General features: G+C 41.1%; 1 protein-coding gene across 5 annotated transcripts; it reads right to left on the bottom strand.

The window, feature by feature from the left end:
• Window positions 1-13,578: 13,578 nt before the first annotated feature.
• On the bottom strand, window positions 13,579-60,806 carry LOC130153529 (core histone macro-H2A.1). Of its 5 annotated transcripts, none has more exons than XM_056348468.1 (9): window positions 60,674-60,806; window positions 52,034-52,234; window positions 38,355-38,461; window positions 36,641-36,838; window positions 33,984-34,094; window positions 27,543-27,642; window positions 21,969-22,058; window positions 18,843-19,017; window positions 13,579-14,304 (listed from the first exon to the last, which is right to left on the bottom strand). In XM_056348468.1, the coding sequence occupies exons 2-9, from the start codon at window positions 52,203-52,205 to the stop codon at window positions 14,139-14,141; spliced, it is 1,119 nt and encodes a 372-aa protein (XP_056204443.1). In that variant the 5' UTR covers window positions 52,206-52,234; window positions 60,674-60,806; the 3' UTR covers window positions 13,579-14,138. The 5 variants fall into 5 exon arrangements, with proteins under 5 accessions (XP_056204443.1, XP_056204446.1, XP_056204444.1 ...); XM_056348471.1 differs by lacking the exon at window positions 27,543-27,642 and adding an exon at window positions 25,947-26,037; XM_056348469.1 differs by having other exon boundaries at window positions 33,984-34,091.
• Between the last annotated feature and the right edge of the window lie 11,283 nt (window positions 60,807-72,089).

The raw sequence follows: 72,089 nt of genomic DNA, 5'->3' as shown, positions 1-72,089 counted from the left end.
TTGAAAGAGCTGAATTATTTTTGTATAGCTTTAAAAGCACAGTATCAAACTATACACATAATTTGAGGCTGGTTTAAATACACATTTTCTCTAACCTGTGGTTCCCTCTGGTTTAAATGTGCTCAACTTCTTGGTCAAATAAATAACAGCCTAGAAGAGCATTTTTTAGGAAAAGATGATGCTTGGTGATGGCTGAGAATTCTGTGGCTTTCACGGCCCTTCAGAGGGCTTGGGCTTATGTGTATGCTTTTCAAGAAAACAAAAAAAGAGAAAAACTTGGGAAAGTTTTAGCTGAAACACCATCCAAGACAACTTGCAACCTGTCCTTTGATTGTGTTAGCTGATGTGCGAGGGGGGTATTTTTGTTGTTGTTTTTGGTTTGTTTTGGGTTTTTTTTTTCCTGAATGTAACTGGACTTCCTGAATCTCTGTACACCTGCTCCTAGTTTTTCTTTCCTTCTTTATCTTTTCATACTTTCCTCTGTCTTTTTTTTCTTCATCCTTGTTGCTTATTCATTCTTTCATTTCTTTGTGTGTTCCTCCCACTGTTTATTCCTGTTTCACTGCTTCCCTTCCTGGTTCTTCTGCGGTTCAAAATTACCTTGTCTTGAACCGTTCCAACCAGTTCTCCAGAAGTCAGCTCCTTGCCAAGGTCAAATTATGCTCTTGATCTAATGTTGAGATCACATCTGACCCTAAATCTGCCTAGATTAAAGGGGACATTATAGAAAGGCTGGAGAAGAGATGGCAGCAGGAAAGCCTGGGGGAAGTGTGCCATGGGACGTCCCAGGACCCCAGCTTTAGTTCAGGCTCATTTCCACAGGAATATCAACAGCCGAGGGAGGATGGTGAGGTGTGAACAAGAGCTGGAAGAAACCATGCAGAGAACACAGCACAATGTCTCAAATCTTCTAGAAATGGAAGATGAATCTGTATGCTTTGAGCTTGTAGGATGTACCAAGCCAAGGCCTGGATTTTGTTATTTGAATTTTCTTAAAACATAGCTGGGGGTGGGGAAGTGACTGGGCCTATGTAGGCAATACCAGAGACCAGAGAGGTTCTTCCCAAGGAGTATCTGAAGGTTTTTGGTGGATTCCCACTGGCTTGTGGATGAAGGCACTATTTTACTGAGGAAGCTGGAAATGGAAGAGGCTTCTTCCTTGTTCCAGGTCCGCTTTGATCCTTTCTCTCCTGCCTGCTGGACACCCCACAAAGCCTGGCTCTGTGATTTCAGTGGATGACAAGAACCACTGGGAACTACTTGTAGTAAACATGGAATTAACTGCTGTGAGGGCTGACTGAAGTCCTGAGATTTCCTCTTTGTCTTTTCTGCCCAAATTATGCTTCTTGACAAATCCATTGCTTGACTGTGCTGTCACCTCCCCTCATTCCCCACTTCCTGGCTGTATAGCTCAGCTCTGGATTTTTAGGAAACAAAATATTCTTCAGACCTAAAGACAGTGAAGAACTGCAGTAATTTATGTGGCCTGAGATAATGGCTTTAGGCTGTCCTTTGAGCTTTTCCGTATTTCTTCTATTACTGCCCAAATGCCACTCCAGTTCCTGCAAACGGAGCAATCAATGGTACTATGCCAGGGTCATGAACTTTGGATTAAACTTTCTTTCTTAAACTTTGTCAGCGACGTGGACGTTTTGGGAGTTACAGACTATGAAGGAGGTAATTGTCTGTGGGAAAGGCTGGCTGATGCTATTTCATTAGCCATCTGGCTGGGAGATCCTGATTCTACTACTTCAGACAGTTTTTGAAAGACTATTGAAGATGGAGATGTTTAAATGATAATTAATAACAGTATTCATCTCAGCGATTCTCTTGGCAAAACTCTTGCTTTAACATTAGCTTTCAATAAAGCTCTACCATTTTAAACTTTCATTCTAAAAAGAAAAATGCTTTTAAAGTTTCAGATTTAGAAGCTTTTCCAGAGCTTAATAAAAATTCACTTTTTGGGCAAAGCGCAGTTGACAGCTGTAGTGGTACTGATGGTTTCTATTTAAAAACATGTTCCCTTTGTTTGCTGCATCTTGCAGCTGCTGACATTCTTTGTCTTGCTTCCTCTGAGTTTCTTTTACCATCACGCAGGCACCAGAGAAGGGGGCCAAGTGCCTCTCACATACCAGTGGAGACAACTTGATTTTATTCTCTCTCTCTGTCATGACTCAGCTCTTTGTATTGATGGGGGAAGGATCTGGACAAGTACCAGCGATGCTGGGGAGAGCATGCTCTGTAATGCACTCAGTAGATGGGACAGTGAAACACTTCACCATGATTTACAAACTACCATCAGATATGTAGGTGGCAGGACAGCCAAGTACACCAGGCTTTCATGTAGGAAAAATACACCCTTAATCCTTACCCCCCTCTTCTGTGACCAACCTACCAGGTAGCTGGGCAAGGTGGTCCCATGTGAACTTCTTGGGACAGAGGCTACTTGTTACTTTTAAGTTGCATATAAGGTCCTATAGAGACAGTAATGACAGTGCTGTGGGAATCCTGCTGAATGCTGTTGGTTTGGGACTGGCATTCAAAGGACAGAGAAGCAACAGCAAAATGATAACTGGAATATCATGAACTATTTCAAGAGAATGATTTAGGGAAAAAAAAACATATACTAGTTCAGTGGGTAAAACATCTGTCTGGAGAGTCTGAGATCTGGCTCATCCTACTGTCACATGCCTGGATGGATGCCTCTCACTTCCCTAGGAAGAAGTATAGCAAAGTGAAGAAAAGGAAATAAAAAATATAATCTCATGCCTAACTAGTAGCTGTATCTCTTTACCAGCTTAGCACTTTTGGGCCATATATCCATGTAGGAACCCCAGTTGTACTTCTTTTTATGTGTATTGACTTAGTGGAGTGCAAACATGTTAAAAAGTTCACTTTCTCCTTTATACGAGTCTATAAAAAAGCTCTTAAAATGGAGTCATAGGGTTTCAATGAGACAAATGAATGATCAGCCGAGACCCAACAGTCCTTTCTGATGGATTAGGTGCGTTAGTGTGAGAAATTTTAAGATGCTAATCAGCCTGGAGAGTTTTCATGCCTCCAGCGCTATGTAATGACACAAAATATTGTGATGCCTCCAAGTTATGATGGAACAGGCGAGTAGGATGCAGTAATAGGTATCACTCGTGGTATTTGATTCCAGTTAAAACCGAAAAGTCTCTAGGCAGCAGAGGTTTCTTATGCATTTATGGGAATTTGAGTAAAACTAAACATACTCATACTAGCTTGGAAATTTTTCTAACAGCTATTTGGACACAGTAATGTACAGTAATAATTGTAAACAGATGCACAAGTAGATCAGTGTGTGTTTTCAGTGCCTGCTTTTAGGAGAAATAACACATTAACATATTTCCTGAATTTTGCAAATGCACTGCAAAATTGCAGCTCCATAAACTTAACTTTATCAGTTCTTCTAAACTGATGACACCAGTATAATATCAAGATATTTTCCAGTTGGGATCTAGGAAGCTGTAAGACATGACAGAAGTGTTCATTATAGGATATTTCAGCAGAAATTTTAACTCTCACAGAGTTGATCCAAAATCAGCTCTCCGGCAAGGAATGTATCTGTTCACAACACTTACTGTGGAAAGGATCGATCCCACTGCCAGAGCAGTAAACCACACATTTTCTGCAACAGCACAGAAGCAGGTCACGGTTCACCAGAAGAAATCATTTACTGTGCAGAGCTGTTACATTTTATTTCTGTACATTTCAAAATTTTGAGTTACATCCTGTCACTTACATTTCAAGCACGCAAGTGCCGTGTTTATATTCCATATTGGTCACCGAGATCACAAACAGGATCAGCCACTGAGAAAAGAAAGAAAGAAAAGAGGGGGAGGGGGGGAAAGGCAGGATATTTCATCTGCATGTTTTTCTAGGGGTGGTATCGTTTGGGGAGATAATGAGCAAAACAAGTGTTTGGAAACATCGCCCAGGATAGCTCTTTTTCTACAGGCTTCACTGAGCACTACAAGGATGCACCTGAGCTAGTGCTGAAATGGTTAACTAGTAGCAAAGGGCTAGGAAATCGGCATTCATCCCTGGCACAACTGCTTCAGGAATCTTGCCAGGAACCAGTAGCTGAAAGCCTCCCTAAAAACAACAGGACAACACTATTAAATGCCTGGAGTCTTAAATGGTTAGTAGTTTGTCAAGGTGACACGCTTGTGGTCTTTATTGAAATGCAAGCTGAAAGACATCTCTGTTATTTATAGAAACACGTAACCAATGCAGTCTGTGAGCATGTATGTTGTCATTACAAGAACAAAATGTTATCTGCATAATTACAAAGTTATATTCTGATAGGGATTCTTATTTAAGCCTGTTACATGCTCCAGCAAAGCAGAAAATCCCTTCCTGAGCACCGTTAATAATGGAGCATTAAGAATACCCTGTTTTCTTTTCTTGCTTTATGTACATCTATTTATTTTTAAAACAACTGTTTTTTGGTGCTTTCTAGGATTTCTCTCCCAGGTACTGGAAAGACCTTTCCCCTGGACCTAGCTACAAGAAGGGATGTCTCTACAGCCATTTCTGGTAACGTTCCCAATGCCCTGCTGGGGTCAGCCCTCTCTTTCCCACCGTAGTCTGCATCAGGGCCTGGGACGGGGATTTAGGTGGGTGATGGAGTGAGAGGGGTTTGTCAGCCCTAGGGGAAGTGCATGGCCCAGGAGAGGCTGATAATGTCCAGAGATTTCTTTCTGATAGGATTAAATGGAACTTTCTTGTGGAGAAATTTATGATATTTAGTGGTGGACTTGGCAGTGCTGGGTTAATTGTTGGACTTGATGACCTTAAAGGTCTTTTCCACCCTAACTGATTCTATATGATGCCAGAGGACTGAAATAACTCTAATTTGCCCCCAGAAATCTCAGTAGGGGTCCGCTGAGGTGCACGTGTCCTCAGGGATGTCCCAAGCATGGACTCACACCTAGGCAGTGCCTGCAGTGGTGGTGGGGATCTCCTGGGAATCCTCCTTGGGGCTGAGAAGGCTTTTCAGGCTGTGCTGTTGTGGGGGGGGCTGGCAGCTGCTGGGGAGTGGCTGCTCAGGGGGCTCCACCAGCAGTGTCTGATGGCCTCAGCCACCTCAGCTTGGGGGGTGCTGGGCTGCAGACCCAGCCCGGCCCTCCTTGGGGGCTAAAGGTGCAGCACCATTTTGTACAGACCAGTGATGGGCTTGGGAAATATAAAATAACTCTTTGAAACGAAAAGGAAAGGAGTGAACCCCACAAAAGGAAGTAGCAGGAAGGCAGGCAGGAGGGAAGGGCAGATGGGGTAACTCAGGGCAGTTACGCCTTCTTGCAGGTAACTGACTCCCTAGGCAGAACCTGCCTGCTGGCTCCTTCCACTGCTGCTGCTTGTGCACAACAGATGCATTGGCAGAACAAACAGCCAATGATAATTAAAAAGGAAAAAAAAAAAAGGGGGCCACTATCAATCAGGCTTTGCTTGTTGAACCACTAGGAATTTGTGTCTGGGAAGGCTGTGGAGATGGTCCTCCGTTTAGTGCTGTGCCTAGCTGAAATATCACGGTCAGGCAGCTGAGGGGGGAGCAGTCCAAGGAACCTGGTTTTCCACAGGGATTCCTGCGCTGCAGAGTCCTGTAGTTGGACAATGGTTTAGCAGACTAACCCATGCCCGCTCTGCTTAATGCAACTCACTGCTAGGATCCATGGATGTATCTCCCCATGCTGCGGGAAATGAGCTTGTCTCTCCAGTTTTGTTAAGACACAGTAAATTAAGCAGTGGAAAAAGAATGCAGAATCAACCCCTTCCCTGGGCTGGGCACTTGCGGGACTGCTAAGTGTAACATTAGCATTATGTGGCTTTATTATGGACACGTGTATGCTTGGATTTAAAGGCCAGTGGCTAGACTGAGCAAACATTTAGTGCCGATGGGAGGAGGGAAAACATCTATATTCTTGTGCCAGTACAAAGGATGACTAATTGCCCCAGGAACAGCTGCAGTGCACTTGAAACTATAGAAGACCAGCTGATTCCTACCACGCTTCCCCAGCCAACTGGCAACACCTGAGACCTGCTAGGTAAAAACCAAGCTCTGTGCTTTGTCCAAGTCATTAGAGCTCCACTTGGAGAAAAAAGAGCAAGGAACAAGCTTTGCTTCACTGCTTAAAGAGTTACTCAAAAAGGAAAAAAAATACCTGGAAGAAATATTTCAATCCAAAGTAATATTTACTTGGGTGCTTAAAACTTTGTAAAATGCCCTGAAGGTCACAAGCCATTCATCCTGCTGTGTATTTCTCTTTAAGAAGGTGCTTGTAAGTACTACTGGAACACATGTGTGATGAGGGGTTGCCATGGCAAACAGGTTTTGGCACTATTTAAGACAGAGTTTTATTGCACAGCAGAATAAATAAGCATGTTAAAGCCACATACAGTAACTTGTTGGCACATACATTAATGCTCCCAAGGGCTGCAATAACTTAAGCACCCTCCCTTTAAACATTTTTCAGTGTTTTTTCTTTTTTATTGACTACATGCATTTAGTATTAGGGCTAGGAATGTCCCATTTCCACCCCCTTTTGAAGTGAGTAATTGAGGCAAAAAAGGAGGACTGTCTAATAAATCATAAAGGGGCATTGTGCACAGAGAAGAGGGGCAATTTTCCCATTCCTTACATACATGAGGATAAGCCAGCGTGAGACCTGGCTGTGCACTAAATCCTGACTCGCTCCCTCTAGACACAGGAGTAGATTGGGGTGTTTATATTTCTGATGGAGCCTGAATAATCAGAAATAGTTTCACACCATTTTCTGAAGTTTCTGCCTCGCTCTTTTTTTTGCCAAGCCAGTCTCCTACCACATCATAGCAGCAAGCTAGTTGCTTCAGCTTTGGTCGTTTTATGAACCACCTGTTCTGTTCCCAGTTTGGCTCCCAGTTCACACCAGTGAGTCCTGTCAGGTCTGGAAACACTCCCAGCTTTGAGGAAGTGCTGCAGGGAGGCAAGAGGTAAATCTGTGCCTGTAAGAGGGCTCAGGTTTGTGGTGCTCTTAAAGGTGAACATAAATTACACTTTATAATGAAAGCTCTGGTTTAAGAAGAGTTACTAGAGTATTAGGCTGGGCTTTATTAGCTCAGAGGTTTTGGAGCCATGTGGGAGGTGTGACACTGGCTCCCTCTTCTGTGGGAAGCAGTTAACTTTTCTGGTTTGGAGAACTTGGGAGCTGCCAAAAGCAGAGGAAGCCCAGAAAACATGCCCTGTCCCCTGCCACCTCGGGGACACCAGGATGAAGCACACCAGTGCAGATGTGACCAGATACCGCCCAGCTGTGAGGCAGGTGGCACAGCTGCCGCCTCCCCTCGAGCGAAGGCCCGAGGTGTTCAGCCACAGCTGGCAGAGTTGCCTCTTGCTTCGAAACTGGGGAACTGGTGGGAGCGATGGACCCAATTCTTTCTAGTTTATTGGTAAGGACCCTACTGGGTCAGAGTGACCAGAAAGTACATCTCACCCTAAAGAAGGTTGCAGCAGTGCTGCTTCCCATCATGCTCAGAGGAAAAACATCTGTTTGACATATTCCCTATGGATTTAGGAAGAAAGCTGTGATGTATTTCCCTCCTAGAGACATTTCTGCCTCTTGCCCCATTGCCAAGATGACCCCGTAGCCTTCAGTGAGGCTTGGGCCGATCGTCGGGGCGACTCCTGAGTTTCTCCTAAACTTTGCTGTACGCTCAGCCATCACTGAAGCATGCTCAAGGCTCGTGAAATGGGGGAGGCGGAAAAAGTCGATTATTTTATGAAACATACATCTTTGTAATATCGCATACTGATAGTTTCATTATGAATTACAATTTGTTGAATAAGAGAACTCACGAGGGAGGGACCGTGCATGGAGAGAAAAGAAAGAAAAAAGGAGGGAGGTGGTTTTCATGCCTGTAAAGGTGTCTCCTGGGCATAACCAGAATTGAAGACCTACCGTTTCCTTCTAGCTGTTTGGATTTGCTTGCAATTAAAGCCTAGTGGAGCTGTCAGGGGCTGTTGACAAATATGTTATAACAACTTAAGTTAAGCGAAAGTTACTTAGAATTAATCCATCCCTGCACAATACTCCTATTTCACTTCAGAAGAATGTGCCAGGAGGAATAAGTACAATCCTGACTATGTTGGGAGAACATCCTCAAGGTGGAAATTTGCAAATAGGGCTACTGTAGTATGTAATGAGAAGCTGCAGGGCTTTCAATTATCCCACATAGTCTGTCTCTTTGCAACTTGACTGACAGCTAATTATGCTGGTGCCATTTTTTTGGCAGTGGAATTTAATCTCCCAGATGGAAAGCAAATCAATCTGCCCATCGCTGCAGCTGAGGCATACTTTGGCTCAACTTTAATTTATTCTCCTAAGCCTGAGAAGGCTAGTCATTTCAAGGTACAAAAATATCAAATTTCTTCCGTTAACCAGGCTGGTGAAAAAGTGTGGAAGAGTTGGGATTTCGTAGGCTGCGCTGTGAAATGTTGTCGCTCCTTCCTTTGTATTAGGAAACTGCAGTATCATCTCCCCTTGATTCCTGTTCGTGGAACCTGACAAGGAAGAAGCATTTATGAGCAGGTTGCTAGTGATAATGGTTAAACATGAGTTGTGGAGGCATTAAGTAGGATTCTATGGAGGAATGAACTAAATCTCTGAAGAACTCGACACAAAAAGGAATCGGTGGCAATTTTCAAGCACTTTAGCCAGCGTGCAATAGCCCGGTTCCCATTGGGTTTCATGCCAGGGATATAAATACAATCCTTCTACTTACCTGCATTCTTCAGGCCTAGCAATTATGCTGCTCCCTCCGAGCTGCTCTTACATTAGGTACTACCGTCCTCTGTAAAACCATCGTAGAGCAGAGTATGTGACTGGTTACCACAGGCTACAGACCTGATCTTCAAGTACCCAGGCACCTGCAGCTCCTGTCAATGCTATTTTTCAGGCTAGAAAACCCGATTTCAACTAGGATCAAGGGGAAGGGGGCTCACAAACACTTGGTGTTAATGAATGCTGGAAAACGGAAGCCTTATTTTTCTGCAAACTTTTGCCTGTTTGACTAACGCTATTTCAGCCTGCATATGGTACCTATGTTTTATCTGTGCTATTTTCCTTTTTGGGATAATTTCTCTGAATTCCTAATCTCTTGGGTTACCGGATGTACGTACTCTGTTTTTTGGAGACAAATAGAAAAGGTTCACGATTCCCCTTTTTACCGAAAGAGGCATTTCTAGAAGTGCTTTGCTCACATCTCATGAGTCTGATTCCAGTCTTTCTTGTGCTTGTACAGACCCAGCCATTTCACTGCCTCTTCCTTACCACGTTCGGAGGCTGAAAGATTACAAGCCTTCCTATCTGGCTATTAACACCTATATTTTTTTCTATTTTCACATTATGCTTATAATTATGTTGATGCTGTTCCTAATGAGCCCTTGAATGACATTTTATAATTATGATGAAATCTTGTACATGGAAGCATTTGCTCATGACAAATCTCTGGAGAACAGATGTTCTGACGCTGTCCCATCAGTGCATTCCTTACCCTGCTGCATGTTGTATTTCTGCAGTTGGGACAGTTTAGAGGCAGCCCAAGCAATGCCCTCTCAGTTTGTAGCAGAGGAGAGAGGTCGTTCAACAGATGATCGGAGTGCTAATTAGTTTGTGGGAGGGATGATCAATACTTGGGGGAAGGTGGTGCAGGAGCAACTGAATGTGGGCTTGGAAAGTAACGTCCTGTGTGTCTTGTAGCTGACATTTGAGGTTATAATGCCGCTTAAAGATGCTAGCTGCAGGCATTTCTTTGAAAATGTACATGTAGCAAATGGAAATCCAACATAATCTGCAAATAACTCCCTAAACGGAGCATTATGAGGAAACCCACCCCGCTCACCAGATGTCAGACCTCCCTTTGTAAAGTGCTGTAAAATATCGGCATGTCCTCATGGCCAGAAAATGGGACCTCTTCCAGGGCAACCTTGCCAGCAGGGCTTGCCTCACCAGGGGATGAGCTCCTCACCGTGGTTCTAAGTGAGGTGTAAGGCTGGGCACCAGCTTCACGGCAGGGATGTGGAGGAGGCTCTTGGAGTCTTTAGGTGGAAGCAATAGTTTGGACTAGGTACCTGCTGGCAACCAGCACCGTCTGTAAGGCAATGAGGTATGCTGCTGGGGAGGGACCACATTTACTACACAGGCAGTCACATCAGTGATATAAGAGTTATTAACCTAAAATTACATTTTAAAAAAATTAAGTCCGTAATTTATTAAACAATGAGAACAATTATTTTTTCTTAATTGTGCTAGAAGTTTAAATGCTGATGATAAATTGTACAGTGGAAAGCCTAACACCTTGGAGCCAGGCACAAGGACTGCAGTGCAACCCTGCCCACTTACCTGACAGTGGGGTGCAGTGGGGTCCCCAGACCCCCTGGGATCAGAGCAGGGGAGAGTCTCCACTGTATTTCCCTTCCTCCTGTCAGGGCTGGTCCTTGCTCGGCCACCTTACCCCCTTACTGACACCCTGGTCTCTGCTGCAGGGTGGTGTACCTCTGAATTTGCCAAAACACTAATACCAAAAAGTTGACATCTGGAAAGGAGCTGAAGGAAATGCAGCAGGATTTGTTACTGAATCTTAAATGAATTGTGAAGTACGGAGGGTTGATTTCAGTGGAATGTAACGTGAGACTGAAAGTCTAACCTGTCCATCAGCGCACTAACCATCAGAAACACACCCGCATGGCTCTTAGCCCTTCCCAAATTGGTTTAGAAAAGTAAAGGTTACACAAATGTTGCTTATTGTTCCCATTTTCCAGGATTTTTAAAAGAATGGACTTTAGGGAAAAAAGGATTCAAAGAGGCAGGTGAGCTACAGCATGGTTATGAACTCTTCTTCCTCTTCGGGGTGGGGGTTGGGGAGAACAACCCCCAAACTTGCATTGTTGCTTCCTTCCTCTCTGGGGCACAGCAACGCTGCTGTCAACAGCTAATTGCAGCTATAACCCAGCCTGGCAACCTGACCGTGAACGGGGTAGGATCATTATACGGGCTCAACAAATCATGCAGGCTGACAACTCAGAATGAGGAAGGCTTCAGAAGGATGGTAGGCTGTAAAACCAGAGGGAACTTCTACAGTTACACACCTTGGTGCACCCCAAGGACGGTGATCACAATGAATTTTCTACTGTGGAAAAAGTCAGTCGACTGGAAGCAGAAAAGTAGTGCAGAGCAGGATTTGAAACAGTGAATCGAAAATGTTATTGGCCACAAAATGCTTTTAACCTTTGGAAGTACTGAAACAGTTAAAGAGGGGAATGTCTATTTTAACTATTGTTTTCAGTTGCAGCAGTTCGCAGGAATTTCTTCTCTTGTTGTTGTTGTTATGCAAGTAACCCGATCTGTTACTTTTTAGGTTCTTGAATATATGCCACCATCTACTCGGGCTGCCCGTGCGGCCGAGTTCAAGCTTGTTCTGGGATCTCTGGCTTTCTTGCCAAGAGCCTGCTGGCTTCCAGGACCTCAGAGCAGCGCTCTTCAGGCTGCAGGGAATGCGGGCGAGAGCTGCCCGTGCAGTGGGGCCAAGCCAGGACCAGCTCGGGGCTCCTCGGGCAGGCTCACCTGCTGCCAGCATGGCCGGGACCAGCTGCACAGCGGTTCGAGGTCACTTGCAGAACAGGCTGGGTCAAAGCAACAGAAGATGGTATTCCCTGAACCACCGAGGGTTCACGGGCTTTTGAATAAGTAAGGAAGAAGAGGATGCTCTGGTATTTGTACAGAAGGAGAAAACATGATGCCCACTAGGAGACCAGCTTCAACGCTGCATGTTTTACCCAGGAGCAAAAATGGTCCATAGCTACGACTGGGAATGAGAAGAAAGACCTGAAGGCTCTGGGGCTGTGGCCATGCCCACCAAGGGGAGCATCTTCCTTGTTCAAAGCAATGTAAAAAATCCTTGAGAACCGTTTTTGGTGACACTGGGACACGGTGCTGGGAGCTCAGATTCTCATCAGGTGGGAGCTGTTCAGCCCTTTTTTTGCAAAAGGACCCGCATCTGAACAAAGCAACGGCACATCACGGACGACCCCAATGAAATCAGCAGTGCTATTTATGGAGCCAGCAGCTGAATAAGCAGATGAGATGTGAGGCCAGAAGCAGCAAGTCCATGTGATTTGAATTACAATACAGTTTGCTTTGGGGTTTTCTAGTTGAAAGACAAAAGTTGGCCCTCCCAGCACGGTGCAACAGTGTAAAAGACAGATTTATTGAATGCCATCGGAGGCTGTATTTTTGACTATTTTGGAAATATTAGTGGACAAACATTTTTTTCGTAGAGGACATTAAAATGTTGAGACTTTTACAGTTGGACTTTATACAGTATAGTAAATTCTACAGTGCAAAGCGACCAAGCAGCTGTACTCCGTACACTCGTTTTAATGTGCATGTTCCTTCTGTGGTGGAAAAATTAGAGCCCTTCTCGCACCGAGTGTTTCCTCAGGTGCCCGATCACCGCCCCGTGCTCCATTTTCCAATCCTTTCAGTGACACCTAGCGACAGCTGTGGGAACTGCAGGTCCAGGCTTCGTAAGGTTCGAGGCAAGTACTTCAGCTGCTGCCTTTGAAGAATGGGTTTTGGCCATTTAAAAATTTTAAGTTTGAGCCTGTAGATTGGCCAAACACCTTAAATATATTTTGTACCCATTGAGGCATAAAATTAATTTAGTCTTTGCTCCTTTTAACTTTGGGTATGTGTTCAGAATAACACTGTTAATTTAAACTTTCAGTTCTGTTGTTGCTGCTGTTGTTCCTCTACAGCAGTGCGCTTGAAAGCTGCAAGTAGTTGGACTTCTGCACAAACAAATTCTTGCAGGAGCTTAAGCTATACATTTGAATACCTGGTATTCCTGAGCTTACTGAAGTCAGATTTGGTCCAGTCATTGCTCTGGCTCAGTCTGGAGTGGATGTGAATCGCTCTTTCATCAACAAATGAAGTTTTCAACAGAGATGGGAAACGTATGCCTACTATCCAGAAAGAAGGCTAAAGACTTCAAAGGAAGAGCTTCCTCTTCACAGCGAGCGTTCATATGCAATAGCTTTTGAAAGTGTAACCTCTTCTTTTTCAAAGTACAAAAGCAAGTGGCTTCTGTAAAGGTTTATGTTGGTATGGATTTCAGCTGTGTGAATGATACAGCAACCAATACAAACTGGTCTCATAAATATTTGGAAAAAGTACAAAATGGCTTCAAACAGGCCAATATTAAATGACTGGAACCACTTAAAAAAATCCTAGGCCTTGATTGATCTAAAAGGCTTCAGCCTCCCAAACTAAACTGCCAATTCAGCCAGATTCTGAACAGAAGGATCTGAAGCATCAACTGGGAATTCTGCATGCCCACTGGAAACAGCTGGCTGTGAGTGCCACTGGGCACGGCGCATCCACCCAGCACGGGTAAGAGGCCCAGTATCTCCAGGCTGCTGCTTCAGATCTGGTGTTTCATCATCCCTCTCATAGCTAACTTTACAGAATTTAGAGAAAGAAGGCTTAAGGGAAAAATTAATTCAAGTACACCAACAGCAACAGTTCAAACATTTTACTAAATCAATTCACACAGTTTCAAAATTGTAAATATAATTAAGGACAACAGGGTTTCTGTATTTTTTTCTTCCAGATTTATCATTAAGACAATAAACAAACACAAATTAGGTTTATAGGATCTGTTCTTTTAAAAAATGAAAGGAACGCCACTCAATGTATTGATAAAGCACCACAACACAGTTACAAAATAGGGTTGGCCTGTTTCTTTCACAAGTAAAAGACTACATACTCCTAATAGCTTTCTGCTTCGATCGATACTTCATTAAAATAAAACTATAAAATCTCCTAGTTTACACTAAGTTCAGACGATGCCTGGTATACAGTGCATTAACAGCAGTAATGCCAACTATCAGTGCCAACATAAAACATTTTAGAAAGTAAAAACAAAACAAAAACAAAACAAAAAAACCAACAAACCCCCCACCTTTATTCCCCTCGATGAGCAAAATTTAAAATAAGGGATGCTCTGCTTCACAATGAGTTAAGGATTTGGGGAGGACAAGGGGTAGAAGAGGGGGCTGGTACTGTAGCTTTCTAGGCTTAGTTGGCATCTAGTTTGGCCATTTCCTGCACGTATATCCCTATACTCTCGCTGTCAAAGAGCACAAAGTACACCGTCTTGATTGAAGAGGACATTGTTGACACAAAATAGCTGGAGATGGCTTTCAGGATCAGCTGAGCAGCTGTTTGTTTTGGGAAGCCGTTTCTGGAAGGAGAGACAAAAACAGAGAAAATCAAGACTCGCTGAACGGACTCCTGGTGCAACCTTGCAGGAACGCCCCGCTGCTTCCCTACCACAGCACGGTAAACAAAGCCACAAAGCCAGTGTTTACTGAATTAGAAGTAAATTCAGGCCACAAAGCCTGAATTAGAAGTTACAAATTTGTTTGTCTAGGCAAGGCTTACAGTGTTCAAACAGAAGAAAAGCATTCCCAAAATATGAATACAGAGTCCACACACGTTATCGGGTTGAGCATCGCAATATCTGGTGCGTCAATTATTCTCATTTAACAGACAAGTAAACCAACAGCACGAAGCGTTCAGGAAAGCAGCACACACGTTAGAGTCAAACTCATCCTGAAAGCAAACTAACCATTACAGAAAGGTAAAAAAGGACAGAGAACTTGAGATTGAAAATGAAGAATGGAAAGACATGAAGTACAAAATGGTTTTATCACTATTGATGGTTAATAATATAGCATACAATTTTAAAAGGTACTTGCAGAGCTTTGCTGCAGACTGAAAAGGAAGACAGAATGAGTTCTAGCAGTCTGGCAGTGAGAAAGAACACTGGCAACACCCTTACCATGTCAAACGAGGCAGGAAAAGTGAAGCAGGGTGAGTGAAGGTGAGCACGCCTGCTCTCCTGGGTCACAGTGAGCCTTGTCCAGATGGGCTCAGTCTAAATTTACCGGGCTTGGGAAGCCAAAGTAGCTGTGCCAGATCTGAGGACAGCTTTAAGGGACTTGGTGGCTTTCCTAAGCCAACCTCAGCAGCACTTCCGATGCTCCTCACAAGCTTTTTAATTACAGGCTGATTCAATATAAGTACAGTCCTAAGAAAAATATCTTGAAAGACATCTGCTTTCAAACAACAAACCAACCTTGCTGCTTTTCTCAGATGCCAGAACTGTGCAGGACTGAATTTCAAAGCTCGGTGCTGAATCTGGGAACCCTTCTTACAAGCTTTTTCACATTTTTATCTAGCAGCTCTTGTCTGAAAGTTTCATCTAATCTCAAAACAGGTCAAGCACAAGTAAAATGGTCTGAACAAAGCCATGACCTCAACTGTGAGTCTTCTAGGTCATGGCAAACGCCTGAAATTACAGCTGGTAACTACTTTGAATGTGGCATAAGCTTTGCTGCTGCGTTACTCCCGAGGTGCTGCTACCACCCAGGCCGCGGCTTCACCCCAGCCAAAGCCTGAGTGCTCCACAAGCCACGGTAAAACACATTGCAGCAAAGCAGCGCTCAGTCTGAAGGTGACTGAGTAGGTCAGAAGGTTGTGAGTAGGACCCAAACAGAATTTGAAAGAGCACTTGGTTCCTTGACATGCACCTACAGGTAAACAACGGTCAATACTCCATTATAAAGTGTGTACTATTAATACTAGTACCAATTTACAGATTACACAGATGGCTGAGCTTCTCAGAGTTTCCTCAGCAATTCCAAGCAACTTGGCTAAATTCACCTCTGGCACTAACAGGTACAACATCGCTTAGCGTTTGCTCACTGAAGCGCCAAACCTTGATGATAAAATGCCGTTGTACTCTCCCTCTCATTACATGCTGCAAGACACAAAATGAGAAAGGCAACTGCCTGTGTCATGGTCTGCTTACTGCACATTACCTTACCATAAAACACACTCCGAGAGCAATTCTGTGGTAGTGCTGCCTGTAATGTGATATTATACATGCTGCCTGAAGATAATGCTTGTGATATTTCAAAAATGATGACATGAAATAGCTCATGCTGTTTCTTTCTTTTCTGAAAATGCCCAATTTTTTCTGGTACTAAAGAAGAAAAGGAAAGGGAAAAGAAAAGAAGAAAAGAAAAAAGAAAAGAAGGAAAGAGCATTGTGAGAAAACCTTGTACTCTCCCAGAGCCAAATGAGCTGGTCAGGGAGAATCAGCGGTGTGACAAGATAATCAACTGAGAGCACAGTTTAGACACAGGAGCTACTTCCTACTGTCAGTTTGCACAGAGAAAAAGCCACGGACTCAGCATGCCTCCACATCCGATCGCTTGCTCGTTACTTATGAATGCTGCATCCTGGCAGACACTGGACAGATCTTTAAGGAATGTTGCTCCTGAGCAGAAATTGTCATGCGGGCCAGAATCAAAATTAAGTGTGTACGCCACTTCTGGATTGCTGCCAGGGGACTCCGAGGGCATACAACTGCCACTTCAGTAGAGCTGCAGCAGGGTGGTCACAGCAGGACAAAGGAAAGAAGAGCAGCCTGGTCAAAGGGAGGCGTGCACACAGGGAAGCCGATTAAAGCACATTGTTTAGGACCACTCTCCCAAAAGAAAGGAAAGAGACAGAGCAGAAAAATCAGAAGAAAGGTGCTGACCCAAAGGCCATGTGTGGGCTGCAAGAAACAGAAGCCTCTTGCGTCGGCCTACTGGTCTGGTTAAGTTCTTGTGAACAGGCAGTTTGAGACTTTAGCCAAGCCAGTGTCAAACCAGATCAAAGTCAGAGCCTCTGAGGGAAATCCCTACTCTGAGGATGACTTTATGTTCAGGCCCTACCTCTCCTTTCCCTGTTCTCCTGCGGGCCCTACCAGACTGAACTCCAGGCTACCTCTGTACAGCACCCAACTTGTGCTTCCCACAAGCTGGCTGTAGCTGAGCATCTGGCCCACTGAATGCTACAAGCATGCTATTTTATTTCCCCCCGTGATTTATTTGAACTGCCCTCATGTAATCCCATTCCTCAACTATAAAAGAGAATGAAACTGTTTATGTGGGTTTACTGAGTGATGTCTGCTTGACAGATGTCTGTACTAGAACAGCTGCATACATGTGGTGTCTTTGGCATTTGCTGTCTTTAAAAGCTTTACTTTTATTTTTTCTTAAATGCTTCTGACTTCCTAAAAACAAGTAAAGAGTATTATCAGAATACAATCTCTTCTCTCCAAAATTAATTTGTGCCTGGATATCTCTAGTTAAGAGAAAAAAGGGAATATACAAAGCTGCATCTATTTCTCAAGGCCTTTTGATTCCTCTCCATCTTTTAAAAGCCCCACTTCAACTGGCTCGAGGGAGAATGACGTGTGTGTGCCAAGCTAAGAATTCAGCCACAGCTCTAGCCTGTCAGTAACCAGATCTTGCCTGCCAGTAACCAGATTCCATAACGGAATGCCAATCTAATGATTATGCAGGGTTTCATCATCTTCCAGTACCAACCAACTACTTCGCGACAAAGGTTGAGAATGGTTCTTCGCTGGGAGCTATCCAGAAAAAAAGAGCTCTGAGGAAGATGATTTACATAGCCTCGCTTTTACATAACCATCTCCATAGTCACCCCACAGTCCATGGAGGAATACGGTTTCTCCTAAGAGCAACTGAGAGTGGCTCTTTGTACTGACCAGCCTGTGAAGCTGACAGCCCATTCAGTGGGTTAGTATGAACCCTCCGCTGTGTTTCTCTACTGTTCCACAACGTCTGCTCATGTTATATCCTTAAAATCACATTCGTGCAAATTAGACTTATTTGGAACTTTGTCTGATGCAAGTTGCTTAAATTTATTATCCTACTGAAACTTCTATTTCTTTATTGTTGTTCACCCACAAGCTCAAATGCTGCTTTCTGCCCTGACCCACAGAATATGCAGGAATTAATCATGTGTTGCAATGCAGCACAACGGGAAGAATATTCCCGCTGTACCTCAGCCAACTCCTTTCATGGCAAATTCAAACGGGGCAGTTGCTCAGGGTTAAATACACAACCGTGTAATTGCAGCCTAGATTTGGCCCTTGGTCTTCATACTGAGCCATCATTAAGGGCCAAGTGTTCCAAACCTTCCTCCCCAGCCCAAACCCAAGAGCCTCACACTGGAAGTGCAGTCCGTGTTCACACTCTTAAGGATGTGATCCAGCTTTCAAAGGCATCCTGTACAAAGCCAGAGGACCTTAACTTTAGTTTGGCTTTCAAGGACCTTGGAAAAGCTTTTAAGGCATTTTTTTTATAAAAGAGTCCCATGATATAAACTGCATGGAATTCAGCTTAGGGATTTTGAAGTGACTCTGCAAATCCTAAGAAACAAGGCACTTCACGTTTGCTGCTTAAACAAACACTAACCCACGTCTTCTGGCCACCTTAAGACAGTTGTCACACTAAGTTTAATTATAAACCTAGGTAAAATAGACCCTTTTTCTTCATGTTCTCCTCCACATCCCCAATTTATATGAACAAATCGATAGCCTGAAATAAGTCTTTTAATAGCCTCTTAAAAAGTCTGTTTTACGCTCTTTAACCTATTTGCATGCTTTAAGACTCTGCAGGGATCACTACAAGACCTGCCAAAGCTGAACTAGTATTCAGGAGAATACTGCAGGCTCCATGCGCAGCCTGGACGAACCAACCTAGAAGAATGATTTCACTTCGGGAACTGATTTAAAGGAAGAAGAATAAAGTCAGCATTGCAGCAATGGCTTTTGTACATGAGAAAGGACTTGGAACATGTGAGATGGCACTTAGAACACTTGACCTATTTGGCACTAGGTTTGTGTAACAGCCTTACCTGCCACTGCCAATTGAAGGAAACGCGATTGATTTCAGCTTCTTTTCATCAGCCAGAGCCAAGCAGTTCTTCACCGTCTTTTCCAGCAGCTCCTCGCACTTGTCTGATCCCCAACCCGGGCTGTTACAGTGGATCACATATTTTGCAGGCAATCCATGGCCAGCACTGACAACAGCTAGTGAGAACCGAAAGTGAAACTTAATTGCTTTCCTCTCCTTAGGATTAAAAGAGTGCATACATGATTAAAATAGCAAACAATTGACAGACATTCCTTTAGCCCCTGTGAATGTTTTAGATTACAAATCTGAAGCCTTAAAATATAACAACATGATTACAGAGACTTTGTATTTTCCATTTCCAGCTGCACTTTGCTGTGGCAATTTATAAATCATAGCTATAATCGAGCTTATTTTAGAGAAAGCAAGAATTCGTGGCTGACATCAAAGGAAACACATTTTTATTGGGGATTGTGTGAACCTGCGTAACGTGTAAGGAAAAAGGCAGTAATCTGTTAGAACATAAACCCGTTCAGGGGATGATCTGGCTTTGGTTCAGTTTATTGCAGAGCTACAGTAAATATCAGGATGCTGGACAGTCACATTGAGTTAAGACTTGTTTGACCTTTAGTTACCGCTGCTAAATACAGTTTGTTTCCCTAGCTTCTGATCACGCTGTGGCCCAAACCAGATCAGTTCAGAGCTGTTAGTGCTCTGCAAACTGGTAAGGAAGGCTGGGAAAGAGGTGAATTAAGATTTTTGCCTTATTTCCAGCTTTGTTTCTGAGTAACTGTAAAGAAGACATTTTGCGTGATTTCAAGACTTTGGGCCTGGTCTTATTCGGGGGTTTTTGTGTATGGGTCACCCAAGACCACTTTAACAATGCTGGGTTTAGTTTATCTCTTTCATCACATTCTTGACAGACAGTTGAAGAGGATGCATTTATAGATTTATAATATTTGATTCACACTGTTCCTATACCAACAGACAAGGCCTTGTAAGAAAAAAAGCAGAATTTCTACCATGCTAATTATATACTATCACCACCATATACCATGGACATGTGGGGACTAAAAGGTTTGTTACTAAAAAACTGAGGGAAGAAAAACACACTAATCACAAGCCGAGGGAAGAAAAACACCTAGTCAAAATCTCACAAGAGCATACTTCAGAGAGTCAGCCCCCTGTCACGCACACTTTGGGATATAATCTGACATGGCCACAAAAGTGTAGGTATAAAATGGCAGCTTATGTCTTCTAAAATAGTAATAAAAATAGCAATAATTAAAAAGAAAAATAATCAGGTTTGTTAAAGGTGCTTAGAGGCCAGAAATCCTCTGCTCCATTCTGGAATGTTTATGAGGCATTTTGTTATTTAAGTATCGTAGAAATAACTCTTGGAGCACAATCATCACATATGGATACTACCCCGTAGCTGCTGCAGGAAAGAGAAAACAGACTTTGTCACACAGCACTCTGACCAGAAGTTGATCAGAAGGGTACATGCTGAAGGACAACGGCAGTGCAAGTGTTCCTGTTCTTAGGGGTCTGCAGTTTCTCAGCATGTTGAATAGCCTCTGTTAGGCAATGTTAATTTGTCATAATGTGCAACTAAAATGTTGGCAGACTCAGAATACATCATAAATCCAAGAAAAATCTATTAAAAGCAGCTGACATATCTCTAGTCAGATGTGAAATGTGGATAATATCTTCATCCTGAAAGAATAAAATACTGTATTGATATGCATCACCAACTTTTAATATATCTCAGGGAGTGTTTTCTAGGGTAGTCATTAATTAACTCATTAGGATTCTGTTGAGGACAACTGTTAATTACCAAGAGCAGTTGTCCCTTACTTCAAATGCAAAAGCTCTGAAAGGGGGAGCTGTAAAAAAAGAATGAGACGCCCATGGACACGTTCTGTGCTAGTCGTGATTACATGCCAGGTAAGGATCCTGGTTATGGGTAGGTTAAAGGGATACCCGTATAACTGAGAAATCTGAAAACTGGCTATCCGTACACCCTGAAACGATGTGTATCGATTCTTCTCTAGAGCCCTCCGACAAGTCTCTACCAGCCAGTTTCTCCCAGAGTAGTGCAGAACTCTGCACGGTGTGAAACTGCCAAGCAGCCCTCAGATCTGAGGGATGCACTGATAGCTCAGAAAAAAAATAAAAATCTTTTCTCTCCAACTTGCAACCTATTTGTGAGCAGTTTGGTCAGGGATGATAAGGAATACTCTAGAGAAGTAAGCGGGCGGAAAAAAAAAAGGTAATTGATTCTACACATTTTTGCAGAACAAGAACTCCAAGAAAAACTTATTAAAAATTTTAAAAAGCAAGGGGAGAAAAAAAGTATTAAGCACCAGAAGTAAACAACTGTAATTTTTCCTGTCAGAGCTGAAATCTTACATATCCCCTTCAGCTTTAGTTAGAATTCGTTTACAAAACTGCGCACACTGTATTTATTTTTATAGCATAAACACAGATGGCAGAATCAGCCTTCTATATGAACAACATGTATCAGCAAATTCACAGATGGTGTAAAATTATATATCGCCATTACCAAACTTTATTACTCATATAGTAGATTTTTCTCAGATATTACATAAATTTTGATAACTAGGCATCAAAAAGTTGTAAGCTTTTATAGTGATGATTTTGGCACTGATTAAACAAAGTACCCAAGCAGATGCTGAACTTTAAGCACGTACTTAAGTTCAGTGAAAGTCAGCGGCATTTCAGCAAAGCAGATGTTTAACAGAGTTGGACTCAACTGTTCTGAAAAATAAGCATCTCATTAATTGCTTTTCTGAACTGTGCCCTTAATAATCAACATTTGTTGTGTACGCACGTACCTGTGAATAGCCCACTTTTACTTGGAATATTACATCACTACACCATTTCCCAGATGCTTTGGTAAAGGTCACTTAAGATGCAGCACATGTATTTTAACTTTGGAGAACACAAATACCATGTAACCCATAAAAGCTGTCTGCAAGCAGCACGAACCTATCTAGAATGTTGCACTAGCAGGAGCTCGGCTGTCTGACTGCAACGACGGCTGCCACAGACAGCGAAGCCAGTGCCCGCAGCATTGTTTGCAGGTTTCCGAAGCGCACAACCTCACCTCCAGCTACGTCCAACGGCCCGTTCTTTTTGCGAAGCTCAATGACAGCTTCCACAAACTCCTTGCCGCCTTTCTTTTCCAAAGTGCTCCCTGAACAGAGAATTGTTATTTTACTCCCCTGATCCCAGGTTTTCATGGCAGACATGTGACTCATCATTATTTTTTATTACATCGCTTTTGAGTTTTCTGCCCAAACGTTTTTTGGGGACTGCAAAGTAAGATCTAAACCTTTTGGGACTTCAGAATTAGCTAGTCATAAAAAACAACAACAACAACAGAAAAAAGAAAAAAAAAAAACAACAAAAAAAGACAATCCTAAAAACCCAAAAACCTCACATAGGTATCCCTTGCTAACATTCTCAGACTCCGATTTTAATGTCAAAACATCTGACATGACATCCCTGCCTCCTTCCTTATCATGAGCATCTGTTAGTGTGCAATGTTCCAGAAGAATGTGCTAGCTCAAGAGTGGTTGAAGGTTCATAATTCCTTCCCCTAAGATTCATTTCCCCTCTCTTACAAATTGTTTTAAAGAGCCATTTGCCACAATAAGAATTTGAAACTCACCTGATCTTGGTCCCTGACCCCAACAGGTGGCACCAGGAATGAAACAGTCTCGTGAGTGCAGCGGGCTGCTTTACTTGGTAACTGCCCAGCTTGTTGAGCCACCTTTAACCAAGAGGAAGAGCCTCAGAAATAAGGAGAATCTCTAAGGAACATATTCCTCCAATGAACTTCTCTAACTACAGCTAAGGAGCTGGACAAAGTCATTCTGGGAGGAAAAGAGCTGTGCAGTGTTTCGGGCAACCAAAAGGTATGCTGTTTACAAAGGCAGTCCATCACTAAATGGTTTAGATCTTATTTTGCAGCTCTAGTTTTAAATATTATTAATAAAAAAAGAAACAGCCCAAGAAAGCATTTTCCTAACTACATAAGCACCCCACGTAATTTTGCACTGTGCATATTAATTATAAAGGTAGATAAGTAAAAAGCAGTGATATCATAAAGGCTCTGATTTGAGATATTACTTTGAAAACTGATTTTCAAAAATTCAGAACTAGGATTTCTAAAGATCTAGACAGTTATTTGGTGAAACCCCTTACTTTCACTGATGAAGAAAGAAAAAAATGCATTTTCTGATGGAAGTGCACATACTGTATGCTCAAGGAAGCAGAGCCCCTCCTCCAAGATTCAGTTTACTGAATAGGGTTATAGCTGTATGAGGACTGCAAGATACTTTCCTTTTGAGACCGTTGCTAAATTTCTTTCAAAATGAAGATTGAAAGTTGAAAACAATGCCTTTGTTTGCTCATTCCAAAACTGACTCGGTGACCCTGCCTCTATTTTGCTATTGGGAGTTTATTGCTTTTGGGGTACAAAAGCTGAGGACAATTAAAAAACGTATGCCTTTTCTTTTGCTTTTTTCATAACCAACTCACAATGGGTGTTTGCCAAAAGCTGGATCACAAGGTCAGACAGGTCAGAGCGTAATTTGCTCTTTGTGCTCATTTAAGCTTTTTTATATAAATACTTCGGTGTAAGTTCATTCAGACAAACCCCTCACTAAGAATTTTCTGAAACTCAGTTACCTACCGCTGCGCAACTGAGCGGAAGGCACCATCTTACAGAAAAGACAGTAACGGCTTTCTCGGCAGCAGCGAGGTGTCTTAGGAGCGTGCTAGGAAAGGAGATGCACGCCAGAGCGGAGGCGCTTGGAAACGCTGCCCTTCAAAGGCAGCCGCACGCCAGAGGGCACGAGACACAGCGCCCTTTGCTAAACCAGCCGAGCAGACGTGGCTGACACCAGGGTCTTACAAAACCCTCTGACAGAGAAGGGATGGGGAGGGAAACAAACAGTCTTCCATCCTATTTCTATTCTTGCCTGTATTTCCATATCATTCCTGTTTATATTTGTATATATTCCAGTTATACTCCCTTTGAGTCCATGAACTCGGAACAGTCCTAAACGCCATGATATTCATAACCCTTAATTTGTCTTGTTTCAAGGGGAAACATAATTAAGCCTGTGCAGAACCTAGGAACAGAAAAGATCTATTAAGTAGGTCATTTCTTTGCCATTGCAAAGCTGTGGTACATTTAATGGAATTTAGCCTAGTTTGGTTTAATTCAGTCCAGAAGGATCAGCTTTTTCCCCTTCTACTGGGAATTAATTTATAATTAAAAGCAATGAACAACCCTGTCAGTTTGTTTCACTGAGCTCTCTTCTTGCAGACCTGGTACAAAGAAGAGAAACGTAGTATTTGCTGTGAATCAGTGAGGTTTTCTCCATTTACTCCTCAATTATGTTCTTCTTCTGATTAATAGAGAGGGTTCATACTGAAACTATATTTCAGAACTATGTTGTAAATTAGCTTCATCTGGGAAAGGACATACCGTATTTAACCATTTTCTACTACATTAGCAAGTTTCTTGATGGAAGTCCTGCTTCACAGCTTCAAGGTTAGTAGCTTATTTGCTCACAGGCATAAATATGTGTCACTCCCATGAGAATAAGATCATTATCTCATGCTTTCCAAGCAGGCATTGGTATCAGTGTTGAAAACAGCGTTAGCAGAAATTTAGGCTCTAAAATTCTCAGGATAAGCCCCCAATACATTTAAATTGTTAGGGAAAAAACCAACAAAAATTAAAAAAAAAAATTTAGATGGGTAAAAGTTAATCATTGGAAGCTAAGCATTTGTGCACTTCTATTCTTTCTTACAGCAGTCAGAGGCAACAGGAACCTACACTAAGGATCAAGCAGTACAGCTTCGAGAGAGAATTTTCTTTGTAGGGTAGCAAAGCTTTTCTTTGTCAAAGGGTGGGAGACAAGCACATTAGCTAAATCGGTCTGACAGACTTTAGAAGCATGTTCTTTAGATACAAGGGTATTTATGACGCTCTTATTTTAATGTCTCTGCATAATATTTAGCCAGCCAAGTCACAGCTGTTGCTGCCCAAACAGGCTACACAGAGCTACGTCTGTCTGCATGTTACTCAGAAAGTGGCCCCTTCCGTAAAAGCAGGTGGCTTAGGACACGCCAGCTCTGCAGCAGGACCGTGTCCCTCCAGGCCAGTAGTGAAACGGGGCCTCAGGCGCGGAAGGAGACCACTCGCATAGCGATGGTGAGGTTAAGAGATGCAGAACAGAGGCTGGGAGCAGGCGACTTTTTTTTAAAGCGTGGTGGGTCACCACCCTTACCAGCAGCTTCTGGATTCAGCCCAAATTCTCATTTGCCTTCTCAAATTACAAAGGCTGTTCAGTCCTTTTATTTTTTACAAAATCCTTCCAAATACTGTACACAGGGTGGGGTGGGGGGTATTACTGAGATAAGAGTTACTCTGGGGACGCCTAAGATACTGAATTAAGATGTCTGTCATGTTTTATATCATGCCTTCTCTCATCGCTGTAGCTTAGATGACTGACCGCCTGGAAAATGTATGTGGTGTCACTAGCTGTGCGCTTGTGGGTGTGAGGACTGTTGAGCAGGGCTGTGAAGGTAATCAGCCCGTAATGTAAAACATGAAAAAACTAACCAATCTTAAGTGTTCAGAATATACAGATGGGCTAGATCCAGCACGTCAGATGTGAACATCTGAAACTCAGCATGGAGAGGGTGTACTGGGAACTGGTTAGAAATCTAAAGATCAAGTCTCAAGCCGTATTCAAAACAGGCATTTAACGTGTCAGGCAAATAATGCTGGAATTCATTTTCCTTGGTCACGTGCCTGCATTGAACGTACTGTTCCTGCACTTCAAATTTTGGCGGTGTGTTCTACTGTTACTTCTGAAAGTCTGATTTGGTGATAAAAATCAAAAGCGCCTACTGAGTTTGCAATTATTCCTTTCTTTTTATTATCAGGCAGGACTGCTGGAAGTGAGAAATGAATGCAAATCTGCATAGCTACAACAAGCTTGTGGCTGCTGATTGACCATGCACACACATACAAACTCCGCAGCACTGAACTTTCCATTACCTACTTCACCACCGGTGTAGATGTCAGAGTTTGTCGGGTGAACGACAGCATCACTGTCGATCGTGGCAATGTCAGCCTGTACAACTTGCAACTACAACAGGTAAACAGATGTATATCAACCACGTTGGACAGAGACCCAGCACAGGCTCTACATTTACACATGTACCAACGTCCATATTTTCCTACCTTTACATCTCCAAACCTTGCGCCAAAGGAGTATGCTGAGTTGTGTGTGCAGGTGTGTGTAGAGAAAGGGGTGTAGGGAACAGGAGGAGGAATATTGAGTATGACATGATCAAATAAATGTTAAAATGACAAGTCAGAGCAATCACATGAGATCATTTCCAATGTTTTAAAATCAGCTATTACCCCATTTCACTTTGCAGAAACCTAGAACAACCAGTTCCCCACAGAGCATGACACTAAAATATGGAATCTGTTTAAAAAAAAAGAATTCAGGATCATCAAGCCAAACAAAATAACTAGTTTCTCCATTTTGTCAGCATCTATAAGCTGACAGGCACTAATCTTCAAATACATAGCTATTCATTTGGTTTCTAAAAATGACAGTCTCCTTCATGTGGAGGAAACCATGTATGTGCAGACAGGGTTGTACTGAATTTGCTCTAAAAAATATAAATGATTGTTCTTACATTTTAAAGGTAAGATACATTTTCTACTTATGTGTTGGAATGGCTGAGACACTTGTAAAAACATACATATTTCTGAGACAGGCCGATTTAAAAATTAGCTGCCTTAAATCTTTTTCTTGTTAGATTACTTGTGTAGATTCCCATAGGAAATGCAGTACTAGAAGAATTATGGGTTACATTCCATTAAGGAAGTTAAAAAAAAAAAAAAAAAAAAAAAAAAAGACAGCAGCAGGTGTAATCAAATAAGAAGGGAATGCTGTCCATAATGCATGAACGTTCACTTTTTCTTTTGCTGAAGAACAGATTTCTGTTGAAGAAGTATTTTTTAAATTTTTCTTCAATCTGGACAAGACAGAAGCTCGTAAAAGCAATACACCATCTATGATAACATCTACAAGTACACTGTTGGTATAATATTCGTTTTCAGCTGAATGTGAAAGTGACAGGGAGCAATTGAAGCATAATGGAAACAAATTATTTGACTGAATTACACATGAAATCAAGGTAGGCAAGATTTGGGGACAGTTAATCATTTAATCATTCCTCTTTAAAAATTTTATGCCTACTCTGAGTATCAGAAAAAAGTCTCAAGGTTGCAGTTAGAATGGAGAAACTGCTTATTTTGAAAACAACCTGACAAAGACGTATTTTAGTCCTCAAAGTATCCAAATAAGAACCCCCCCAAAATAGCTAACAGTCACATATGATCATTATGGAAAAGAATTTAAGATTCTTGTTTTAACTGAAATCAGCTTGAAGACCGGCAATAGCTGCAAGTATTCAGATTTGGTGAGAAAGTGTTTTCAATGTAGTTCTTCAACAAAACAGAACCTGCAAGATTTGAATTTCTGCTCTTATTAAATGTAAGAAGCTCTAGAGAGTAAATTCTGGGTTCCATAATTTCCATGTGACCGTTAGTTGTGTCAACCCATGCCCCATTTACCTAGGTCATCTTTAAGGTCAATGTCAGCATTGGTAGGATTGATAATGGCCTCCACCTCGAAGCCGGCTAAATTACTGATTTCACTGTGAATAAGGTTCAGCTGAAAAGAAAAGCATGAGGTGGGAAATAACAGGACAGCTGGGAAATCACAGAGAAGCTGCAGAAAAGTGAGCTTTGCAACACAGATGGAGATAGCATCACTGCAAACAAATATGCAAAATAAAAGGCAGGTCATAAAGGAGGGTTATTATCCAAAAAATTCAAACACAAGACTCAAACATTGTTCATACTGGGAGGAAGTGACTGTACCTACTAACAAGCTCTATTTTGGCTTTACGCTGACCACTATCTGGGACTCTTATTTTGGCATTATAAGAGGGTATTTGTTTCTCCTCAAAGTACAGATGAAGGACACCCTAACCATTTCTTAAGCATCAATTACAGGAATGTGCCTTTACCATTCAGCACAAACTGGATAAAAGATGCTGCTTCTCCTTCTTTAAGGCAGCAAACACAAGCACATCTTTGAGAAAGCACACGCTTGCCTCCAGCGATTCCTCCATCCTAACAAGGGGACACGGCTCTTTTTCCTTCCTTATTAGTGGCCACCATATTCTGCATTGCAGGCACTTCGGTTTTCATTTGCACAGTTCCGCAGCCTTTGTGAATGGCTGGTGACGTACTGTAAACAGGCACTATTACGTGCTCATAACTTCTAGTTTTTATTTTATTTGCTTTACTTCCTTTTGTAATTTATGAAAATGGAGATTTTAACCCCACCCATTAATGCCCATTAGGTCCTCTCATTAACACCCACGTATTTCAAGCATGCCTCTCGATTTCTGTCTTAGTCCTTGCAAAATCAGAAGGATTTCTCATGGGCACTCAGTAAACTCAGGAAGTTAGCACAGATATCTAGAGATTAACCTCACACCTGCACTACTTGTTCTTGGAAAAATAAAAAGAATTAGTGAAATATGAGGAAGTGCAGATTTCAACTTCTAGCAACGCACTTGGGTAAGACTTACAAACTGTTATATAAAATAAGAAGTCAACGAAAAAATCAGACCAGCAATGGTAACGAACTGACCCTGTCCGTCATACTAGTAAGGGCGTTTTGTTGGAAGTGCTTAGAGTTGTGAAGTGATAGCACAGTTTGCTTACTACTGACAGTTCGGGTGCCTCGTCACAGCACGTGACCCACGCCACGGAGCAGCTCTGTGATTTGAGGCAATCTGATGGGAACGCCAGAGCTGGCAAATGTCAAACCTGCAGCACGCTGACAGCATGTGAGGAAGCTGATAACCAGGGGTTGTGGCACTGCTTCACAGCCAGTGTCGGGAAGTCTGATTTCACATGCACCAAGTTTACTACTGCAAAAACTTAAAATACTTTGAAGTGCAAAAAATCTTCCAGACTCTTTCATATGGGAATATACATTATCAACATCATAAATTATGCTTCTATCTGCAACATGCATTTAAAAAGATCATTTCAGTAGCTGATTAGGCAATATGGAAAGCAACTATAATAAAGAAAGTTCTCCATTTATGCAGGTCCTCAAGCCAGGTGCAGTTAAACCAGGCTTTCCTTCTAATCCAAAGCCCACTGGGCTCGACCTCTGAGGCATAACATATATATTAGGCATGGCAATTTATCTCATCAATAACTGAATTTTGTCTCTTGGTTTGTAATCCACATTCTGTAAACTTAACACTTCAAATTTTCTCCTTGTGTGTGGCAGTTCAGTAATATGGGAATATGGAGCCAATTCATGAAACCAATACAAGTGAATGGGTCATTTAAGGAGGCCAACATCCATATATTTAAGTTTTATAAAAAAAAATTTCCACTTCATTTGTGTCATTATATGAATTGACCTTCTTTCTCTTTTTAAAAGACTGCAATTTAATGTAATTTGCATATGTTGCTTGAGTAAACTATGTTCCCTCAAAATAGGGTGATTTTGGCTAAAAATGAGTGTAATTCAGCCCTGTTTTAAGTACGGGTCTGTTCGGGAATTTGTAATAAAATCTAAGAAAGCTTGCTTTCCAAATAGCTTAGAATCCTTTAATACTTCACATGTGGCAAGTTATTCAAACTTGAGTTTGAGTCTTGAGTTTGACTACAAGCAACTGCTGTTTAAAAAAAAAAAATCAAATCAAATCAAACGAAAACATTAAAGAAACTTTATGAATTTTGAAATAAAAAACAACAACAAAACATGCACACACCAAAAGACTGTTCTGTGGAGATTTTAGTATGTTCCTAAGCATATTTTGTTCATTTTACAGATGACTCTCTTCGATCCTTGATTCTGTGTTCTACAAGTTTCTGCCCAGATCTATTGGCTGCAGACCATTTTGGGATCAGACCTTTAATCTATCTCTGCGCCTACTCATATATGGAATTTACATAGCAACCAGCTTGTAATTACAGTTTCAATTTAAAAGCAACAACAAAATTCTTAAAAAGCTGCCCATCACTGATAGCATGTATTGGCAGCTAAGTATTATTTTGCTAAATTTTGTGTTTACTGTTCAATGCACTGTTAGCTATCTGATTGCCAAAAACAACTTTAAAAAAATCAGAAGTTTCCCTGTAGAATTAAATTCTCCAATGAGTATTTGCTCAACTTTACTAGCCAATAGTATGAAGCATGTATTAGAAGAAGTGATCCCCTAAAGGGCCACTTTAAAAAAAAAAAAATAGGTACAACTTGCATATACATGTGCAACAAAGAGTGGACGTACTTTAGGTAACATTTAAATTAAATGTTAGTCTAGATAAAATGCAGATGGCACTTAGTACATCCATGAGTATTGTCTGAGCCAAGCTTTGCGTTTCTTATTTCAGAAAAAATTACCTTTAAAGTCTTGGAACTTTTTCTGGTATGAGTTTGGTACAGAAAACTGAAGACGCCTGTTGCAGACAACAAGCTGAGGTCTCTCTGAACGTCCAAACCCTAATGCTTAGGCTTGAGGTCTTACAGCTCTGCCTCTACTCCATAATTGTCTCAGGAAAAACAAACTAGTTAATGTGCAAAATACCACGTTTCCATTGGGATGTCACTTGTAGGATGTGAAATCATTTACATATTAACTAGATTTTAATACTTAATTAGTGCAGCACTAATACACTTCTACAGGAATAATTGAAGGGCTCTTTGCCATTTCCTGACCTCTAAGAATTTCTAGCTGAATGTCAGCAGTTATCTAAAGGTTTAATGCAGTAATAGTACTTTTTAAAAACTGAACGATACCCAGGTTTGCAACATTCTCATTTGTCTTTCCAGCAATTAAAGCTGGGGATTTTAAAAGGATGAAGAGTGCCCTTGCAAATAAAAGCCTTCCCTTTCCCTTCTGCAAACATGGAGACAAGAAAAAGATTTTTCCCATTAAACACTTAGGAATGATGTGATACTAAGAACTGCATTATTTTCTTCCCTCTCTGCATCTCGCAAATTATTTCCCAGTCTAGCAGATAGTGGTTTTGCAGACCAAAGAGGCGTGCTGTAAAGGTGTTCAAGGATGTCACAGGAGGTTCAAAAGATACTGATTGTCTGGGTTTTTCAGTTTCGGGTTTCTGTGTTTGCACTGTAGTTTATTCAGGACACACAGAACATGAAAGTACACTGAAACTCTGTATGTGCAAATTCAAGAAAAAATCAAATAACTGTGATCAATACAAGTATTTTTGCTTTTCAAATGGAAAGGCTCAAAATGTTTTAACATATTGAGCTTTCCTACCATCCGGGTAAAGAGGATAACTGTATCTCCATTTCACAAATGTGGAAGGCAACAGAGAAAGGAGATTTACATCTCTGGATCAGCCAAAACCAGAAGCCAGGAGCCATGGCTTCCAGGCCTCCAGCTGAACCACCTAAACACCATGTCCTCCCTCCACAGGAGACCAGCAGATTTCTCCTTCCCTCAAAATGCTGTTTAAGGAGAGTGAGGCTATGCTGAATAGAAGCAAGTCCTCCTCCAAAGAGGCCAACACCTTCTGCCCTCACACACTTTGAAAAAAAGCAACATGCACAAGTCTAAGGAATCAAACTACAACACTACTGTGCAGAACTGCCATTGAAGAAAATTCTTAGTTCATTACGTTTATAAATACCATGTGGGACTAATTTAAGACAACTGTAACAAAACCAATTTTTTTTTTCTGTTAAGTATCAGACTTAAACTTGGATCAGTATTATCTTTTTAAACAGCAATTGCATGTAGAAATGGCTAAGCAGAAGCATTTAACTAATTCAAAGTCACTAGAGTTTTTATAGGTAATTGTTTGAGACTTCCATGTGTCACTTTGATGATTAACAACCACCACCATCAATGAGATCGCAGTCTGCTAAACCTGCGTGTAGCAGCAGACATCCTGTCACACCCAGGGGCCTCCTGGCCCATGCAAAACACACCTCAAGTTTAGGAGAGAGAAAGCATTCAACTCCCACCGATTCCCTGACTGAAAGTTTTATCTTTGCCTTTTTTTATCACAAGGAAGTTATTTAGATAATTTTGAAAATCCATGTTTTGAAAATAATTTTGGGGAAATGGTCTGAAAATATTTCTAGGAGTAAACCAGCATAATTTTTTGGTTTTATTTTTTAATGCTAAATAACATCTCTTTTATCACTACAGTGCAAAGGTTTTTTGCATTTTAAGCTTTCCACATTTTCAGTCTTAAAAGAATTTAGGTTGGTGCAAATGTGCTGTTTTGGGGGTAAAATCAGAACAAATACATTATTTATCAGCTCAAACAAGGTAAGAATTTCATTTTTAACTCACACATAATAGGATACAGGAAATCCTTGTATCTTCTAGACATAGCCTACTTTTCTCAAGATTTTTTACACTAACCATTTACTGCCTCTGAAGACAGTTCTCACAGGGAAACAAAAGAAAAATATAATCTGTGGTAGATACATCTCAACAGCACCTATGCATTCTCTGCCTCTCAGAAGATAATCTGTTTGGAGCGTTCCCTCACAGGCGACAAATGGGGTTTCATTTTTCTTTTAATTGATATGCATACTGTGTTACAAATACAGGCTAACACCTGCCCCCCCTCATGCAGGGCTAACTGACAATGAACAAGCAGGAGGATGGACAAGTGGCATTTTGTGTAGAAAGTAACTTTTTCAGGGGGCTACGCTCTACATGAATGAGAAAGCCAGCAAGTCCCTTTCCCAGTACAAGGTACTCACTGAAAAGCTCTACAAGAGACACTGGCTTTGCTCACCACAGCTTAAAGCAGTCCTGGAATTCACAATTCTTTTCCACTGAGCCCAACAGCAAAGCTCCATTGATTTGCTGGGTCAATCTTGCTGGAACACAATGCTAGGTCTTATTATGGCTTTCCTATGGTAGCTAAAAGGAGTTCAAAATCAGGACCAAAAGCCTGACGTTACTTGCTTTCTTGAAAAAGTAATGTAGTTTACAAATTTTGGGTTCTGATTTACTCACCAAAATGTTTTTAAAAATATGTTCAAAACCACTACCCCCTAGTACTAGTCAAATAACAAAACCTATCAAACCAGCAATCTAACTAGCTGTAAAATTAAACGTGGAAAATCAGAACACTTGCAAGAAATAACGTTACTGTCATGCATGTTAAACTTAGCAAACAAACTGTGGCAGGATAAATGGAGAACAACCTCAGTATGAAATAAAAATGAGTCAGAGGAGATATATCCCACAATGGACAATGGCTCATCTTTTATGACTTACAACACAATGATCTGATTACCGAATGATAGAAGAAAGATGCAGTTTTACTTAACAAAATTTTGTATCATGAACTAAAGGCAGGTTTCAAGATTAAAGACCAAATTAATTCAATGAATTGTTTCTTTAAATGGATCCTCTCTTTAAGCAGACATGTATTTGTATTAAACCACCCCATGTCCCAAAGCACATTCGCAGGGAAAAAAAGGATTGTTGACTTCTAGCTTTTCATAAAAGCATCATTCATTATTACACAGCATTAACTTTTGTAAATAACAAAGCAGAACAAAACATAAAACCACTATTATGAACAAATGTCTGAAATAGGTTTTGATAAAAACCTGTAAATCATTTACATCAGCAACGAAGTGGGCTGCCCATTGGAAAAAAGATGTTTTATTCTTAGAATAATCTTATCCTTGGCAGAAGCTTAGCTGTAACAATTATACTGTTTATGAATAAGGCAAGATGGATTACAAGCACACAGGCTTTCCATATAAAGACTCATTAATGTATTTTTAAAAATGTTCTAAAAGCTGTTTGAGAGAATTTCTTTGTTCAAAAACTAGCATCACACACCTCCTCAAGAGCTCAGTGGGGAAACGTCCATTGTACCCAGACGTTTTAGGGAAAGGGTGGTGGTGGGAGGGGGGATTCCCTAAACAGCACTGAAAAACAGGTATAAATTTATAAAAATGCAGGAGCATACCTTCTGCCCAAGAAACAGACTTTTGGTGGACAGGACTGTGAAACCATCTGCAGGAGTTCCCTCTGTTGTACTGTCAGCACTGGCTGATTTGCTCACTTCTCCCTGCTTCTTCTTCCAAAAATATAGTTAATTAGTTAACTCAAGACTGAGAGAAAAACAGTTTAATAACACTTCAGATATATGACATGCCATAAATGCTTACCAGGCAATAAAATGCCAGTACAAACACTGGTGTTTGGATTTTATCCTTTAGTCTAACTAAAGTGACTGATTACAGCTGAAGGAATCAATAGGAAAAATTACCTCAACGTCTGCGTATCTACATAAGCCTTTTCTTGACTACGACAGTGCACAGTTCAGATGGCAGTTGTCTTAAATGTTGCAGGAAGACATATAAACAGCTCCAAACTTTTAACAGCTTTCTAACGGCTTGTGTGGAAAAAGTTAATGTATCTATTTATATGTGTGGGCAGACTCATTCTAAAGTAAAAACCTACTTGTCACAGTGAAAATTTTATCTCTTTGTGAAGGGAGGTGCTCCCAGATTTCACAAACTTATTTTTAGAAATACTGCTTTGAAACGTGGCGGTCCTTAGAGCCAGTGTCAGAATACATCTACCTTCTACCTACCTAGTACTAGGAAATGGGCTGAACAATTTTCTCTGTCTTGTTAAATCATCACCTTCCTTTATCTCCAGTAAAACTGCAGGGGTAGAGGAGTTCCCCCTAACCACCATTCCTTTTTTCAACTGTATTACTGAAGTAAAATAATAGGTTTCAGGAATTAATTGATTTACTGAATAAAAATGAGAATTAGGAACATTTTGAAAAGGATGTTTCATGAAGACAGTGAATTGACTGCTGTGGTTATAAACTCAATTGGTGCCAAAAATAGTGTGATATTTTCGATAAAATTACAACTAATGATTTTATACAAATACTTGGTGCCTCAGCAATATCTATGCTGAAGCTTAAAAGCACACCTGGAATATTAAACAAGCCACTGTTCTCCTATTTTCCTTTTCCAAAGTATATAAACTAAATCTGTGGCCGAGGAACTAAAATGACTCTGAAGCAAAGGTATATTGGTGCTCCTAGAAGCTGTAACCATGCTTTACTTTACACAAATGTTTTGAAAATTAGATTTTCATGGGTCCTATTTCAATTCCCCAGGAGTTTACTGTTAGCCAAATACCAATATAGTAAGCAGACAATACAGTTTATTGTGTGGAAGAAAAACAGAACCCCACAACAGACTTCCTGCTTTTGTAATCAAGTAGGGGAAAAAAATTCCAGATTTAGAGAAATTATTAGTGCATGGTTATTAGAAGCACTGCACTCGAAATGCCAGCTACTAGGTGTTCTAAGAAAGCAAGCTAAACTCAAACTCAGTTCAAAAACCAAAAAAGGGAAACAATCAGAAAAGTGAACAAGTAGACAATAACAAAGACACACAGGGTGATACAGAAGCTTTGTTTGGCCCGGAAGGCGACTTTTCACATGCATTGTCAATTTCATGTAAAATTCATGTACTTTTCTTCCTACTTTCATAACCCATTGCTTGACAGCAGTTTTTTTTGAAGGGAAAAAAAAAGATCCTTGGTTACACAGGCACACACAAGAAAGCTTCCCTACTCCTACAAACTGAAATGAAAAAAAGGAATATAGGAATGATCTCCTTAGCTTAAAAAAAGATGTTACTCTTGGTTTCCTAGCATAAGAAAAAGCTCATTTTGGTCCTCTTATTCTTCTCCTCACCTCCACAGTTTTTTGAATGAATTTTAATCATGAGGAATTAAAAAAAATCAAGTCTAAACACGGAAGAGTCTCATTTATAGCATACTAACAACAGAGAGGACATTTGTGGGTCTTTAGCTCAGCCAAAGAAACTGTGTACCCACAATATGGTTTCTCTGATGCTGCAAGATACTCAGCTACCTGATCTAGCAGAATTGCATCCTACTTCAGAAGGAGTATTTCACACTTCTTGGATTTCATCAGATCAACAAAGCCCATTAAAAACCCAACAAACAGCAGAAAAACACAACACCTGAAAAGAGGACTCTGACATGCTGATGCTGAGGACACTATTACAGCGCAAGTGACTTAGGCTGGTTTTCTTCAATATCTAAAATTGCAAATGTTGCTTTAGCGTGACTTGACTTTTGAAAAAAATACCCAGATTCCCTGTTTTTTGCAGACACATATCAATACTCGAACAAAGTCCAAGCAAGTTTACTCTGCCTAGCCCAATGCAGGCACCTGTGTGCACAGTCACAGCAGAGCTACACCTATAGCTGCTACATAAGATCTCCTTTGCCCGCCAGCAGGGCATGGCTAGTGTAGCCCCATACACTCTCTTCTGTCTCTTGGTGTCTCCAGCCTGTGCCCACCTAACGACGGTTTCATACAGAGCAGTGTTTACAGCTTGCCTGCCTGTCCAGCAAACCTGTGCTACTTCCAAGGGTTCTCACCCTTCCAGCAGCACTAGGGAGGGGGCAGTACTCCCCCTTCAGCACCTGCTTACACTGCTACCGAAATCACTGTTGTTACTACCACACAGATTATAATAACAAGCCTATCCTACTGAGCGATGCTCCCTGCAGCTACTACTAGCAAGCTTGTCTGGGTTTAAATTTTTAAACAGATTACTCTACCTTGGATTTCCTTGCCCCTTTCTTGCTGCCAGTTTTCTTTGATACAGTTTTTTTCTGTGACGGAGACTTTGCCTTCTTTGCTGGAGGTGGAGTGATGATGGCTTCCAGTTTTCCTTTTGATCCCCGCTTCTTTGCCAACAGCTCTGGGTGAATATTGGGTAACACTCCACCACTGGCTATGGTGACCCCTTTCAATAGCTAGTAAAAAAAAAAAAAAAGTTGTAGATGCCAAATCCCAGCATTTACTCATCAATAAATAGAAAGTGGCGTTTAATGCAAATTTTGTACATTGCCTTGAGTTTTAATGGGTTCTTGTATGTTTCTTAACACATTATCTTTGAAGAAGAGAGACATGAAACGTATGAAATGCTCACGTATTAGATTTTAACTATAAAGGGAATATGTATTCTTCTTGCACATATGCTTGTTACTGTCAGTATCTCTTGGGCTCGCACCAGATCTCTTTCTGTGAAGCCATGCAATGAGGACTGTTACCCAGCTGCCTGAAAACAGGACAGCCCCAGCCCCAGACGTGAGGGCTTTGCAGGGCAGCCTGTGTGAGAGAGATGGGACCCCAAGTCCATGGCATGGGACTGCAGTGGGTACCACGCTGTGGTGAACCCAATATATGTCCCAACTGCTGAATTTTCTTGAAAGTATGTTTTTAAAACAGATATTTTTTTTTCCTTAGAAAAAGAAACTTTAAATGGAGGGTAACATTTATACAAATCTCTATACCTGGAAGTCTTTCTTCAAAAAAATCTTTATGTAGTTGAAGAAAAGCAGATCAATATTCAAAAGTGTGCAGATCATTCAAGCCTTTAAAAGCAGAGGTGAAATATATCATGTTCTGTATTTAAAACCACTTTAACCCATTTTTTTATACATCTAACTGGGACTAATTCCCTATTTGGGAGGATACAAAAGGTGAGTATCAAAGTCCCTCACGTACTCCCACCTTCTGATTCATGTTTACTGCTCCCCAACCACAGTTCAGTGATGCTCCAAGCTTACAAAAGGATGATGAATGGAAACTATTATCAAATTTCAGACAAAGTCAGAAGTAAGTTGATTTGGGGATACTTTTTTCCCTGCCCCATCATGACACATAGGTTCAGAAAAAGGTGTGTTTGTCCAGCACCTCACACAAAGGTGCATTAATCCTGGCCACTGCCTCTGGCTAACACCACAACACTGTAATAATAACACCCAAATTTTCTGTGGCTAAGTTAAAGGTATCTTGAAATCTGCAAAGGACACAGACTTTCAAGAGTTCCAGAACTCTTAATTCTGTGGTAACAATGACAGACTTTGTAACAATGACAGGAGCAGGATAGGTCCCACTGAGTCTTAAGCTGCATAAAGGGGGAAAACAAAAGCCAACAAAAAAAAAAAAAGCATCTGCAAGATTTTCTCCACGTCTCTGTAGAATTTATGACAATATCCCACTCTAACAGAAGTGGTTGTAATAGCACAAGCAAATGTCATATTACATATCCATTGCATTTTCACATGTTTTAAGAGTCCTGAAATACATAATTAAGCTGAGTGCTGTAGTTAGTTACACAGGCAGCGTGTTAGTGAGCGAATGAGCAGTTTCCTGGTGGGCTACTCAATAAGCAGAGGTCTTGAGTTACAGTTCAGCTATATGGAAAGACAATTTAAAAAGCCCTAAAGGAAATCCTGGCCCTCACACGGCGGAGTTCTGTCTTACCTGATTTAATTCTTCATCATTTGCTACAGCCAACAGGATGTGTCTAGGAGTGACTCGACCCTTCTTGTTGTCCCTTGCTGCATTTCCAGCCAATTCAAGAATTTCCGCTGGGGAGAAAGTAAGCCTCTTTTAATTACATTGTGATCATTAAGAAAAACCAATGTGTTATTTAACATCCATGCAAAAAGATACCTGAATTACATCGTGTTATTCCTAACTGCTGTTCAATACCCTCAACAGACATCTAACTCTAAAATTATAATTTTCTTTTGATATGTCTGCTCATTGAAGGACAAATGCATACTTGAAGTCCTGTGGTCTAAACTTCATTTACTTTTTTGTCCTTTTAAAGAAGTTCCCCTAGATTCTTGATTTTTCAGTGTTCTTCTCAAGGCTACTGTCACTTCACCTCCTAGGATCCCTCTCCTATCAGGGACAGAGTATTAGGTGTACAAATGCTCTTTTTTTCCCCCTCAAACCTGTCATAAATGTAAGTTCTGGCTTGCAGTGCTTCTACTTTTTTATTACTGGAAAAGATGCTATTCTCAGTTTCTCATTTTTAATGTTATGGAAGCATGTAAGCACACATTCAAGCTAGAACATTAAGAATACACACTCTGCTGCTACACTTACTTAATGATTTTTTTTTTTCCTCTGAGAAGTTTTTGTCTAGAGAAAGTAATTGATGAATCATGTTTGTTTGCTCCCAGTAAATTATCTCCTTAGAAGAAATTTCCAGTCCTGACAAAATCCATTTAACAGCTGTGCATTTGATGGCTTTTGTTGGAATAAGGAAAGATTAACTTGCTCCCCTGCAAGGGTCTACAAAGTAAAAGGCTAGAGCGTTACCTGCTAACTTACCTGTCTTCAACTCAAGAAGCCTTAGGCAAAGAATGCAATTAATTACAAGAAAGTCTGGGGAACAATTAAAAAAACAACATAACATATTTATTTGACTTTGCAATTATGTGCTACTGCTGTCTCTATTATACATAACCTTTTGCCTCCCTCTGTATAGACTGTGTTTTGCTTTTGGTAGATTTGCTTCTACAAACCCGGTAATGTTTGGAGAAAAAAGAACATTAAAACGTCTTTTTCACATCTATTCTATGTTAATATATTAAAATGTAACATTAGAATAGGGTATGAGATTGATTTCAGATTTAATAACAGACTATACCACGAAAGCTCTCCCATAAGTTTGCTTTAGAGGCAAATAGAACTGAATTAAGATGTTAATTTGGAAATGGAAAAGACTAAAATCAAAGCCCACATGACCACATACCTTTACCATAACACATAGTAAATCTTAAGTAATACTATATAGCACAGACTACGGCCTTTCATTAGACTGAATTTAACATGATTCTCCAATTATTTTTTCATCGTAAGGCCCATAATAAGCTAGTTATGACACCTACTGGAAAACTTACAGCTGCTTCTGGATGTTCTATAGTTAAACTTCATTGAGGATTTTGATAGGTTTTCACTATTTTTGTGTTCTTCAAAATACACAATTAACTTTATTGTAGGGCAAGATAGAACATTAAGTTTAAGCCCCCAAAAGTAACTCAACATTTCATGCTGACAACAATTGCTTTAATTTATTTTTAAAGCAGGATTAGCAGGGTAAGGTCAACTTGACTATGCTTTCCACACCTCCAAAGAACTGAATTAAGCTGGCATAATCCTTTTCACATACTTCTGAAAAGCCACAGCTCAGACACGTGAGGTTTGGCTTGCATTCAGTACCGCATACAGCCGCCTGTTGTGACAGAAGACCTGTATCACCTTCCAACGGACAAGCTGTGCTCTTGGTTACACCCTGTGCATCCCCGCTAACCTCAGAGAGATTCTGTGTCACCGTAATAAGGCCAGCATCTCTACCTCTCTAGATCAGGAATTGTTTTGTTTGTATCTCAGGCTTTATTACCAGCTGATAAGCATGGGAAGGATTTGCAGCAAACAGCAGACTACTTTTTGGTTTGCCTCTGCTTCCCCCACCTCCGCTTCTTTACTGCATCAGGCAGCGCAAAACAGTTGGGCCATGTTACTCTCTGCAACTGATCAGCATAACTATGCAGACAGGTCATTTTGTAACTAAAGAGTCTAAGAAAGTGTTATGCCTGTAAAGCACAGAGGAATGTTTTATTTGTTCCTCATAAAACTAAAATGTCTGCCTCTTACAGTGGAGAACTGTTCTTGTAAGTGCTAAGCCCTCTTCCTTGGACAGGAAACTCATTTCGAAATTACAGTTTTCTAATGGTCCTTTAGGGAAGTTGAGGTACCCCACTTCCTTTTCAGGAACAGAACGCTTTGCACTGGCCTCGAGGACCACAAAAGAGGAGCTTGGGGAGAGGGAGAAAGGAGGAGGGCATGGAGGGTGGAATTTTTCTTCTAGCCTTCTCCTCAGTTCTCCAATAATTATCCAGTATTGCTTGTGCGTGCAGAGGGACCCGCAGCACAGAGAACAGCAACACTCAGCTTGCACACACGTCTGGTCGGAGGAGGAATTCCCCCGTTTTAAAACAGAAGATTAGGAGGTATTCAAGCTGAAGCCAACAGAGGCAACAAGTTTTTGATTTAGCACTGACAGAAACAAACCTAATCCAAACCCAAAAGATCAGAGCACTTACAAGTGCTAGAAATGAAGACTTTCTGGATCTGGATGGGATCCCAACTACCTGCCTGGAATTCGCTTGCAGGCAGCTTCACTTTCACATCTGTTTTATGCTGCTTTAATTCTAAAGATTTGAATGGTGTTTCATCCATGTTTTAAACCAATTTCAAATTAGATGAAAATCTAGCACGCTCTGTAAGGGGGCTGACTCAAATCTCTGGAATAATCGCTTTGGATTTAGGTGTGGAGCTAGGAAAAGCAGTAGATGGAAAAAGGTATTTAAAATTGAGACTGGATCTGAATTCTTAGGTCAGACCCATCTTTGGAAGTGCCATTCTACCAGGTTCAAAGGTTTGAGTCATTGAAACGTTCTGTTTCATTAAAGGTAGTCACGCAACAGTGGGGAAAAAACAGACATTCAAAAAATCAACTCCTGCAACTGAACAGGGTCAAGAGAGAAAGCTTTGCTTCTTAGTGTTCAGGCAAAGGAAAGTGTTAAGAGCTTCCATGACATCAGGATTCACTCAGCTTGTATTTATCCAGCCAGAAGACCAAAACGAGAACATTTTACAAAAATGAGGCCTCACAGAAAGGATGTAAGTTGCATAATGTCTATTCCATTCCTTTCATATATTTACTCAAGGCATTTCCCCCCTAGAGAATAATTACACCACCACTACTCAGGCAACAGGCAGCTGAGACACTTTACAGAAGTACTGAACACTAAAATCTCTGTTTTTTTTTAAAAAATGAGGAAAATACACAAGTTATGCAATACTATAAGAATTTTAAGGTATAATTCTTCAACTACTACATGTTGAAATCTTAGGTTAATATGAAGAGATACTCTTTATATTTACACAATTACTTTTTCTGTGCTTTTGAATAATTCCAAACCAAAAAAGCAAAACAACCTATATTGCTTCAACTGCAGATACAAAACAATCCAGTGAAAAAGCTGTGAGAAGTACACAATTAAGAAAGAAAAAAATTAAGTAGGAATGCCATGTCAGCATGTGATATATTCATGATTGGACAGCTGTTATGTAGCAAGAAAAGTGACAGATGCCTTAGAAATCTGACTATAACATGAACACATCAATTTGATTCAACAAACAGTTTTGATTAATGTTATTCTTCTTTTCAGTCATCATTAAAAGCAGGAGGTTAAAGTGGGAAGGGAAAGTCCTAGAAGTTAAGCAATCTTCTCTTAAAATTTAACTGAAAGGTAGTTCTCATTTATATTGATTGAAAAAATCTTTTGTAATATTTATAACCAGGCAAATGGATACGAGTAATGAAAACTGGTCTAAGCCTGTTCTCAGCACTTGAACCAAAACCGCTTTCCTTCTGGTGAGGTTTTTAGAAGTTCAGTTAAATATTTTTAAAGGAGAAAAGAAAACAGGTTGTATATCTTTGTACTTAAGCCTGAGATAAGACCACAGGAAAAGCTGTTCTCAAGGCATTTCCTACTCAAAAACAACCAAAAAGTGTTACAAGTCTCCGCAGAAACCTCATCGTGAAGCAAGTTTTCAGGGCGAGTTCCTCATCCTCTGCTTGCAGAAACTGATCTCTGGGCACCTCTTGGTCCTCCTGCTAAGTCCCCAATTTCATTATCTGCCTTTCCTGGTTTCACAGTGGTACTGCTCTGCCTTGAATACCCTTACTCTGCTATTTCAGACAACTTGCAAATTTTGGAACAAGAACTCAACAGAAGGTTAAAAGAAACAAGTTACTACTAGACCAAAACAAAGCAGGTACGGTAGCAACTGCAGATCTGGATGGAAACAAAAGCAAGTGCATTCTTCTCCCACTCCTGGAGAATGCTCTAGTTCATTTGTCCTAATTTTGAAACAAAATATTACTGGTCATTACTGAATAAAACTCCTTTAAAGCCTAAATGACAAGGCCTTTAGCTTATTGTGCATTCCGGGCCATAATACTTTCAAAATGTAAATACTCAATTCAATCTGGTCTGAGTTCATCCCCAAAATGTTTTTTTCTTTTTTTTGGTTTACATTTCAAGCTAAAACACTGCTGTTGCATTGAATCCCTTTGTCCACCTTCTCTTCAGGGAGATGAAATCATAGCTTTGAAAATTAAACTCTTAACAACTAACAGGTGATGTATTGACACGAGGCCAATTTGTGAACACACAAGTTTCAACAGGAACAAGTCAGGGGTTCTAAAAAATTTTGAAGCCTCTCCTCAGAAGAAAATTGAAAACAATATCCAGAAATCAAAGAAAAAATGAATATTGATACAATTCCACCGAGAAAACATGTATTTGCTACAAAGCCAACTACATGACAAGGAGTCTGTTTATTGTACTTTAAATTAATCATCCTTCCATCAGCATTTTATTGACTTCAGAATAATTTCACATGATTCCAGAAGGTTTTAACTCAATCAGCCCAAATCAACCAAGACTGCTAAGAGTTTCCTGCATTCTTCTCTGTGTATTCCACCCAATCCCTCCGGAATCTGCAGTTGCAAGAACGAAGGTAGAGTCATTTAACAACACTTTCCCTCTCATGCATTCCAATAAAACAGTTCTCAGCCCTGGTTCAAAGTCATGGAAATTTGATGCAGTGAAAATCAATTCAAGAAATTTTACTGCTTTGAGCAAGCCTTGATGAAACCTCAACTCTCAGCAGGGCAATCGTTCTCTTAGGATGTGATAAAAAAACCCCAAACCTTTCAGTCCTTAGTGTCTGAGCTGTATCAAAACTAGGACCCTTAAAGAAGAAACTGTTAACTTTGCCAAGTTATTGTAAGTTTTCCATTTCTGGGAGGCAGATGATAGACTGCTGTTTACATAAAACTCAAGTTCAGGCCACAAAAGCCACTTCCACTTAGAGCCTTCTGATCTGATTCACACTTCTTTTCAGCTCTTCTCTACACTTTAATACCATCCATTATTGTTTTTGTAAGAGATCCAGTGTTATTTAATGTCCTATTTTTGAAAATTTTCTTGGTTTACTATTGATCTATAAAAAGTATGAATGTCCACTTTTCAGGGAAACCAGAAAGTGAATGTCATCTCAAATGTTATCTATTATGACAGTCACACCCTGAGTACTAAGTTAAAAAGAGATAGCCTATTTCTTCTCCACTGACTTCAAGAATCCTGATATAACTCAAATTAACTTTTTTTTCTTTTTCAGTGGAGCTTCCTCTACCTAGCAGTTTACACTTCGCTGTTACTCCTAACAGTTTACATATGTTTCAGAAACGCACTCAAACATGGTTAATATAACTGCTGCCAGACGTTACTTGATCAAGTGCAGCATCTACACTTTGGTCTGGCTGTTACAAAGTACAGGAGACTACTCATGTCTTAAGACTTGGTCCTAGCTTAGTCTTTAACCATTGCAGGCACATGTTAGGAACTTGCATTTCCAAACATTAAAGAAGTGGCAGATACCAATCATCTGCTGAAACTCAGTGAACATTAATAACGTGATTAACAAAAGCAAAAGAGGAGAGGATTTAATATTGTAATTTTGGACTTTACTGAAGTGACTCCAAACCCTGGGCATGAAAGAGGAAATGGGTATGTGTATCAAGGGCATGCGCACCCACACCCCTACAAAGAGAAGCAAGACATACAAGTCAGTCTCAAAGGCTTTACTAAACAATGGCCAAAGCTGATGCAACCCATGTATGCTGTGCTCTCATTTTTATACTGTAACTCATTTCAACGTGATCTGGCAGATGGTGATAATGGTTTTATTAGATACTGCCTCTGCAGTGAGGAAAGTGGGATTCAATGTTTATTACTGAAAATACTACGACTCATTAAATTGCTGTTGTCTCAGTCTTCCCCCCACATCAAGTCTTTTTGTATCAAGATAGCAATGGAAACCATAATAAATACAAGTATCTGTAGACAAATACAACTGTTATTATTTATAAGAAAAATACTTATAAATATTTTTCCCCATTACTTCACAGAAGCAGTATAGGAGTGACTATACAGCACGTTCAATGCCTTTTTTTTTTTTTTTTTTTTTTAATAATCCGTGTCTTGAGAACAAAGCAGATAAAATCCATTACTTTGGATGTTCTGTGGTAGGTGGATGTATGGACAAGTTATAACTTCATCAGAGTAAAAAATACCTCTAGCCTGACACCCAGTCCCCAGCCACTGCCCAAGAGCAGGTGCTCAGGAGGATTAAAGGAACAGGCAAACTTGAAATGCTGTTCCCAGCACATGCCCTCTGATTTCATCCATGTACAACTAGCGGTTTCCCAACCTAGAAATGCCATCTTTGTGTTTAAGTCTCCCGATGGATTTTATTTCTATGGATGTGTCTAATTGTTTTCTGAAACTATTCATGATGGTTTGGTATTCTTTTCTGGTATCCACAACATCTTGCAATAACAAGGCTCACAACATTACAGACATTTTTGCAGTTTGGAGGACAAGTACCTCCTGTTTGTTTTAACAATATTGTTATTTCACTGTTTACTGTATACTCCCTACGTTTATTTTTCCCCAATGAGGTTTTATATTGAGAACGGAGTATTTCATCCAACTGCTCCTAAGAATGGACATGGATTTTCATCCCTAAAAAAAAATTCATGGATAAATGTACTGTGGAAAAAAGACTGAAGACCAAACATATAGCATAATCTGAACTGAGGCATTCTTAAATAATCCTTACAGAGAAAAGAAAAGGGGAAGAGTCATGCTTACAATACTTGATGTAAGAACTTCTAAAGTCTGAGACAATCTGAGGAAAGAAACTGCATGTGACTCTAGAAAGGTAGGATATCTTCCAGCTTTTTACCAATTTGTGCTACAACTATCAGTCCCAAGAATAAAGGGCCAAAGAAGAAAAGGCTTAAGCTTTCTAGGTTCTTTTGGTCTTCTCAAGAAGAGACACAAGCTAAGACAAAGATAAGGGTAGAAAAAAAGGTGTGGCAAAATCAGCCAAATTTTTGTTTTACACTTAAACTCCATTCTTCAAAACAAAGGGTGATACCAATATTAAATTGAGCAGCAATTTATAGTAGAAGCCATTACTTTGTTGCAACTTAGCCAAATAAATAGATCTAATGCCTGTTACCAGAATAAAAAGTATTTAGTTCTAGATCTAAGGATATTAAAATATAACTAAAATTTAATATTTTCAAGGGAGAAAATAATTCAGTGACGTGATGTAAAAAACAAACCAACCCAGCCCAGCATTTTTTGCGTTATCGCAATACGAGACACGTCACAATGCAAATTCTGATGCACATTTACCCCTCTGAAATGCCTATGTTGACATACCAGTATGCACCGTTAGGGCTTTTATCAAGAGAAAATGCTTTGGCGTTTATTGTTTTTCATCAAACCTGATCTCTGTAGCTTGGAGAATACATTAGAACCATAACCAGGTAAGTAATTTTGTATCAACTTAGCTTTTGTAACTCAAGAGACCCACTGAAGTTTATGGGACTACAAAGTAAAATAGGCACACACCGAAGTGTTTGCAATTGTTGGGGCCAAGGAAGGGCTTATCAGTCATGAAATCTCTTCAGTTATATATATTTGAAGCAGACCGATTCATACATTTGTAAGTTCAGAAAGTTGGTCACTCAGTAACAATGCAAAGTTTTATACCTAAAGAGGCACTTCTCACAAGCATAATGATTCTACATTGTGACAATCACTTCTCTTCAGAGCGTGACACAAGTCTCACGTAAAAGAGAAATGTTACAAAGGAGCTTTGCTATGCTGACATGTTCAAAAGGTCTCTGCTTGTGAGACTATTGCCATAAACAACCCTGCTGTATTTTAGGTCCAACATTAATCCATACTAAAACCACACTGGATCTGAAGAGGTAGGTTCATGCTTGCTCAAGTAAGGCACAGGTTCTACAAGATGCTAATTTATTTTAAACCTCTTTTGGGACACAATTTGTGGCACAACACCATAATAGGGATTAGTGTTTCTAAAGCTGTCTGTTTAAATAGAAGAAATGTATCTTGGTAGCGAATGCACATTTCAACAGTATCAAAGAGATACTATCAATTAATTTTGTTCTTAAATTTCATTACTCCCTAAGGACTGTTATTTATGGTAGCCTCCGAACGCCTGGAACTTGAATCTGCTTTTAACCTAATGCTTTTTTACTGTGGACCTCTGAGCTCCCCTCTGCTTCCAAGCAGAAGTTCAGCAGTACATCTACTTTGACAAACAGGGCAAATCATTGTTTTCCTCTGTGACCCTGTAAAAATTTTCAGCAGCAAGCAGAACACAAGAGGTGAACAGCAGTTCAAGTTGATCAGCTTGCACATCGGAAAGTGAGCATCTGAAGTGAGCAGTTAAACTTACTGCATTCAGGAAGGACTTTCAATTTGCAGCCAATCAGCAGCTGGCTTAAGAAAGTTTTCCACATCGAAAATTAATCAAGATGAAAATGCAACGAACTGAGCTCCAGCACATGAACCTCCATTAAGGGATTCTGGTGACATCAGAAAGCCTGAAAACAAAAACTCAGGTAAGCACCAGAATGCCTCAGAAGCCATTCTAACCCTGGGATTCAAAAGGTGCTCATTTTACATTTTAACAAAATACATGATCAACAGTACACAATGGGCAATAAAAATCCAGTTGAGAAATAAAAATCTAATGGAGAAAACAGACATTTAACATTTTCTCCTACCTTACTTCAGTATGTACAGAACAAATATAAATCAAAGTCTCATTTCTTCTGTATTCCTGTTCTCCTGCTGTTTTATAAACTTCTCCTTCTCCTCATTTGCTATGACATTTTGGCAATTGAAAATTATTTACAGCGTAGAGAAAACGATGGGGGGCAGGGGGAACAGAAATCACTTGCAGGCCTAGTTCTTGCTGCCTTTAAATATGCTCAAGAGATCTCTATTTTTTAAGGGCAAAGGAATCTTTTTCAGCTAGTAAGAAAGTTTGGACTATATTGTAACTGTGCAAGCTATACACATCTTAAGGGAATATATCTGATCACATGTATGGCTGGACCAGTTCTGACAAATACAAACCATACAAAACTTCACCTGAGTGGCTGCAATGCCCCAGATGAAGACAGTGGCCATCCTCTTGACTAACCTAGTATTTTATTTTTTACAGAAATGGATAATGATACACTACTTTGCAGTGGATTGCAGTTTTATGAAGTACACGTTAGGGAAGATAAATAGGCAATAAACCATTGTAAAACAAGTGCCACAAAAAGGAAAGATGACAAAAGGAATTACTAACACTGAACTTCTTGTCAACTTAAAGCTGTTGATAATGCTTAAAATTAATTCTGTGGCATAAGCAGAAGTTAATCAAATATTCTGACTGTTCCCTGCAAGACAGACAGCACTGCATGAACTGCTACTGCAAGGGCAGAAAAGAAAGAAGAACCATGCATTATGGTTCTTCAGCATCCATACTATTCCTCCAGAGCAGAGAAAGAAGTATATACACTTGCTTCAGTATTGGTAAAACTCAAAGGTACTTTCTGCACACTCACCCATGAACTTACATCCTATTTACAGTGGACATTACATACTATTTCCTTAGATGAAAACCAGAAAAGAATAAGAAGGTAGTATGCTTAAGAAACCGAACTGCATACACTGGGTGTGCTAGTGAGTTCTTTTGTAGCATTACTTGTAGATAACAAGAACCTTTAGTGAACAGGTAACAGAAGAATACTCACTGTGCAACCTGTTTATGTGCCAAGTATATTGAAATGTAAGATAAGGAAAAACACTTCATTAGCTGAAGACCAGAAGACAAACGGTACATCTAATAATATAGCAGTTTTATTATTATTTTTAAAGTTACTATAACAGACAACACAGGGAAGATGCACGCCAGCCAGTCCCTGTACAAGAAGCTGTCAGATGACAAGAGACTGAAAAGCAACCCAAAAAGATGCAGTTTTTAGTTCTCAGCAACTGAAGCAGCCAGACTAACTCCTGTGTGCTAAAACAGTGCATGTCCTTGCTAGTGGAGCTGTGCCGTGTATAAACATGCTAATACAAATAAATGTAGTTTGAAAAAGCACTTTGTCGGGCAGAATGAAGAAGGGCTTAAATTACAAATGGGCCCATAGACTACAAGAAATTACAGAACGTGTATTTTTACTTTCTGATGAGTAGCTGTACATACATGGTAACAGCTTCAAAGGTTACCTTCAAAGTACAAAATGGATAAAGTCATAACTACAGATGGATCCAGAACAGAACTCCAGTTCTGAACAGCTGGAAACATTGGAAGTTCAAATATCAAATTGAACCAAACCAAAACCCCAGATCTGAACATATTACGAACTAATTTTCAGATTTACATCAGAGGTAAACTTTAGCAAAGGCCAGCAAAATTTAGCACTTCATCTTCTAAAGGATTAAAGTCAGTGCCATATTCTGCACACACATGAACTAATTTTCAAACCTTAGTAGGTTCTATTAGGTCACGTCTCTGTCACTTCCCCCCCCCCCCTCCCCCCCAGTCTTTTCTGAAGTTCTTTCCTACAACTGCTTTTGATATTCTGTGCTTCTCCACTCCTTCCTGGATGCACAGGATTGCTTTTTTGATTTAGCCAATTTATTAGCATGCCACTTCCCATGGTCTCCTTCCTATTATGTCACGTTCCTGCTTTTATTTTGAAATGCTTTGATTTAGTCTCAGATCATGTGCTGACATGAGCATCTTTAAAAACTCTCCTGGAGAGAAGTCAGGATTTCTCTGGTTTTGTGAAGCAATAACTGCCAAGAGGTAAAAAGAACACAAACCAAAAATCTCCAAGCACCCCATTTCAAGGGAATGTTTCTGAATTATACTGAAAAAGATGAATGACCTGAAGTTCAGAAAACATACTGAGCATTAAAGGCTGAAAAATTACACTATATAAAGTGTGAAACACTTACAGAAAGAAAAGGGGGAAAAAAACCCCACCAGACTGAAACAGTCATAAAATATATAACTGTTACTAACTCCGTAAGGAAAGAAAAGAGTATCTAGGCTTTTGAGATGTATCTATGTGTAAGAATGTAACAAAACTCTGAGATACAGGATACTAGGACTATCTACTTTGCTTTCAGAGGAGAAAGAAGAAAAAAAAATTCTCACACCAGCTTAAAAACATTTAAAGGGAGAGAAAAGTAAGGTACTTTTGCCCTTAGCTCTCCTTCCCCCCTCCTTTTTTTTTTTCCCCTAAAGAAGCCACATGTGCAACTTTGGGGTTTTTAGTTTTTTTTTGTTGTTAACCTCCTCAGACAGTTTCCCAGGATGCACAGCAGTTAAAGAAACACCTTTATTTCCCCAGCCTATTCTTAGCTGCCTTAACCATCACTGCCTCAGTAAACACTTTAAATCAAACAGTTAACCAATAACATGTGCTGCTCATTAGCAGTGCCTTAAGCTCACCTGTATTGTTCTGTTTCTTTAAAAGGGCAGCATTCAAAGCACCCTTCACCCTAAGAAGCATTTTATTTGAGTTGTTATTGCTGTAAGCAGGAACCTGGCTGAAGGAAATGTTAATTTTTTAAGGCCATCTATGAAGTTTAAAAGCATTCTTTTAAAGAAAAGGCCCAAATAAAGAAAACTATGAACGCGAACAAGTGAAGAAAAAAAAAAAGGATATTTGAAGGCTGAGAAAATTCAATAATTTAATATGAATACCTTAAAAATAAGCACACTATTAATTATTTTCAAATGTTACCAGTCTTCGTCTTTACGAGAAGAAGAAACTTTGCAGAAAAAAAAATATCAGCCTATTTCTGTTCTTCAGTATCATTATAAGGTGTATCTAAAATTGTCTTAAGAGTCAGGTCACTTCGGTTTTAAATACTCCCAGCAAAGTTAAACCACAGGCTTTGCTACTTAGTGCTTAATTCAAAGAAAGAATGAACTGTATCTCTTCCTCAGAGGCTGAGCACACCATTATAGCTTAAAGACTACTGTCCCTTGAAACACATGAACCTGCTGCAACCAGAACATTGACATAAGCAGATGCACTGTACAAAGAAACACTGCTATGAGAAATGAGATCTAATTCAGGCTTTTCCTTACTCATGCTAATAGAATTTGTCCCCAAACGCTAATCCATCTAGCACTTGTGATTTTTGCTAGGCCTCTAGCCTATAGGTATATGCTTATAAGTCAGTCTGGCTTCATGATGTGATTAAATTGGTGGTTAATTCTTATCCATTTTTTAAAGTGTATTTTGTTTTAAGCAAACCAATATTGTGAAAAGCTCATATGTTGATGATATTATAGTTGGGGTTAATATTCTGTTAGAAGGCTACTTTTGTAATGTTTGTGGGGTAAACTTGCAACGTTTTGAGTCTCATTTGAGAACTTCTATGTAAAGATCTTTACTTGCATGCCTACTTGTGTATGTCTTTGGGCAAAGCATTTTCTTCCTTTGAAGCTTCTTTCTAAATGGAGGAAAAATAACACTTTCATCCTCCAAGAAGGTACTGTGAGGATAATTATTTAAGGTGTTCTTATTCTGATGTGATGCAAAAGGACTACAAATGTAAGCAAATAAGCTATGCTGATCCAGGGCAGATGAACACAGTGTGCATTTATACAGACTCAACCAAACAAATTGCAAACAGCATATGTAGTCTCAAAAATAATCTGTAAATTAAACAAAAATGTTTAAACAATGCTGTAAGCAATCTCAGCCCAGTGTAAACACTGAGCAGCTCTCCATTTTAAAAGGAATGTATATGCTTAACAGACAATTACAACCCAAACAAAGCCACCAGGCACAAAATTGGAGCAGGAAGGACTGCAACACCATAGGCCCAGTCCATGTGCATTGATGTTAGCAGGAATCCTTCTGACTGCCTATGGGGAAGAAGAGCGTTTACAAGCGGTCAAAGCAAATCCAGCGCTGGAGCGCACAAAAGCCATCAAAGTTCCAAGGCAGCGGTGGGCGTACCTTCATTTTGGCTTAGATGTGTGATCTAAGCTTACTTCAGCTATAACTTTTTTTAGTCATCTATAAATCAGAGGATCTTTTTTGGGTTTTTCTGTGCAAATTCAGTTTGTATTATTTCACATTGTTCAGCAAAACCTACCAGTCAGATATTCCAGTACAGCAGCCATGTACACTGGAGCACCAACACCAATTCTGTACTTCGGGTGGCCTTTCTTAATGTAACGTAGCATTCTTCCAACAGGGAATATGACCCCAGCCTTTGCAGAGCGGGAAGTCTTGGTTGACTTCTTCTTTCCACCCCTGCTGGACATTTTGTCTGTATTGGGTCTGGAATAGCCCTCTACAGAGGGGAAGAAAAAAAAAAAAAAAAAAAAAAGGTTATCAGTAAGGACTGATGCTGTAATACCCATATACTTCATTTCAAGACAAATCAGTATTTTGGCACAGGCAATGCATCAGGGTGCCTAAAACACACAGACAAGTTGCCTTTTCAGAGTATACACAACAAGAACCTAAAATGATTTTTCACAGAATGTTTACTTGCCATTGTCATCTTGGCATAATTTTATACAGTAAATATATGCCAACAATCATAAACATAGTAAATAATAAAGCCAGATAAATTAATTCGTATAGATCTGCTTTGGAATTACTTTTCTGAAATTCCTAACAGATTAAACCCAGTACAGTTACTGGAGCAAAGACTGGTAACTACCTAATGTAAAACAGATCTGCTGCACTGAAGCAGAGGATGCTTTCTGCAAGGAGACTGACACAACCCTCCGCTCTCTGGGAAAAACTCTTGACTGGGCATTTTAACATTTGTGGTAGGACTGTTTTGCTCATGAATAACTACGTTCCTAACTAGGAAAACCTGTATCCAGTAAAGCTTTCGTAAAGTATATTCACCTTCCTCAAAAAGCTGTATTTTCAAGCATGTGTGAATTTCCAAGACAAAGGCCTATGCATAGCAAAATACATGTCCTGTATTTTCTTCTATTTTTAGAAATATCTGAAGTGAACCCCTTGAGATTTGAACCTACCGGAAACCAGCTATCTCCTCATTAAAGACTGCACTGATTCAACATGCCCTCTAGGAATTTGATGAACTTCATCTGCCACCTTTCCTTAACATAACGTGGTCTAATCACCCGACAGATATCTAACAACTGTATCTCAGTTTATCTCGGTGAAGAAACCTACTGCTGATGCAGCTGTCAAACATATTTTTTTCTCTCTTTGATTTCTGCTGAGGCTGTAAATAGAAGCTGACAAATCCAAAGAGGTGGAGGGTTTACAGGATCTCAAGGTATCTTTGAAGGTTTAAGCAATACACTGGGTTTTGAAATTAACTCAGAGGAAAGGAGATGGTCCCCATCTCCCCCTCCCTCCCTCCCACACGTCTGAACTCTAGGGAAAGCAGCGGTATGCATCAGTGATACATACACTTCTGTGCATCCTCGTTCTTTCCTCACTGCAAAAATCCTAGTACAAATGCAATTTTCCTGGTATTTATGTACTCCACAATGAAACCCCTTTAAACTTCCTTTCCCATTACACCATTTCTTTGCTTCCTTTCTTGTTTTTCTCTCATTTATTCTGAATTCTGTCCTTGTCCTTATGAACTTAACTATATTTGCCATACTTCTGAATCCACTACAATTGAGCGAGCTCACAGTTAAGCAAGACAGGTTCACTAACCCCACTTCTAAGTTTTGCAACTTCTGTTCTGTGCTGACGTGTCTTGCAGTCTTTTAAATCTCAATGAGTCACTGAGATTCAGACTACCTATCAAATTAAGACCACTCAGGATAACTAAAGAAACATAATAAATAAGTAAATAAATAATTTTTCTTTCCACTTCCACACTCCATTCAAAGAGCCTATACTTGCATAGCACATTAAGTAAAATAAATGCGATGGGCTTACTGCTTGTTAAAGGTAAACAAAATAATCCCATTTTAGTAGCTCAGATGAAAGTCACACCACATGTATGAAACTTATGTCAAAAACCAGACAGGAAGCTTTGGAAGGGGGAAGCCATCAAAAGGGCTGCTTCTCCTTTCCTCTGCTGTGAATTCAGCTCTGTAACAACTATTATTCTGCAAAGAGGAGAACAAAAGCCAATTTCTTGCCTTGAGAAACTGCCTAACTTGAGCTCACAAGTGTTTTCAAAAACCTTCCATTTAATTACATTTCTCATCTAGTTAGCTCTGTCTTTGTTAGCAGGAAGGCTGGGTGTGGCTTTGAGTTGGCTATGGACTTTCTGCCAAAAATTATTTTCATAATCCATTTTCCTCAATACTACAGATGTTTAATCCCACAAATGTCAAGAAGTTCACTGAATCAAACACCAGAGAAAGTGGGCATGAGAAATACCCATGTTTCTAGCTATCCTCATAATTCCTTTGGTTTGTAACCGATAGGTGAACGACGAAAAACTTATTTTTTCTAGTGAAAACCTGCAAGACTTCAGCAGTGAATTTCTATTAACCATTTAGCTTACGAGTTTATGGGAGTGTCAGAATAGCTGGAAGAGAATATGGAAATCTTTACTTCCTGAAGTATTGCTTTTTTCTTTGGGAGAGTGTCATCTAGCCATCAGTTGCTGTAACATTTGGACCAAAGTATGAGTAAAGTATGCAGCAATAGAGAATTACTGCCAAAGAGGCTTTGAAGGAGCTGGAATAAATACAGCTCACCCAATCTAAAAATCCAAATGGAAGACACACATGGATGACCATGCTGTAGCTGGTAACAGAAAATGAAAGAGCACTCCCCTTTCATTTTTAGTTCCAAGAAAATGACTATTCATCCAGAAGGGAAGTGGTTCCTTCATATATTGAAACAAATGGGTACTGTATATCACTGTCTAGATACATATCATTTATCCATAGCAATGCTAAGTTTGTTGTTAATGTACTTTCAATTGTCATTGGTCACGCTAAACCAACCTCCCTTATAACACCCTTGAGCAAAACATTTTGCTGTTAGTTTCCAACCTCTTTCATCCAGTGTTCAGAAGATGTTCTTCCCTTTAACATGCCATTTCTACTTCTACCTTCCAGTCTCCTGCCATCTGTGGCTATCTAACACCTACACATAAATAATATGGTGTCTTTTTTTCTTTCATAATAGGCTTATTTTATCACTTCTGCAAATTCTAGAGGTTAATTTCCCCCTTTATTTTATACTCCTGGTGACACTTCTCTCAATATTTAGGATAACCCTGAGCCTATCTCAACAATTAACCTGATCCTCTCATATTGTACGTTAACAAGCTTTCTAGCTGTAAGTTTATTTGTGAGGACAAATTTTGCCTGAACCAGAAAGGTGAGGGGGCTTGCATATTGAAAAAAAAGCAAGAACTTCTGGAACTTGTAGTACTAAGAGTGAAATGCAATAAAGATGAGTTTCAGAGCTTCTTGTCTCGAGGATCCCGTTCCTACAACACGTAGCGAATCACAGTATCTTTAGATGTTGAGGGTGGAGGGAGGGAAATTCCAATTAAGTTTCAAGTACCACTTTTAGTTGTGCCAACCATGTAATCTGGAAGGGGTAAAGAGAGCCTGGCATGGAAGATCTTTTTCAGGCTTAATTATGGATTCAGGATCATTACTCTGCAGAACCTGTTTGTCCTGCCTTTGAGCTAAGGGATGGCCCAATGAGCTCCTGAAGTCTCTTCTCTACTTCTAGTTCTCCACAGCACAAGAGAAGGGAAAGAGAAGAGATTTCACTTGCAACAGCTACAAAAACATGTATTGAAGTTAAATGCAAAGATAGCGACAAATCAAAAACTAAAGAAAACTGCATGCTTTACATGTTCTCAGTTTATCTTTCTAACACCAGATACTCTGGAATGCTGCCAACATTAATGAACCAGAGCTGTTTGCTGAGTCACTGCTAGCCAGCAGATGAGGGAGGCAACCAAAGGGAACCTTATCACATGCGCCACAGTTCAGACAAGATTTGAGCAGGGTAATTAAAAAGAAAAATAAGTCAATGACAGTCAGTGGACCAATCCTTTCCTTTCTTTTCCCTCTCCTGCCTTTGCAAGGGAATTACTGAGAAACTTTACCAAATACATTGCAAAGTCTTCAAAGATTTGACAATAAAATGATTTTGGTTATATATGACAGTTCACAAAATTATCACTGCGATAATCAGGGGATATCACTGAGGAGTTAAATTACCCAAGTTCACCTTTGACTTCAAATCAAGATTAATGCTATATTCAGAGAAACTGAGGCTGCCCCATTCCTGGAAGCGTTCAAGGCCAGGTTGGACTGGGCTTTGAGCAATCTGGTCCAGTGGCAGGTGTCCCTGCCCGTGGCAGCGGAGTTGGAACTAGGTGATCTTGAAGGTCCCTTCCAACCCAAACCATTGTATGATTCTTCAGTGGCTCTGCTGTGCTTGGACACAAATTGCCTTAGTTGCAGAATTTAGCACCCGATTCATAGCCTTTTGAAAATCCCTTAAAGACTGTGGCAAGACTCAAACTGCTTTCTAAGATCTCAAAATTCACAGAAACGAGATTTTGATGGTAGATTAATTTCACTCAAAGCAAAGATTCAAGCTCCTCTGCTGTCATGTCTTTGCAAGCCAGAAATACATTTTCTAAGAAACAAAATAATATTAAGGTGTAGTGATGAAATCAGTATAAGTAACATCTTCCTGTTTGAAATTGGCTATAGTAACTCTGGTTGGCCATATTTTTCTCTATAAAGACAGACACTCCACTAAAACACGCTTTCAAATGCTATCTTCTTAAAATGAGCATAGGCATCTTTTTCTGAAAGGTTTAACATCACATAATTGTCAAAGCACAGCCTGCACATCCTGGTAAAGTGATACCTAATTTCCAAATACCAGTACTTTATTAGCTCAGCCAATTTGACACTTTCAACAAACAGTGGTAATGAAAACCCCCTGCTATTAATAGTTTTCAGGTACTGGTTCTTAATAACTTAAATTACTGTGAATGCTACTGCTGTCGGGCAGGGACTGGTCTGATCATGGGCTTACACTGGCGTATTAACTGCAGTCAGCAAACAGATGATTAAATTTACATCTATATCATCGCATCAGTAAGTGTGGTGGGATCCAGGAGACCATTACTACAATAGTTTAAATACTAAGATTTAGTAGTTATTTTTCCTCTTCTTTCCAGTACAAAGACTAAGTGGAAAGTTCATTTTTGTATCACAAGAGATTAACTGCAATGCTATTTTCTTTCCATTGTTTTGGAAGATTAACAATGTAAGTGCTGCCATTCTCTCTTAAATCTGTTTATGTAGTATAGTAATAGTCACTTGCTGAACTCTTTTTGAAAAGGTGCGTTTGAATTTGCTTTGACAACTAACTTGCTCTGTTCTTGGCTAATCAGAAGCTAGTCTGGCATATTTATAAAATGCATTGCTTATAGAGTCAGTATAAAATGGTCTCTAATAATGCTTGCCTAGCACAACAGTGTCTCAGTCTGTGACTGTGGTTTCTAGGTACGACAGTAATAAATGAAGAGCTAATCACTCAGTTATGGTTTGATCTGATGTGATTTCAAATTTTAGCTTAAGTGCTTTATCAAAGCAGTAACTCCTTGTGGTCTGAAACAGAGGAGTGAAACCAGTTGTGAAACAGCCATTCCAGCACTATATTAATTTCTCATCTGAGAAGGTAGCACCATACATACATTTATGTTCACTTGGAAAACTGAGAGAACATTCCTCATCTATGACTGCCCAATAGGTGTACTTTCTGTTGAAGATTAATGACACTAAAAGTCCCACAGTGATAACATAGAGGATGGGGAAAAGAGTAATAACATTTTCACAAAATCTGAGTGCAAAACAAAATACTGTTGCACAATCATATTCAACTGGCAAAAGTCTCTCCCTCCCACAATGGGTCTGAAACCCTGAAACAAATATCCCCTTAATGTGCAAACGTCCACTATGAACAGTACTGGGAGCATGACAAGAGTTTTAGCTGGGCATCCTGCCACCAGTAGTCAGGAAAACGTAAATACAATTGTCTTCACTGACCACTGCTGGGAGTACTAGCATGAAATCAAGCCCATTTGTTCATTACAGGTTTTTGTATACTAGGTAGGAGGCATAAAATGTGATCCAGGACCTTAAATCACTGGATCATTTATTAATTCAATGTTCAGAAAAACTGTTTTGAAGAACATTTTGAAAAAAATATTTGCCCCTTCACATTTCTGGTAGAAAGCAAAAAATGTACTAAAGGATCCACACAGATGCTTCCAAGGAAAAATCCAGATGTAGAATGAAATTTAAGATAGATGCTTTACTGCTGAGGAAAGGGAGTGCAAGAACTTGACCCACTGAGGCGGCCATGAATGGTGTGATTCTAGCATCACTCCTTTTGGAGCAAGGATCAAGAATGAATCCTGATCATCCTCTCTTCAGAATGGGTCTGGGTAAGAAACTGTAAGTTCTTTACATGTTTATAGTGTCTTTCCCCAACAAGCAAGCAAGCACACACTGCGCTCTTTCAACAAACACTGCATTTTTCTTTTTTGATTTTACCTCTAGGCAGCACTGAGCTGACAAAACCTAACACTCACTGCACTGCCCACTGGGTCAATATACCCTCTCCTAAGGGAGGCTCTCTCTGGAGGATTTTTTTTTCCTCTTGTGGCACCAGTTCCAGATTCCTGCTTTATAACCTTGCTGGGGCGGCACTACTTTTTATACAGAACAGACAACAGGCCTTGATCCTGGCTGACAGAGTTGTACAGAAATACTTCTGAATTTCTTTGAGAGCACAAGATTTTGACCATTCTTCTGGAGTGATATCACCTATCTTATCAAGGGAGTATCTTTTATCAAAGCTTGTTGCTGTACATTGGTATTTTATCTGATGACCCAAGCAACTCCTACAGACAAATTTAAACACGCTGATTTCTTTTAAGACTCACTTGGCAGTGGTGGACTTCTCTTTTTGCTAATGCTGATGTATAAAATCAGCAGTGCTTAAGCACTCTTCCTATATTATTGTCATTAGGCCAAATTCTAGTCTTACTACTATATTTCAGATGCGTTATAGCTTAATCTACACTGTCAAATCTGGCTTTACTGGCAACCTGAAGGGTATGCCTTTCACACAATGAAACAAAGTTACTCTTTAGGAATCCAGATGATACATAACAGCAAAACAACCTGCAAAGATTGCTAAGTAAACATCAATATAGTTTCTTTGTTTCAGAATGCTTGAAAAAAAACCCAAAAACCCCAAACAATAACCCAAACAACCGCCATCAAAAAAACAAACACACTGGCCAGTTTTCTAGGCACTACTGGATACAAAGTATCTTGTACCCAATTGCATTTAAATACATTTTTTAAAGCAACTGTAATTGTTTTGTTCCCACTTGAATCTTTTACCTCTGGGTGGTACCCAAGACTCTGGATTCTGCTTTTATTAATTGCTCACTTGCTCCTTAGCTCACTTATTTCTTCTACTCTTTGGAATGGGGGGAGGCAGTGGAGTTGCAAAGTTCCCTACAGACCTGTTGCTAAGTGACAGCCACACACAGTCCTGGGGGAAAAAATGGTCGTCCATTTGTATGGTCAAGAGATAAGTAACAAACCTCGTCCAAATGTATTTCAACAGTCTCCTTCCATCAACATAAATGAAGCAACCTTAGTTTTACACCACCCCACTTGCATACAATCTGGCTCCAACTCCTGGCTTCAGGTGCAAATTCACAAGGCCTTCCGCAACTTACTTTTAAAGATTACAGAGGAGACAAAAGGATTATAGGAGTATCTAAGTTACAGAAAGAGTTTGTTCCCCTTACTGTCTCCTACATGCGCAGACATATCAGTCTTCGGTCTAAACCCAGATGCTCCTGCGATATCCCTTGTGCTGAGCCTTAGGAACCTGCATTCACCTGCGTCTTGCAGTACTCGCAGTCCCCTATGAGGAACACCCACACCTAGAGCCAGGCCGTGCAGGTTGCTCAGATCCTGCAGGCAGACATATTGCAGGCTGTACGAGAAGTGACAGGTCGGAAAGAATAAGGGGCCCCCGTTTCCAGCCGAACACGTATTTTTACCACTCGTGGCACGTTTTGCTTACGGTTTTAAAAACGTCATTTGATTCGTCTTAATTAAGTCATTCACATGTGGCAGGTAACTTTTACGCCACGGTTTCTTCATCCCGAAGTGAAACACGCTGCAGACACGCTCTGCTGCTTTTCACTTGCGCTTTACGCAGCTTCTCTCGATTATCTCCCCCCGCCCGACGACCCGAGGTGGGCAGGAGGGGACCGGGGAGCCCCTGCGTGCCTGCAAAGGCAGAGAGAGGCGGGGGAGCCGCGGCTCGACACCCCCGGCCGTGCCTGCAGCCCCCGTGCGGGGCGAGCGCCCGCGGGGCGGCCGCCGGGCTCCCTCCAGCCCCCGCAGCGCAGCCCGGCTGCGGCTGCCACAGACGCCAGCCCCGCCGCCACCATTTCGCTGGGCGCGGGGCGGATCGCCTGCCTTCGCCCGAGCCGCAGCCACCACAGGCAGAGCCGACAGACCGCCCGGCGCGCCTCGAGCCCCCGGTTCTCCTCAGGGAAGGCCGGGGGCGGGGGGACCGCGTGCCCCCCTCCCTCACAGCCCACCCCGGCGGGCGCGGGGCCGCTGGCACCCCGGGCCGGCTGCCGCCCCGCCGCGGCAGAGCCCCTCGCCAACCCCCCCAGCACACACCCCCCGCCTCCTTCCCCGCACGGCGGGCGGCCCCCCGCGGGCGACCCCCAGCAGCGACTTACGGCGCGGCCTCCGGCGGCAAGATGTCTCCCGTGGGCCGGCGGCGGCCCCGCTGCCGCTGCCTCCGCTCTCGCCCGCGGGGCCAACGGGAACGGCTCGACGGGCTGGCGGCGAACTCCCACAATGCCTCGCGCGCCCGAGCGTCACATCCCCCCCCAGCCCCACGCGCGCCCTCCTCCCCGCGTGGCCCCGCCCCTCGCCCCCCACGGCGGCCGCCGGCCCGGCGGGCTCCCCGCGCTCCCCTCGGCGGCCGCCACCGCCCGCTCCCGGCCCCGCGCTCCCGGGGGCCTCGCCGCAGCGGCGCCCCGCCGGCCTCCCGCCTCGCCGGCCGCCAGCGCAGCCCCGCGGCTCTCCCAGGCGGGGGGCGAGGCCCTGCGGCCCCCGCGGCAGCTGGCTGCCATGCGGGCGCCCGGCCTGGCTATTGAAAAGCGCCGGCCCCTGCGTGGGGCTGGGCCTTGGCACCGCGTCCGCCACAGCTGCTCCCAGCCCGCCTCGCCCGCTCCTCGCCAGCCATTGTGTGCGGCAGTGCTCGCTCCTAAATCTTCAGCGCTCCTAAATCTGGCAGGGCGGGGAGGACAAAGCGGGGGGTTGATGCCAGGTTCCTCCCGAAAAGAAATTTCTCATTCAGGGGGAGAACGAGCGACTGGGTTGGTACCGCTGGTGTGAGGCGTACGTGCTCTGGCTGCTCTCCTCCTCGCTGTACAACAGTGGCATGCTGCCATTTTACAAGGCCCCAGATGGAGCTTTTGGAGGAGTTTCTGCATGGGACACGTGGATGTCCTTGAGCACACCTTGCCAGGTTGGGAGAGAGGGGCTGCGAGGGCCTCGTGCCCACCTGTGCTGCCGGCAAATGGGGGAGTGACCCCTCACCGCCTCTCCTCACCTGCCTTCTTCCAGTTGCCTTCCCGGCCGGCTGCCCATGGAAGAGGGTGGCTGCTACGGCGGGTCTTGGCTGCAGGACAGACGAGCCATAACAGATTGGCTCTGTGTGTTTACAATGACGGGACTAGAGGCAGCTGGCATTCTGAATGTCACGGAAGACTCCTGCCTTGCTAACGCTCCCAGACTCTTCTGCTACTCCCACCTGAACGGAGCATCCCCTTTCTTCAGTGCCCAAGTGTGACGCCAGCCCAGAGCCTCTTCCTTGGTGTCCCTTGCTGTTCTTTCACAGCTAGAGCTATGATGGCTGACAGTGGCACTGTCATGTAATATCGTTGCAACTACCAACAGCTACTAGAGGCAAGGAGTTTCTCTCTGTCCCACTTATCAACCGCCCTGAGCTCCAGCTCTCCTTACTTTGCTCAATATCAGCACATATTCACAGTACCATTGCCATGCACAATAGAAAGAAAATGGTTTAAAGGAGGAATGAAAAACAGGGGACTGGGGACAGCCTGTATAAAATGTGGGGCTGGTCTGAGTGTTCAAAAAGTGTTTCTGAAGTAAGGGGTAAAAAGATGTAGTATGCACATGCAATGCATGTGGCCTACAAAAGCAAGGTCATGTGCCAATTCCACTAGCCAAGCTCAGGCTTTATAATTGTGGTGTTCTCATCCATACAAATGGCCAGGTTTGGTCTGTTTTTTAATGCAGCCAAACTCTGTGTCTCCCAAGACATCTTCATTATGTTTCTGTGCAGCACAGGGTCAAATGGAACCTTGGCCTGACTGTGCTCCCCGAGTGCTAATTGTAACCTGAATGCTATCCAGACACGCAGTTTTGCCTAACAAAAGACTCCCCAAGTAAAGTACCCTGTAGTCCCTGACTGCCCACAACCCGAGGATATGGATACAGTACTTATTAGGCCAGCTGCCATGGCTCGTTTACACAGATGAGGACACACTCTACTTCCCCTCTGTTCCCATCCACACACACCATCTCCCTCCCACTTCCTCCTCCTCCTTGTTCACAGCACAGCGGAGCTCCGCTCCCTTTTTCCTTGCTGGTAGTGCTACCCACACAGTAACCCTTCCCATGTGCTGTGCAGAGCAGTGAACAGAACCGGTCCTCCAATGCTTGGCTCTTCCCACTCTGTTTTGCTGTCACCCACGCAGGTTTTATTTAAAAAAAGCCCAAACCAGCAACCCCCAAATACCTCTGTTGACATGATGAGCTGTAAAGACCTGTGTGGAATTTAAAGAACCCACATTTTCAATGGGGTTGATACAAGGCTACAAGGTGAAGGGAGCTGACCTATGAGGGCAGCTGGAAGGAGTCATCTGGGAAAACAGTGTAGGTCACTTCCTATGCTTTTCTACTATCATGTTCATTTTGTCTGGTTTTTAAGGGGAGTCTCTGGATTTTATGCTTACGAAGAAAGCCTTTGAAAGGCAGTTGGTGAGAGTTTCTCAAGTGAGAGCTGCCTGAGTTTGCGGAGGGCCTGAACAATTTTTCTGTGGAATAGGATGCTAGCACGGAGACTGCGGCTGATGATTTTAATGCTAACATTGACTGGCTCACGTCCCACCAAAGCACAGATTTACCATACCGAACATCTACTGGGTCTGCCAAGAGTGCCCATTTTGAAAGCGCATGGTACGTCACGAAGGTCTAGAAGGGAGCGTTGCTACAAAGGTCTGTGAAACTACACTACATAAGCTACCTAAACCAAGCCTTGGCTTAGATTTTATTCCATTTTCCAGTTTAGTGATGTATTTTTTTATATATAGAATGATAAGAAGCACCTTTCCAGAGCTCTGCTGTCTTTATGATTAATATAAACAGTTCATATTTTTTACATTCCTGTATTCTTACTTCATTTTGACACCCTGAATGCATCATCAATTTTAGCCACCTCAAGGGACTATTTGCAGAAGATAGTTCTGAGTGATTGAGAATATAAACACCTAACTTGTTTATGCAGCATAGGTGGCGGAGAAGGAAATATTACTTGGGAGGGGTCAGAGTGTGGGAAGGGTTATGGCTGATGCTAATCCTCTTAAACTTAGATAAGCGTTTTCACTTTGAGATAGCTATCTTAATTCTGAATGTGTCACCTCATTTGTCATTGGTGTTTATTTGTCATTGCATGTTTATTGAATATTGAGAATGTATGTCCTAAATTACTTCAGTTTGCTGAAATATCTCTTCAGGACGCAGTATGCCCAGCCAGCAGATGCTTGCTGTTTTCCTTCCACCTTCACATGGTCAAAAGAAAGTACAGATTTCTCAGGTGCAACCTACTTCTCTGAAAGGGGCTATCTGAACCTCCTTCAGCTGCTTAGTAACCTCTCTTTTTACAGACTATATGACTAATCCGTGCTTCAGATATGTACCTGTAACGTGCATAATGCTATTGACTTTTTTGCATTCTCCATCAGATGTGCACAGTGACCTTGTACCAAATCCCGTCAGTGTTCATCATGCTCTTAATGCAACCCACCGAGCTAGTACCTGTCCCGGCAGAGTATTAACTGTGATTTCCAGAGGGCTGACACTGGCCTTCCAGCAGATTGCTGTAATCCACTGTGGTTGTTACCATATTGAGAAACTACGCTCTACAGTACTTGAATGTGTGTGGGATAGGTCTTTGCTTTTCTTTCATTTTGCCCTGCTTTCCAGCCACCATAAAGCTACGCAGCTTCCCAATTATTCAAAATTAGCCCATCAAGATCAGGAGCTTCTGCACGTGAGATCGACCACAAATTGATGCTGGAAACATCGTGTGTTTTGATACCTGCTTTCTACAGGGTTGGAGCCGTTGATCTTAATGATCCCTTTTTATCTTTGTTATCTAGACAAACAGAGAAGTGCAATTTGGTTTCCAGCACACTTCAAAAACCGACAGCTGACTTTGACAAAGTGAGCTGCTGTTTTACACTCAGCCTTTATCTACCACAGGTGAACAGAATTAATTCCATTTTCAGACAGTCACTGTTTGCTTTGACATCCAAGTCATGACAATTGTGAGGATATTCCCCCTCTTCTGAACATGGAAAACAATAATTTGTTCCTGCCGTAACGTTCTCAAGGCACTGTCGACTCTATTAATTGCCAGGCATGTTGCTCTGTAGCAGAAGTGCCAAGTGGTGCTGATATGTTATGGTGAGATTAATACTTCCAGGGCACAAGAAGTGGATGCCTGGGATTCATTTCCCAGGCTGGTAGGCAGAGATAAGTTAGTACAGATAATTTACTACTTCTGTTCTGAATTTTTGTAGGCAGTCTACCTCTTATTTTCTTCCAAAAATGAAATTCGTGCCAGCCAACTTTTTGAAATGTGTATGCCGTTTTAGTAATTACTTTCTTCTAGAATATCAACTATGGAAATCTTTATCAATTATGTCCCCTATCAAAAAAATGGTCAATTACTTTGAAAATACTTTAAATAATGTCATTTTTTTAAAAGAAGGCAAACTTCTTCCGTTTTAAATCTCAAAAATGAGAGCCACTATGACAATTGCACTTTTTAGCCCAGGTTGTGAAGACATTCATACAGCTAATGGATGCTGCTGTGACTCAAAAAAGTGCCAAAGTCTGTAAAATCGTAATTAATCTGTAAATTAGGGAGACTATTAACCTCCAATATAAAGCATTTCAAAACCTGCTTCTTCCAAATAAAGGCTAAATGCTGTTTAGAGTTTTAGGATTGGTAGCCCAATAGCAGGATGACAGTGACATCAGGAAACGTAAACACTTGTTTCCCAGCAATGTGGAAGAAGCGTGATCTAAAATAAGACTGACGCACCCTGGAGCACACAGGGAACAGGCACGCTTGTCTGCCTCTCGTGCAGTCAGCCTTCTGCTCTGAGCATAACCTGATTCCAGGTCGTGCATTAAGCAAGGCAGTTCATTCTCTTCTGGTATTCAAAACAGCTTCTTGCATGATTGCATTTTTAATGTCAAGTGGCTGGGGAAGGTTCTGTGTTATTGTGCAAAGAAAGTATTAAATCTAAGAGCTATGGTATATATTATTAAGTCAGAGGATTCAAAATTACATCCCATGATGATCTGCTCAATGGTTCCTGGTAGCTGGTGAAAAGCTTGGCCAATAGTCATGTAGTAATAAGTCATATTTCTTATTTTTCGTTATTAAATCCCATTGCTTCCCCAACATTAATTTTCTATGTAAGCAATAACTGGTAGTTGCCAGAGGGATTTTATATAATTGCAGATGGTAGGAGACATAGTTGGTAATTGCAGAAATGTAGAGGGAGATGTCCAGGAGATGATCTTCTATTAAGATGTGGCTGTTGCTATGGAATACTTTACTAACTGCTGTTCTGCATGAGAGTGCTATGATACATCATTTCAAATAAGAGGTTATTTTTAAAGCAGACCCATTTCTTCTCCTGCAGAAGCAAAATCAGATCACCTCTCTGAGGAATATTAATTAAAAAAAACTCCTGTGCTGGACAACAGACATTATATAGAATATAGTTCATGAAGCAGTCAAGAGAATTAGAGTCCACCATAATACCAGTCAGCAATGAAATCAGGGACTTTCATATCCATCTCATAAGACAAACTTGACTCTTTAAATTAAACAAAACTTCTCTTGCAGATACGAAGATCACCGTCACAGCAAAATAAAGCTTACTAGAGGCTAATGCCCTCAGTTTGAACTGAACTTTGTAAATTCACTCATATCAGAGAGACCATTATTTGTTCTGTTTATTTTGAAGTATGCTTTTTGTGTGAAAAGAGGGGTACAAAATGAAGAAACGATGGTGCTGGATGTTTGTGAGGGACACAGTACAAATTGTACCTGCGTGCTTGTGCCAAAAATAGTGCCAGGTGCATTGGTCAGCCTGGGCTTTGCTGACGGACCCCAGGAGCGCTGGGAACGCAGTAGCTGTCCCATTGCTTCGTAAGAACAGCTTCCATCTCCGCCCCTCCGGGCAATGTTATAAGGATAGGTTAAGAAAACAGTCATGAATTGTTAAGTTGGTAATGCTGGCTCAACAATCAGCAAGTCACTGCTGCTATTCTGTAGCAGTGTAGCTTTAGCTCCTTGTGGAGTAGTAGTCAAAAGAAAAGCTGTCTGTCAGGACAATGGAAAAAAATTAATTCAGTGATAGACATGAATGACAAGTTCTAGTGCAAGCTTTTCTCATCTTAAAATCCACGTGTTGGGAAGTGTCCGTGCAATGACTGGAGCACGTGAAGTTGTTCGCATGGCAGGGACAGATGAAAACTTTAAAATCAGGAAGAAACAAAGCAACATCTCCCTCTACGGGAGTCACCTGTACCGCGCGCCAGGCTCTGGGCAGCTGAAGGCTCCTGCAGGGCTGGCTGCCTCTCTGGTGGAGCAGGCCGCGTTTTGCCTTTTTTTTTGGTTTTCCTAAGGGCTTTGCAATATCATTGTGGTTACATGTGCTGCTTGTGGCGGGGTAACCGGCATGCAACTAACCAGGTGAACAGGTCCATCCTTTGGTGCTTTGGCAGTCCAGCCCTTGTGCATAGTCCCTGGAAGAAGAAGAAACCACATTGGTTTACCTGTTACAGAGGGAGGAAAACATCACTATGCTGAACCCAAGCAAGTCTAGAGATGTGAGACATTATGTCACAATAAGAATAACCAGATGCCTGTAACACATAGATACTTTTTTTTTTTTTTTGCGGACAAATATTCCTTGTTGCTTTTTTTACATAAAGCCCTACAATTCATTTTGGGTTATCTTATTTCCTTGCACTTGCTTCTTCCTAATTCATCTATAACATTTTTGTCCATAAGAAATGGCTTATGGAAAGCATTGAGGTGAATATCAGTGAGAAATATGCCAGGATATTTGTTTGGGAGTGCTTAGAGGGTCATTCTGAATCTTATGGATCAACCAAGCAAGCAATTAGTCTCAAGTGTCAGTTGACCTATACCACAAATTAAACTGTGGAAGGTAAAGCATTCTCTGGGTGATAGTTGTGGTGAATACTTTCCAAATGAGTCATACAATAGAAATACTGTCACATAAACTGTTTATTGGATAACAAATGAATATGAAATATGAATATGAAGCAAAATGAAAATCTAAATCTTTCTATGTACTATTTTGAGAAGGAGGTAACTTCCTGAATGTACTGATTACTGTGAATAACCCCCGAATATGCCTCTTAAATTAATTTTTGATTTCCCTCCATGTTATGCACTGAATTCTCAGAGGTTTCTGTCTCATTAATATCATAACATTTCTCTAAGTTTTGGCCAGTTTTAAGAAAGTGAGAGATGTGTAGTTTTATGCTAAATTACCCTTATCACACATGGAAGCATTTACCAGTGCACAGCATTTCTCCTGAATGCACCTCATACTCCTAAACTGCTCTGTAGATTGTTTTTCCACTGAAGTTCCTTTTTAGGTACTAAAATAGAGAAAACAAAATCCTAATTTTATTTCAATGTACAGTTTTGTAAAAACATAGGCATGCAGGAACCCCAACAGAAGTAAATGCCAACTTTCTGCAGCCATCCCATTACCCTTGTTACCATGCACAAGCATCATGTTCTGCATGTGTATGTACAATTAGTGAAGTCCGCTGTTATACAATGACTTGAAATGTATCTCTGGAAATTGGATTTGGCAAACAAAGCAATATCTGGCACTCAAACCACTATTTCAGGCCTTCTTCATGAAATAGATTCCACTTTTTTTTAACTGAGGGGACATTTGTTGATTCTCCTTGGAGCCATGTACATTTCAGATTATTTCTGGGCTGTTGCGACCAATTTTTTCAAACATGATTAGTGATTTTGCAAATCAGATCATTTAGACATGTCTTTATTAAACAGAGCTATAGAGATCATGGATCACTTTACAAAGTCTTGCCTAGTACTTTTCTTAATGGGATGTATCATGAGGTCTTAAGCCCCTTACCACTGAAAGGGGAGCATCCTTAAGCACTTTCACCAGCTGTATGTGAAGACATGATGCCGTTAAGGAGCTCAGCCAGCAGGTGGAGTTTAAATTGCATTTAAACAGCAGAACTTTAGACTCTAAGGCTTAGCTGACTGTGCTACTGGAAATGCCTCTTACTGACAGTTCTGGAAGAGCTTTGGGTCGTAAAATCTTCCATTGGCTGTCAGACCATTTATATGTAGACCGCATTGCTAGTGCAAAGATAGCACATACAGTTTATTAACTTGCTTGTGTTGACTTTGGAGTAACGTAAAGGAGTGCTAAATAATTGTCACTGTATACATTAATTAAAATTATAAAAAAGTCAACTGTCAATTTTATAGAAACCTGAACAGACACAAAGGGAGAAGGAGCACTCGGATGAACTGAATTATCAATTTAAGCTTTTTTATTTTTTGCCTCGATGGCAAAAAATAGGATTAGGATAGGATTAGGTTAGGATTTGATGGCAATGCCTCGCTAGAAGCTGCATTAAGCATTGAAAGAGAAGAGAGGGTCAAGAAATATCTGACAAAAATCATAACACTGCATTGGTAGCAATGGGAGGTAGATGAGAGAAGGGTTTATTGCATCTGTCACTAAGCTTTATTATGAACCTAGTGCTGAACAACAGCCAAAGCAAGAGAAACTAGAGCTGGCTGACTGCTCTGTGCAGGATATGGCTATGGCTGGCATCTGCCCGGGAATGAAGCCAAACTCCAAGGCTTATACCTCCATCTTAGAGATGAACTGCGTGGTCTGGCACCACTTTATCTTGCACTATGGGTTCTGGCTTAAGGTTAAAGGCAAAATCTGATTTATACATGCTGCAATGATAAGCAATTCTGCTCTGGAGGCAGTTTCTGCTGTTCTCCAGGAATTGGTGTAAGCGTGTAAGACTGTGAAGAAAAACAATGATGGGGTTTGCTTTGGCTAATAGAGATGTAAGCAGTACTGGTATCCAGGGAAGTCCTTATGTCTCAGTTTTCAGGGGAAAAAAAAAAAAGAAAAATAAAAGGTTACAGCATGCTGTGGTGTTTTGAAGCGTGAAATTTTGCACCTTTCTGACAGGAATGCAGAGCCTCATGGAGATTCAGTCTGTAAAATCTAAAGTCATCCTGGACACAAAAACAGGCAGGAACATGCGAAAAGGAAAGGGAAAGTGAACCAGACAGGCAGATCAGGGCCTGCCAGGTTACCCTGACTTCCTCAGAGCTATGCAGGAGAAGAAAGGGAATTGGCAGCCTTTAAAAGCACATGATGACACAACCTGATTGCTGCAGAGACAATGCAAATTACAGGCAAAACACTGAAGAAAAATATACAGGCTGAAATTTCAATTGTAGAGGCTACAGAAAAACTACTCCTTTACCCTAAACCAGGTCTGTTTCTGAACTGGTGATACTAAACCTGCGATGAAGGACTCAAAGGAGAGATGCAAAGCACCACAAAAAGCATCTTCACAGCAGATGACACAGATTGCAGAAAAACCGCTGGAGAATGCCCAGGCATTTGGAGGACTGAATGTCTTTCAGGTCCTTACACCTGAAAACACACTCGTATACCCAAATCAGTCAGGCACCTGCTCAGCAGAATGCCTGAGAAGGGAGAAGGAAAAAGAGTGAGCTATAAAATGAGCATCTCAGCACCCATAAGGGATGGATGCAGCAGCTAGGGAGCAGCTGGACAAACTGCGCTCGACCCAAGTAACGTTAAACAAAGCCCTAGCAAGAATTTACTACCAAATACCCTCAGTTCAGTGAATACATTTCACCTGGCAAAAAGGAGAATTTTCTCCATGCTAAGCACCAGGAAAAGGAAAGTTGGCAACTGATGCTGGAGAAGGAGAGCTGCCGTGGCCACGGAGGCTGTCATAAATAATGCTGGGAAGCATTTCAGGAGGCAGGCCATCCCTGCCTGGGTGGTCTCAGACAGCGAGCCAGGTTTATTCCTGCTGTCTCGCTGGCTGCAAAAATGAACAGCATTGTGCTTGCCACCTTAGAAAACCTCAGTAATCTAAAGGCCTGGGTGATGTGCTTTCTGCCATAGCAGAAGATTGGCTTTGCTGATCTAAGGATCTGTTCCAGTTCTGGGTCTAGTGTTTCACAGTTTCACGTCATCACTCTCTCATAGCTCGCCAGGAGGCAATGCTGAATCAGCAGCTCACTCCACGAAGACTTCTGAAAGAAAGCTACAAAAAGCAAAGAAAATATATGGCGTTCCACTCTTGAAATGATTTGCTATAAACTGCCTTTCCAGTCTCCCGGTGCAATGCTTCATGCCTGATGTCAGCATACTTGTGTACTTCGGTGGTTACAGTCCCAACATTATTATACCTGCCAGTTGGAAAGGAGTTGCAGACATAAAGGAAGAAAAATGTGCAAAGGATGAAGGCTGCAACTACTGGCAAGCTATAAACTTCCTTGTATGTATGTATGTATATATGTATATATATATATATACATATAAAAGTGGGAAATTCTGCCAAGATCAGGCTATTTTTTTAATTAAATAAACTTTTCTTTTATTATTTCTTTCTTCAGTTTCTGAACAAAATCTAGCTGCCAGTGTATGGGGTGTGAGGTCAATGGGATGTCCCTGAAATCAGATGGGTTCTCACTAGTAATGTGCTTCTTGGATTCCCACGTATTAACTGCAATATTTCCAGCACACTGATTTTTATTTCAGACATCAAAAGAAATGAATAGGCATTAAAAAAAGGGAAGAGGGAAGGAATTCAAAGTCAAGCATGGTAATTTGCTGTATAAGATAAAAGAAGGGATGCTGAGGTGATACATGATCTTGCCTTTTGAGTTGCATCTGAACCTCAGTCAATCAGTTCTGTGATGAGCTCCAGTTTTACTCAAATTTGCTGTATATATTCTGTGATCTTGTTCTTTACTCCCAACATAACAGCTGCTGGCAGAGAACTTACTATTAGAGTATTGCAAAACCAGCTCTATTGTAATGTTTTTCAGTGAGAGTCAGACTAAGTTGGAGGGTTTGACATTTGTCAGGGGTCAGGAGTGCTTGGCCAGTCACCTCAAGACTGTCACAGAGTCTGCTAGAAGAGGCCAGTGGCATTTTATGTATGTACCGAAAAAATGGCAAATTGCGGTGAGGCTAGGGAGAGCGAGCTTTGACTTCCTTAGTCAGTAAATTACAACAGATGGTTTTAAAATTACTTCATCAGCAGTGAGTCTTTGTTTTCTGCAGAAATCCATGCCATCACCTCAATCAGAAGACAAAGCAGAGAGTGGATGTTTTATTATTATCACATCTTTGCTGACTTCTACCAGTCAGAGGGAATGAGGAGGGAGGAATGTAAGATGGCGAACTGGTCATGGGAGGGTATTATAGAAGATCATCACCTTTGGTTTCTAGGAAACTCAGGGGTTTTTTTGTTAAAGGGCCCTTGTTTCTGTGCAGGAGCTCCTGCTCCTGCATCATGTAGCTTTAAGCATGCAGGAGACCTATGGTAGCTCATCACCAAGGGCTATTGTTTTTTTTTAGGTTATTCTCCTCAACATGTGTTCATGAAATGTTCACCTCCTGCTGCAAAGAGCAGCGTTTGTTACTGTCACTGCGG

Source organism: Falco biarmicus, chromosome 8, assembly GCF_023638135.1.
Source record: "Falco biarmicus isolate bFalBia1 chromosome 8, bFalBia1.pri, whole genome shotgun sequence".
NCBI classification, from domain to species: Eukaryota; Metazoa; Chordata; class Aves; order Falconiformes; family Falconidae; genus Falco; species Falco biarmicus.
The sequence above is the reverse complement of the archived record's forward strand: the minus strand, read 5'-3'. Positions and strand labels throughout refer to the sequence as shown.

Excerpts from the sequence above, each read along its gene's own strand:
- LOC130153529 (XM_056348468.1), bottom strand. The coding sequence starts at position 52,205 with ATGTCCAGCAGGGGTGGAAAGAAGAAGTCAACCAAGACTTCCCGCTCT. Across the intron at positions 34,095-36,640 it reads AAGGGGCAAGGAAATCCAAG|AAGAAGCAGGGAGAAGTGAG; the intron begins GTAGAGTAATCT and ends TATTTTTGGAAG. Across the intron at positions 14,305-18,842 it reads CCTTCAATTGGCAGTGGCAG|AAACGGCTTCCCAAAACAAA; the intron begins GTAAGGCTGTTA and ends CTCTCCTTCCAG.